Source organism: Clarias gariepinus, chromosome 24 (assembly GCF_024256425.1).
Source record: "Clarias gariepinus isolate MV-2021 ecotype Netherlands chromosome 24, CGAR_prim_01v2, whole genome shotgun sequence".
Taxonomy (NCBI): domain Eukaryota; kingdom Metazoa; phylum Chordata; class Actinopteri; order Siluriformes; family Clariidae; genus Clarias; species Clarias gariepinus.
In genome coordinates this window covers 24,236,952-24,309,040 of record NC_071123.1, presented here as the reverse complement: position 1 = coordinate 24,309,040, position 72,089 = coordinate 24,236,952, and the positions used below count along the sequence as shown (strand labels likewise).

At 39.2% G+C, this 72,089-nt stretch overlaps 3 protein-coding genes and 1 pseudogene across 3 annotated transcripts; 3 read left to right on the top strand and 1 right to left on the bottom strand.

Annotated features, from left to right (window-relative positions):
* The window catches only part of LOC128511949 (histo-blood group ABO system transferase-like), a 12,310-nt pseudogene extending 2,227 nt beyond the window's left edge, over positions 1-10,083 (top strand).
* An 11,233-nt stretch (positions 10,084-21,316) lies between these two features.
* Positions 21,317-25,324, bottom strand: LOC128512272 (uncharacterized). Its single transcript, XM_053485471.1, has 6 exons — positions 23,243-25,324; positions 23,091-23,165; positions 22,913-22,978; positions 22,769-22,825; positions 21,803-21,865; positions 21,317-21,475 (listed from the first exon to the last, which is right to left on the bottom strand). The coding sequence occupies exons 1-6, from the start codon at positions 23,418-23,420 to the stop codon at positions 21,405-21,407; spliced, it is 510 nt and encodes a 169-aa protein (XP_053341446.1). The 5' UTR covers positions 23,421-25,324; the 3' UTR covers positions 21,317-21,404.
* A 14,343-nt stretch (positions 25,325-39,667) lies between these two features.
* LOC128512273 (globoside alpha-1,3-N-acetylgalactosaminyltransferase 1-like) lies at positions 39,668-49,133 on the top strand. Its single transcript, XM_053485472.1, has 8 exons — positions 39,668-39,759; positions 42,992-43,027; positions 43,199-43,225; positions 44,428-44,472; positions 45,289-45,333; positions 46,336-46,368; positions 46,521-46,655; positions 46,900-49,133. The coding sequence occupies exons 1-8, from the start codon at positions 39,701-39,703 to the stop codon at positions 47,558-47,560; spliced, it is 1,041 nt and encodes a 346-aa protein (XP_053341447.1). The 5' UTR covers positions 39,668-39,700; the 3' UTR covers positions 47,561-49,133.
* A 10,891-nt stretch (positions 49,134-60,024) lies between these two features.
* LOC128512274 (globoside alpha-1,3-N-acetylgalactosaminyltransferase 1-like) lies at positions 60,025-66,302 on the top strand. Its single transcript, XM_053485473.1, has 4 exons — positions 60,025-60,115; positions 61,782-61,817; positions 65,060-65,194; positions 65,469-66,302. The coding sequence occupies exons 1-4, from the start codon at positions 60,057-60,059 to the stop codon at positions 66,157-66,159; spliced, it is 921 nt and encodes a 306-aa protein (XP_053341448.1). The 5' UTR covers positions 60,025-60,056; the 3' UTR covers positions 66,160-66,302.
* Positions 66,303-72,089: the final 5,787 nt, after the last annotated feature.

Here is a 72,089-nt window from a genome sequence, read left to right as displayed (position 1 = left end):
TTAATATGTGCTAAACATAAGGATTAAAGCTAGGAAAAATGCAAATAGGCCTACAGAAAATTTCTTGAAATACAAAAAAATGTTTAATATAAAAAAATAATACTGTACTGTAGCAAACATTGACATTATTTATATGTTATAATACATACCATACACATGCATATTAGAAAGGAGAGTTAGGGCAAAAACGTCCGTCACATAAAACAGACTTAGGATTTATTGCAACAGCTTTGGAAAAGCAAATAAAAAATGTCGATTCATCGTTATCCTTCAGTGTAGATAGATAGATAGATAGATAGATAGTAATAAAAAATTACCTGTGACTTTGCGCGTGGCTCCGCTTTCGAAAATGCATGCAACTTTGACGGAACCCAAAGAAGAAAGAATATATATATATATATATATTGTAGCGTTTTTACGCCCGAAAGGATGGTGGAGAGACGAGTTAGTTCACTTGCTGCCCAATGCAAATGGCTGGGAGTATTTTATTAGACTCACACAGGTGAACCAGCAGCATAACAACACACACACATCACACATATCCTGGCTGAAGCCACTAAACCAAATACCTTCTCCCAACAGGGTGAACACATAACAGCCCCTCCCGCAAAGCATGATGGTTCCCAAGCGAAACCCCGCCCCCGTCACACTGCCCCCACCCGAGCTGTGTCCAACAGCCCAACAGACGTGACGGTGGTCGGCGCCGGCGTTGGGAACGCCGGAGTCTGGTTGCGGAGGAAGGGGGCCCGTCGCCCTCCTCCTGAGGCGGACTGGCCTCCACAGAATCCGACGATGCCCTGGCGTGGGGCTGATAAGGAGCCAGACGATCCCGGTGGAGCACGACCAGTCGCGACCGCCCCGCCAACCGCACCCGATAGACCACATCAGAGAGCTGTGCGACGACCGTGCAGGGGCCCACCCAGTGCGACATAAGCTTAGGTGAGAGCCCCCTTTTCCTTCCGGGGGAATATACCCAAACCTGCTCCCCAGCAGCAAAGTCTCGCCCCCGGCTGTGCGTATCGTACACACGGCGCTGCTTAACCCCGGCGTCTGCCAAGTGTCTACGCGGCATTTCGGGGACACGGAACAGTTTGTCTTTTAATGAACAAAAATACTCCACACCTGGTTTCGTGGGTAAATCCACTTGTGGAGGGGACCCGAACACTAGATCCACAGGCGTGCGCAACTCACGACCGAACATCAACGCAGCTGGCGTCAGTTGCGAGGACTCCTGCACCGCTGTACGATACGCCCAAAGCACGAGAGGCGAATGCTCGTCCCAATCTTTTTGCCGGTCGCTGGTAAGCACGGCGAGTTGGGTGGTGAGTGTTCGGTTGAACCGTTCCACAAGGCCGTCACTTTGTGGATGCAGGGGCGTGGTGCGGGTCTTTTTCACCCCGAGGCGCTCGCACACCGCCGCAAACACCTCCGCCTCGAAGTTACGCCCCTGATCGCTGTGCAACTGCCCCGGGGCGCCGAATCGACTGAACACCTCATCCACCAGCACTCGAGCCGTGGTGGAAGCGCTCTGATCCGGAACAGCGAACGCCTCCGGCCACTTCGTGAAATAATCCATGGCCACCAGCACATAACGATTCCCGCGATCCGAGATGGGAAACGGCCCCAGAATGTCCACGCCCATACGTTCCATGGGCGCCCCCACCCGAAAGTCTTGCAAGGGTGCTCGTGAGCGCTGGGTAGGGCCCTTCTTTGCCGTGCAGACATCGCATCTGTGAACAAAAAGTTTGCTATCAGTATGACAACCCGGCCAGTAGAACCGAGCACGCAACCGCCGCAGTGTCTTAGTTACCCCAAAGTGTCCCGAACCTGCGTGCCCATGAACCATCCCCAGCACACATGCCCACAAAGTCCGCGGCACCAGCAGCTGAAAAGATTCGCCAGCGCCACACGGCCGTTCCCACTGGCGGTAGAGTAAACCCCCCCGCAACGCTAGTCGGTGAAACTGCGAGTGAAACACAGGCGAAACGACCACCGGCGATGGTTTAGGTGCCGCAGTGACTCGGCTGCACGCCGGCTCGGACAGCCGATTACCGACGGGGGCTTCGGAAGACTGCGCAGGGAGAATGTTCTGGTTCCCGGGGGTCGGGGTGTGTTCGATGTCGTGACCACCCACACGCTCTTCAACCCGCTCGCAGTGTCGACAACGCTCTTTGCTGCACGGCCGGCGGGATAGCGCATCGGCGTTAGCATGCAATTTTCCCGCTCGGTGCTAACCGGTAAAATGATAGCCCTGCAACCGCTCGAGCCAACGTGCTAACTGCCCCTCGGGCTCTTTAAAACTAAGCAGCCACACTAGCGAAGCGTGATCGGTCCGCAGCAAGAAGGATTGCCCGTATAAATACGGCCTAAAATGCTTAAGGGCCGCGACGGCCGCTAGCAGCTCGCGCCGCGTGACGCAGTAATTGTTCTCCGGCCCAGACAACGCGCGGCTGAAATAAGCGACAACACGCTCTTTGCCCCCGGCAACCTGAGACAGGACGGCCCCCAGCCCTACATCGCTCGCGTCCGTGTCGAGAATAAACGTACGAGCTATATCAGGATATTCGAGAACGGGCGACGTAACCAGAGCTTCCCGTAACCGAGTAAACGCACGCGCGTGCTCCCTGTCCCAGCGTGCAGCGGGCTGGCGATCGTAGCAAAATCCCTCACGAACCGGCGATAGTACGACGCTAACCCGAGAAAAGTGCGTAGCTGCGACACATTTGACGGCTCAGGCCAATTCTGTACCGCGGCAATTTTGGCTGGATCGGTGGCAATCCCTCGAGCGCTAATGACGTGTCCCAGAAAGACGGTTTCTTGCCGCAACAACTGGCACTTTTTGGGATTGAGCCGCAAATTCGCCCGCCGGATAGCTAGAAACACCTCCCGTAGGTTAGCTAGCGCGACCGCAAAATCCTTGCCGTGCACCAATAAATCGTCTAAGTAGACGACACAACGGTTGCGAGGGATCTCTGCCAATACTCTCTCCATCAACCGTTCGAACGTAGCGGGAGCGTTGCAGAGGCCGAACGGCATGCGCCGAAATTGCCATAGCCCTTGTCCGATCGAAAACGCGGTTTTGGGTCGTGCTTCCGGGGCGAGCTCTACTTGCCAGTACCCGCTACGCAGATCCAACGAGCTAAACCACGCCGAGCCCGCAACGTGTTCCAGCGCATCATCTATTCGCGGCAACGGATAAGAATCTTTACGCGTCACCTCGTTTAACCGCCGGTAGTCCACACAAAACCGCCACGATTCGTCCTTTTTACGCACAAGTACAACGGGTAAAGACCACGGTCCGGATGCTGGCTCTATGACGCCCGAGTCGGCCATCTCACGCAGCTGCTGCTCGGCTATAGCTCGTTTAGCTAACGGGAGGCATCTCGGATGTAACCGAACAGGAGCGGCGTTACCTGTATCGATATTGTACTGCACCAAATCGGTATGCGTGCACTCGCGCTCATCTACTGCGAAAATATCTGCGAACTCGTGCAAAAGGGACTTCACGGCGTCGGTCTGCGTCTGATTTAGCCCCACACTGCTACGCTGCATCAGCTCGGCCATTATTCTTGCTCGGACAGCTACCGGATGTTTACATGGCGCGTCCACCGGAAGTTCCGCCCCCCTGGTGCGTGCTACTAACCCGTCCGGCTGCGCTTTGGGCACTAGCAACCTAGCTAAACCGAAACTACCACGCAGAGTCCCGTCCGCGAGATTCAGTACCGCACCCCACCTTTCCAAAATGTCTAATCCCAAGATACAATCATCCTCTATATCCGCCACAAAGAATGGGTGAAAAAGAATGATTGCACCTACTTGTATTCGCACTGTGCGACAGGCCCGTATCCTCAGTAAACTCCCTGACACGGTGCGAATGTTCACGGCCGGGTCCGGCAGCACACGACCGCGCTCTCCACGCTCCAACAATCCCCCGCGCAGCAGCGGAACTGTAGAGCCGGTGTCCACGAGCGCCCGCAGCGAAACGTTGTCCAGGCCGCAGTCCACATAGACCCCCAAGCGATTTCCGACACGTCCCGACCGGAAGTTAAATCCGGCAGTTGGGGAAACAAAGATGGCGGTGGGAGGCGGTTTCCCCTCGGCGCCCCCCGAAGCTAGTTTAACGGCTGCTGGGGTACGCTGTCCTCCGGCCGGAGAACGTTGCAGCGGTGGTCTGGCGGTCCCTGGCCTCGGCGGCGTCGCGGAAACTCGGAGGCTGGGTCGAGGCCTAGCCGTGACGGGTAGCCCTGTCCCCGGCTAGGTTCACCTACCCAGCGGCCGCGAGCCACCGAAGATCGCTCGGCTCTCTCGCCGCGGTGTTCACCCAAGATGGGCTCGGCGCGCTCGGCCTCGCGCAGCGCCTCGGACAGGGACGCCGGTGCCGCTAACCGGAGGTGCTCGCGAAGCCGGTACGGCCGGACTCCCCGAAGGAACGCGCGACGAGCTAGCTCTTCCTGCTGGCCGTGTCCGAAATCCGGGTAGCCCTGGCGCGCGAGAGATCGCAGGTCCATGGCGAACGCCCCTAGTGGCTCAGAGGCGCTCCGCACGCGGGTTGCCAACTCCTCGCCCGCGGCCTCGTTACGGTCCCCTGCGCCGAAGCGGAAACAGAGCGACTGCTGCAGCTTCACCCAATCCTCCCGCTCATCAGCCCGGAGATCTTGCAACGCCCGCAGCGCGTCACCCTCCAACGAGAGGGCCACCCGGACGGCTGTTTCCGCCGGGGACCAGCCCGCGAATTTGGCGGCTAGCTCTACCTGGGCGATGAACGCGTGGGGATCGCCGGCGCCGTTGTAGGCCGGCAGGCGCAGCTGTAGGTCGCTTCGCTGGCGGACAAGGCACGGAGCTGTAGCTTGCTCCGGCGTCGGCGCCGTGTCACTGGAGGAATCCTCTCCGAGGTCCAATGCCGGAACCTGGAACGCGCCGCTCCGCTCCGGTCGCCGCTCTTTGCCCGCGCTGGCCCCGTCAGGGAGGGTCTTCTTCCTCCGCAGCTGCTCTGCCACTCGGCGGCCTATTTGGATCCTCCGGATTTCCTCCGGGGTGCGCTCTAACTCGTGACTCTCCATCCCACTTCTGACACCAATTGTAGCGTTTTTACGCCCGAAAGGATGGTGGAGAGACGAGTTAGTTCACTTGCTGCCCAATGCAAATGGCTGGGAGTATTTTATTAGACTCACACAGGTGAACCAGCAGCATAACAACACACACACATCACACATATCCTGGCTGAAGCCACTAAACCAAATACCTTCTCCCAACAGGGTGAACACATAACAGCCCCTCCCGCAAAGCATGATGGTTCCCAAGCGAAACCCCGCCCCCGTCACAATATATAAGAAACTGTCTATTTGTTCAAAATTTATTGTGGCTGTTTTCACACAATCACTAAGTTACATGTGCATATAGACTATACTATACATTGCAGACTTTGAATGAGTTCTTCCATGTGCCACCTGGTGGAAATTCTGTGAAGTACAACACTTGGATGTAAATTGCAAGGCGCGGACTCCCAGAATAGCGCGGCAGTTAGTGGGAAGAATTTCGTCATGCCGCAGAAAAAAAACGCTCATTTTTAAATGCCCCATCTGTAATAAATAAAATAAAATAAATAAAAAATAATTTACCTGGGCATTGATTCAATAACTCTTTTCAACAACATATTAAACTTAATATATACATAATATAAATCAAATCAGAAAACAAGGACTTGGATTCATTTCAAAAAATTAAATTTTTCTGGGTGTAAGGGCCATATTTCATTCTTGTGATTTGTTGTTGTGTTTATTTCATTTCAATTTATTAAGCATTAAAAATTAAGTCTTTTAGTTAAGCATTAAGCATGAAGTCCATTAAGTTTATTAGTTTAAGCATTTAGCATTATACCCGTAAGTTGTATTGTGACATCATTTCATAAGTTGTTCTGTGACATCATCCCACAGTTGTGTAGCTGCATGTCTATCACGCACGTTAGTTGTTCAGTTGTTGTTAAGACACGGAAGGATACAGAAAGGTGTGGAGAACACAAGCTTTTGACCGTGATTATGTAAGCTAAAAGATACAGTAAAATAAGTTGTTGTAACTGTAATCTACTGAAGCTACAGAACACAGCAAACGACTTGTCGTGACTACAGTGGATTTATGCAAGAAACTGTAACAACCGTTGTACTTTGATGTTGAAAATAAAACAAGAGACAAAGAAATCAACGGACGCCTGGAGTCGCGAGTGACACTGTGTAACAAGAAAAACACGCGTCAGAACTTTTGAATGACATGCACGTACATTGGGTGTTTTTCCACAATGATAAATTATTATTATGCTTTAAAGAGGCCACATTTGTCATTAATGATGGAGGTATTGAGCTATGTATTATATTAAAATAAATGTCATAGTACAGGCACAGGTTTGGCAAGCAACAATCAACATGAGCCAGTGTAGACAATAGCAAGATGGCAACATGGTGAACAGAATCAAGATTGACAATAGAAGGATTGTTAATAATTAGAGGTAATCATCCAGAGTGTAAACATTGTAAAGAACAAGAGAACACAGTAATTTAAATACATAGACATACCAGCAGGTGTGGAAGCTAATTGAATTTCTTTGTTACTGTACTTAAGTATGTCTGTAAAGTTTCTCAGTCATCCAGGTGAGGTTATGTGGAAGTTGAGTCATGTCAATTGTACTTCTATCTTGTTCAGTAAATATGTTTCACTATTCATCCAAGTAGCTCATTCAGTCTAAGGTAAGTTGAAAATTATCCACCACTGTTGAGATAAGGATTTTCCACCTTCTTCACTCCTCACTCTGACCATTTATCCTCTCTGTCCAAAATTCATACATTTTGTTACAAGTATGTGTGTATTTTTTTCTTCAGGAGAAGGTGTACTGCAGAATCCGGCCCGAGGGTGTTGCTGCTTCTGTTGATACATTCTATTATGAAGATGACGCTTTGTCTCACCAGTATAGAGCTCTGAACAATATTCACTGCACTGAACCACATATATTGTATTGTGGCAATAGAAGGCAGGGTGACCTACCACTGCCTGTATCCTGGAGAAGCCACTCCAAGCTTTTATAAATTGCCCAATAGTCAGCAACATTAAATCCATAACATACAACATTAATAAATACTTGGCAAAAAACGAAAATAAACATGAACTTGAGTCCTGTTGATGTCAATGAGCAAGGAAAAGCCACAAGAATGTTGGAAAATGCAGGAAAATAATTTTTTTTTTAAATAAACTTCAAGCACTGGTTATTCTGTTCTGTAAACTATGTAGCTAACATTATCTACTTAGGTTGTATGACTCACAATTTCATTAAAGCCAGACTATATAAAAACGTAGAATAATTATCGCAAATGCTAATCAGCAAATTGCAAGGCTGCATTTTAAATAAAACATCAGAAGGGAAAAAGTATAATCTCAGTGCCTTGGGCATGGCCTGGTTGTTTGTATCAAAGAGTGGGTTGAGTCTTTAGAATGTCCACAGAATATATATAAAAAAAACGTGATCATAAGTTATGTAGGTGGAATTGGAACCATAACCATTGTCCACCATAAAAATAAAATTACTGGCCTCTCTTATCTTTCACAATTGGTGGCTGACTTAATACTTTTTTTTGCCCCACTGTATATATACTAGGTTTTTCTTTTATTAGATGACTGAATAAGAAAACTTTCAATCCTGCTTAGACAACAGCATATGACATGTCATAGAACTAGGGCTATTCAATTATGGCAAAAAATCAGCCTTAATTTGGTTAATATTGAGATCACAGTTCTTAAGCCTGATTATTCATTGGCTTTGGTAACATCATACATTTATTGAATGAAATACCTCTTGTAAACATTGAATTTTAAATATGGCGCTTAAATATAAAACGTAAATGTAGAGAGATAAAAGGATAAATAGAAAGTGAGAAAAAGAATGCAACAGCTTGGCTGAGTGAGCCTGGCCTTTTAGTAGGACTGCCATGGATTAAAAAACTCATCAATCTTCACATCGCACGCACATACTTTGTATTTACCAGATAATGCTGAAACCCCACCCAGTCAGCTAATAAAGAAATGTCCAAATAATATCAGTTCAGATTTAATGTATGGTGAACCTATATAGTATTTTTTTTTTTTTTTTTACTAAATACAAGGAAGCCTAGGAAGGAACCATATAAATTGTCAAAACCTGTTTTGAATAAACATTGTTTTAAACTAAAATAACATTTAAGGTGTTCAATAACAGCAATAAAACAGAATGAGATTTAGTACTGATATTATTAGGACATATCTTTATTAGCTGACTGGGTGGGGTTTCAGCATTATCTGGCAGCATATGCACAATTCAATGTTATTGTGTAACCTACAATGCAATGACAAGAGAGAATGCAGTTCATTGAGTGTAAATACAAAGTGTGTGCGTGCAAGAAGCAGTGAGGAAATATACTCTTTTAAAAGTGAGAACTCAGACATTTGTGACAATCATAATATTGTTGCTATAATATTTACTTCCTAATAGTAATGAACATGTTATGTTATCATATTTGCTCAAACGTATGACAAATTTCTCGTAAAAAAAACTTGCCCAGACACATTTTGTGGTTATTCCTGCCAATTAACATCTGCTAATGTTGAGCCCTAGCTAGGGGCTCATTTTATTTTAGGGGGGCCTTACTGTAAGTAAGCAACGCGCGTAGTGCGTGTATACAGTAGGAAGATCTGTCTATGACAGGAAGAACATTTATTTTTGGCATTTTCTTTTAAAAGTTTTTTTTTTTTCTTAAAATGTCTTAGAGTGATATTCTTTACCACTCTCTTGCTAATCAGAGAATCTATGTACATCTACATTCAAATTTCTTTAAAGTTGCTTTCAGTGTTTATTGCTAAATGTGCTATAAAAGTTTATTTGTTAAATTTAAATAATTGTGAACAGTGAATTTATTTGATTAAGTTTAGTAAGTAAAAAACACTACTTCTACTACTAATAATAATAATATTTGTCTTAGTATTAGAATTGCTTGCCCACAGCCTAGTGTGAGTAGTAGGTAAGTGAAAATAAGCAATTAATAACTGCACAAAGACATAATTATTCTTAAATTTGCCACCTGTCTATACCTACCAATAAACTAAGTGACTAAGACAGCAAAAGTAAGTTTGTGTGTGTGTGTTATCAGTTGGCCAGACATTGCGACAACAACCCAGTGGTTAGCACCAATCTGGTGGGAGGATAGGTTTGATTTGACAGTGATTCAGGTTAGACTGTATCTGTACTCTAAATTTTTAATTAAAACAGCAGCATTTACACACACTGTATATAATACTGAATTAGCCTAGCAACACCATTAAATACCTCGGTAATGTTTATGATTAAGAATATTTATGATTAAGAAGCAAAATATTTTTCTGCAGGTATGTACATTTCCTGAAGGACCTGCTGGAGTCAGCGGAGCCGCACTTTTTTGTGGGCTACCGAGTGCATTATTACCTGTTTACAGATCTTCCAGATGTTCCCGGGGTTAACCTTGGGAAAAGGGTTTCAGTTGATTGTCATAAAAACAGCAGGCTCGAACCGCTGTCAGAAAATCTCACTCGGTAGAATGGAGATGAATGAAAAACTAATTGAAGAAGAACTCACTGGCAAGACAGACTACACATTCAGCCTCGAGTGACTCCAAATTCTATGTTCACTGGTGGCGGAGTCTCTGTGGGACCTTGTTGACATGCTGTAGGCCTGCCTTTTTGTTTTTTCTTGGGAAAAGTTCACATACGAGTGGCGCTGTAAATCTTAAGCTTACATACCTTTAGATGCAGAAGACTACTACTATGGTGGTACTGTCATCAGAGGACGCCTCGAGAACATGCACAAGCTAGTGAAGACATGTCGCATGAAGATGACCGAGCCAATCAGATCGAAGCAGTCTCACTTGGCGGGAAGAGTCTCACTTCAACAGGTACTTCCTGTACAACAAGCCCACCAAGTTACTTTCTCCTGAATACCTGTGGGATGACAGAAAAGGAAAACTCTACTTCATTAATGTGGTTCGTTTCTTACAGGTGGTTAAGAACTATGCAGGGGTCCAACCCAACCCTTAATGCCCAATTTGTTTCTGAAAAAATGTGTTTTTAAAAAACTTCCAACAAGCTCAACATAAACAGGCTATTTAGAGCTCCCATCATTCCTATATTAATGAAACACAACAAAAACACATAAATGGTCTTTGGGCACAAGGCGCCCTCTAGGGGTTAACCCTGACAGTTACACTATGTGTGTGTGTGTGTGTGTGTGTGTGCGTATATATATATATATATATATATATATATATATATATATATATATATATATATATATATACAGTGGAACCTCGGATTACGAGTAATGCGGTTTACGAGTGTTTCGCAAGACGAGCAACAATTTTTTAATAATTTCTGACTTGAAAAACGAGCATTGTCTTAGTTTACGAGCACCGAGTATCATGTTTCACGGATGCGCTTCTTGTTTTAACACCGAGCATTACATCAGCCTTAAGCCAACGGTTTTTCTCTCTTGCAGCAGCAGAATGTAGGTAATCGCCTCTCCTGCTGGGTGAATACACACACACACACACACACACACGCTGTGTTTATTAGTGTTATTTGCTTAGTGTTTATTTGGCAACCTGAGAGAAGGCGAGCAGTAAAGCCGAGACCTATCGTCTACCCTGCTGGGTCTTAGTGCCTGCAGTGTTTTTGAGTGTGTGTGTTTGTGTCTGTGTAAGGCAGAGAGAGTTTGTGTATTTGTTTGGCAACCTGAGAGAAGGGGGGCCGTAAACGCAAGCGAGCCCCCCTTCAGCCCCCCTCCTCTCAGGTTGCCAAATAAACACACAAACTTCTCTCTGTCGCGATTGTTTTCAAAGGTGAGGAGCTGTTTAATTTGTTTTTTTTTGTTGTTGTTGTTGTTTTACTTACAGCAGTGATCCTGTTAGTATGCGCTCACGTGAGTGTGACTAGGAATGTTCCTTGCTAATTTTTAAACGGTTTTAAAAACGGTCTATCCGTTAATGTGTGTGTGTGTGTGTGTGTGTGTGCACATTTTACACACATACACCCTGCGTGCACAAACGAAAACCCTTATCTGTCGGGATTTATTTTTTATTTTTTTTAGGTAAAGTACAGGTTAATTTGTTTTATTTTTACTTTATATTTTGTATTAATTATATTTATGTATTTATTTTTTGGGCTGTAGAACAAATAAGTTAAGTTTCCATTATTTCCTATGGGTAAATTAAATTTGGTTTACGAGTGTTTTGGAATGCGAATACATATATATATATATATATACTGTAAAAATTGCTGTTAACAAAAAACCCACAATCTGACAGCAATGTACTGTTTTTCATTAAAGCAGTAATGTGCTACAGAAAACAATGTATTTCAGTAAATATTTTGCACTGTTCAACAGTAGTATTCTCACTTATCTTCTTTACTGCTTTATCCTGTATTATCCTGGGATAGGTTTCAGGTCGCGGGGACCAGGGGCCTCGTGTATCAACGCTGCGTACGCACAAAAACTTTGCTTACGCCAATTTTTACGCTCACGGTCGGATTAACTAACAGTGAAATTAACGCGAGAATGTGCGTTCCTTCACGCCAACTTCATGTCTGGCGTACATGTATTTCTTGTGTGTGTTTGTTTTATTTCCGTTGGCGACTTCCTAGAGGCAATTATGTTAAATTGCACACTACAAAGTATCGCACCAACACATGTAAAAAAACATTGCTATTAATTTATAATTGATAAAATGGGTTAAGTGACACAATATTTTTCTACCAATTATGTGATTTAGAACATATAAAAGCATTTGCAAATGTATACAACCCTGTTGGCCTTATTAGAGGACATTGTTAATGGCCAAATCCGAAGGGAATGTGTTTTTAGGGATCACAGTGATTTTCTGGCCCACAATGATGACTGGCTTATTATCCGTTTCAGATTTTCAAGAGCTATCCTCTTGGAGCTCTGTGCTGAGTTGGGTCCAAATTTGGAAAGAGAGACAGCGAGGAGCCACGCATTACCCGTTCCCTTGCAGGTGCTGACAACGCCTGGTTTCCTGGCAACTGGTTCTTTCCAAAGGGAACTGGCAGACCGCTCGGGGTTAAGCCAGTCGTGAGCCATGCAATGCCAGCTGCATGGGACGGGATCATCCGCATGTCTAGCAGGTAGTCCATATAAGGTTTCCATACCATGCAGTTGACCAGCCAAACATTAAAGCACAATTTGCAGCAAACGCCGGTTTTCCTAATGTAATCAGAGCGATCGACTGCACGCACAATGCTATAAAGGCGCCATCTGAAGACGAATTTGCATACGTAAATCGGAAACATTTCCGATTAATAAATGTGTAAATAATATGTGATGCTCAAATGTGCCTAACAAATATTGTGGCAACGTGGCCTGGGACAACCCATGATTCTTTCATCCTCACAAACAGCATGGTTGGGATGAGGCTCCAGGGTGGCAGGGTGCGCGATGGGTGGCTTCTTGGTAAGTGATGTATTTAAAGATATTATTCCAGCTAAGTTTTTTATTTTATTTTGTTATTAATTCCGGAGGACAAACTTTCAAATAACACAGTTTTTCTCCTGTCTACCTCCGATAGGAGCACCTCCAATTCACATTCTGTGAAGTTTCTCTTCTTGCTTGTTTTTGCCATTGCTTTAACATATTTATACAGAGGAGTGCGCTCAATTTCACGTTAATTCGGATGTACAAAGAGAATATGCGTGGGATTCCGCGTACGCAGTGTTTCATACATCAGATTTCTTTACTGCATACGCACATTTACAGCTTTGTCTGTACGCAATGTTTTAGTATGAATTCAACGCAAGTCTTTGTACATAAGGCCCCAGGAAGCTTAGGGCACGAGGCAGGGCAAACATACATACAGTAGTTAATCAATTGGAATGGTTATTACCGTCGCGCTCACCGCCGTGTAAAAACGTCAGCGGCCAAAATAAATCAGTTGCATTTCAAAATCATTCGTAAAATGGCCGCCAGGTGGCGCAAAGTGACATTTTCGCTCGTTGCAGTAAATACAGTAGTGGCTGTTATATAACGTATCTCTGTATCGGTTTATTGTTATTTAAGTTCTGGATTATTTTAGGTACTTTAAACACATTGTTGAGTTGCTCATGTTGGCTCATATGAGATGTAGGGATATTTTGACCTAACAACTGGTTTATTCATTATTCTTTCCTTTCTCCAAATATCAGCCTGCAGAATGTTTGAAATATTACTGTTTATTGCGTTACAGGTGTAGTTTTAAGAGTTGTATAGGCAGGAATGCGTGTGTATACAGCTCAAAACCTCCATCAGTTATTAAAGATAGTGTCTATTTAGAAAACATGCCCAGCGATTTCGGAGCTTCAGGAAATCTCCTGGCGCTCTGCGCATAACACCGGGCCAACTCATGTCGGAAAGAATTTATAAACGGTTTCTAAACGTGGGCTATTGTTTTTTACTTATAATATTTGTTGATTTAATTTAAATGAGGTTTGGGCTCAGGACTTCGATTCGGCATCGTGATTCGCCTCTTTAATTTACTCCATAGTTTTAATCAGCGCTCAGCCGCATGCATGGAGTTTTCCAGAGCGCACCGGCAGAAGTAGACTAATGATTATGAAAGCGTCGGAAAAACAGCAAGCAGACTGACTCTGACCATTTAAAAAAACTTTGTGTTCATTTTCTGACGCGCTCAAGTTCACCAAAAACAATACAGAACAGCGCAGCTTACAACATTTACAAAATCACAACACTTACAAAATCACAACGTTTTTTCGTTATTGTGAGTGCGCTTAAATAAAAGTTAAGTCTTATAAAGGCATGTAGTCTTATATAGTTTTATTATATAGTTTTTGCACATTAATCTGACAACAGTTTTTTCAGCCTGTCACGGCGTGCGCCCAAATCAATATCGCTCCTCGCTCACTAGTTAGGCGGCCTCCCTTTTAGACATGCGAAGCAGCGGGACCGCAGAATTACACATGACTGGTGAGCTATCGTTGCTATCGTTGCCTGGGCTTGCGCTATAAAATACTAGGGGTTTGTTGGGCTACAGTGGATTTTACTATGCGCTGTGTATGCAACGCGCGTGCAACAATGCAGAAGCGCCCCAGGGACTTCAAAGGAGCGAGAGGTGGGAGGGGCCGGTCCGGCCATCCGCGGAGAGCAGAGTCAGCGCGAGCGGACGGATGGCCATTGCACTCACACCGCGTAGTAAAATCCACTGTAACCCAACAAACCCCAATCATCACCAGCCGTGCCTTATTCCGTCATGTCATGTGGGCATTATAAGATTTGTATTGAAAACTTCTAACTAAAAAGTGGCAGCTGGCACGCCTAAAAATAGACGCAGGTTAATTTTTTTATAGTCTAAATAAAAACCCTCCGCTTTAATTTCCTATAGTCTAATCAGCGCTCAACCGCACGCATAGTTTTCCCGAGCGCGAGGAATTTTTTTGTGCTAAATAATGTTTATGCAGTATAAGAATTCCTATTAATCCTGGGTTGTTCTTTTAGTGTCACTATAGTGCTTTACAATGCCAGACAACATTCAAATACAAATTATTTACCCTCCCCAGGTGTGAATCGGCTGTTCTCACCTATACATTCAGAGGAACTGAAATGCACTTCTCCCCACTTTAAAAACCTCTTGAATCTGAGGCTGACTTTCAGTGATTTCAATTTGTGTAATTTTAATCTCCTGGATTCTAGATTCTAAAGTTGACATTGTTACCTTTTTTAATCCTTGAAATGGAAGAACTTGAGATTTTCCTTATGATAGCGTAAATTGCATTGTTTTTAATCAGTCTATACACCAGTGGCGGCTGGTGAAAATACTGATTAAGTATCAGCACCACAAAACTTAATACAGTCAATGAGTTTAGATAAAATATGACGATTCTTATCAACCTCTTCATTGTGCCTTCTTACCGCGACGCGGTGTCCTTCATCCAGCTGCGCTGCTATGCTAATTTTTCCTAGCACAGCTAACTTGATGCAATTTTCCATATGGACTTTTTCACCACACCTCTCTCTGATTGACGGCGCCTCAAAAGAAAAAAAAACTCAAATCTCGCGGTATTTTCTGCTGCTTGGGGCAGAATTTTCAGCGCCCCAAGACCATAAATTTCCAAGAAACTGATTGTCCGCATATTTATTAATTTACCCTAGCAACAGTCAATGATGGGCTATTTGGCTGCACTCAGGGGCGCTTTTTCTCAGAGCCCCATGACAGAAACGATACAAGTCTGTCTGTGGAAATTCACTGGTGAATGAATGTCACTAGGTGGGAAATGTTGTATATGTTATTTATATCGCATGTAGGCACATACTGGTGGATAAACCGAATTTAAAAACTTAATTTGTAAAAATATATTTTAGATTTATAGCCCCTCTTATCAGGGAGGGCGGTGCCCCAGCGCCCCCTATGGGCCGGCCGCCACTGCTATACACAATAATATTCTTTGGTATTTTTATATATTTTTTTTAAACGGGTATGGGGGCTATCTTGGTTCATTAATCTCCGTGCCTGGTTTAGGTTTAGTATTCAGTGCGCATCTGTTATATTACAACTATCATAACACTCAAATACCTTTTATTGGGGGTTAAGTGACTGATGTGCCTAACATTTTTCAGCTGAGCCTTTGTTTCACTGAAAACGACCGCGACCCCCCCCTCTCTCTCACACACACACACACACAGAGCCGACCAAATCATTAGCACGGCCCTCCCCCAAACAGCACAGACATTTACTTTCTATCTATTTACTTACTCCTGAACTGAGTTGTTTGAGTAACATGGGTCGAACCCGTTACAAATCATAACAGTCTACTGCATTTCATTCTTATAATAACGCAAAAACTCAAGCGGGGCTGAAAGACCGACATCTGCTGACGCAGTAGAACGTCCTTACACTGTTTTAATTTTATGATCATTTATTTCAATTAATAAATCTAAATTTAATTTTTTAAATCTAAATTTAAAATTTAAATATAAATTTAAAGAACTCAAGAAATAAGATGACACAAATCCCTACACGCTTCTTTTCTAATTACAAGTGATAAAATCAAAAGGCTCACTGTGTTAACATTTATTGTGCTTAAATTTGATCCTAATAAGATTTGATTTAATTTGAATTTTAGAACAGTGGCAGCTGGAACACCTAAAACAGATGCAGGATTATTTTTTTATAATCTAAATAAAAATGCTTTTTTAAACGTGGGCTATTGTTATTTACATGCAATATTTGTTAATTTAATTTAAATGGGGTTTGGTCTCCGGAATGTTGAGCATCAGGATCCTCTTCTTTACTTTCCTATGTAGAATCAGTGCTTAATCGCACGCATAAAGTTTTGTAAATTCGTTTAATGTTTAATAGAAAATAATGACCCCTGTTGCGCTGTACCTCTGCTGGGAAAACCTTATGAAATGCAAGTTTAGGACAATTATGATGATCTGCCACGGTGTGCGCATGTGATGGGTGTACGCCCAAATCTACTATAACTACTCCCTCACTCTACTCTAGGACACTAGAATTCCGCCCTTTGAGCTGCGCGAGCTCCCGCGGCATCTTCACTCCCGCACCGTGCCCACCTTCACAGCCCCGCTGCCGAAGAGGAAAAGGTTTTTGCGTCAGCGGGAACTCGCGCCAGCCATCGACAGCGGGAGAAGCGCCGTCACGAGGGAGCGTGCAGGAGCGCTGCCTCCGCGTGCTCAGTTCTGCCACTCGCACCAACACTTATCGTCAGCTGTGTGCCCGCATGCCAGTGTGGCACAGCCCCCGGAACTGCACATGCACAACCTTTATCCCTTTCTTTCCATTCTCCCTCCTTCAACACTTTCCTTCCCCATTTTACCTAAGTAAATTAGCCTTTTCCCCGTAAGACCTCGCCTCGTGTCCGTGCTTTATGGTGCCGCCCGTGCAACATGGGTCGAACCCGTTTACAGGTCATAACAGTCTACTGCATTTCATTCTTATAATAACGCACAAACACAAGCGGGACTAAATGACCAACATCAGCTGACGCAGTAGAACGTCCTGACAATGTTATAATTTTATGGTCATTTATTTTAGTTAATAAATCTACTATAAATTTAAAGAACACAAGATATAAGACGACACAAAACCCTACACGGTCTTTTCTAATTACACGTGATAAAATCTAAAGGCTCACTGTGTTAACATTTATTTTGTTTAAATTTGATCCTAATAAGATTTCATTTAATTTGAATTCTACATTTGTATCGTCATTTTAGCTCTGTGATTATAAATTTGTTTAACTACAATGTTTTACTTGATTTTATCCGCTACTACGTGCAGTTCTAACTAAGAACTAAGGCATGAGGCGTCAGTCTGTAGTTATATAGCGCCACTCAGCGGTAAAAAACGCTAATAAATAAATTTATTGAATACGGTTATCTTCTGTATTTTGCAATGCATTTTGGTTTAGTCTTATTTGCTAATGTTTTAAATAACAGTACAATTCAGTATTTTTTGTAAACTGATTGGAGTGTATAAGTGCAAAGCTGATCAAATCTCATTACTGTTCTATCAAAGTATTTTTTCTTCTATTTTTTTAAACATAACTTTTAGAAGCAGCAATTCAAAGTCAAGTTTAAAGTTCATTTTCAGTCAAGTATACGTGAACTTGTCACAAACATTATTACAGTGGAACCTCGGATTACGAGCATAATTCGTTCCGGAAGCGGGCTCGTATTACAAAATACTCGTAAACGAAATATAATTTTCCCATAAAAAAAATTGGAAACTCAAATTATTAGTTCTACAGCCCAAAAAAATTAATACATAAACATAATTAATACAAAATATAAAGTAAAAATAAAACAAATTAACCTGCACTTTACCTTTAAAAAAAAAGTAAAGGTCTTTCTATTTGTGCACGCAGGCACTGTTTGTGTGTGTGTGTGCGCACGCACATTACACACACACACACACACACACACAGTGCCAGACACACACTCTCTGCCTTACACAGAAACTCTGCTCTGTCGCGATTCTTTTCAAAGGTTTTTTTTTTTTTACTTTACAGCAGTGATTCCGTTAAGCGCTCACGTGTGTGACTAGCGATGTTCCTTGCTAATTTTTCCAAAAAAACAGTCTCTCCGTTAATGTGTGTGTGTGTGCATGCACATTACACACACACACACACACACACACACATTAACGGAGCGGTAGTCACACTCGCATAAGCGCATTCTAATGGAATCACTGCTGTAAAGTAACAAAAAAAATGAACCGGCACATTACTTTTGAAAAGAATCGCGACAGAGCAGAGTTTCTGTGTAAGGCAGAGAGTATGTGTCTGGCACTGTGTGTGGGAAGCCAAGTGTGTGGTCTAGAGACATGATTTTAACTGCTAAATTCTTTATAAATCTCTGTGAACATGAAAATCACTTGAAACATTAAAAAATTCATTATAAATGTAAAACCTGACTTTTACCCCCCCCATGGGGACCGGTCATGTTATGCATATTAGTATATTGTATAAGACACCACTGCTATGATTGCAGCATTCATAAGTATTTAATTTAGATAAATGTTATATTTGAACACTATTAGATTGCACAAACCCTTATAATATATATGATAATATAAACCCCCAGGTGTTCTTGTTCAGCCAAAGATGCATTTAAATAGTGAGTAACGATAAGGGATAATTTCCCTGCGCTTTAAGAAATTAGACTTTCTGCTGCACCTGAACAGTCACACAGGTTCAACATATATTATCCTCAAATTAGCACCCCAGGTTTACCCTGGCCTTCTTGTTATCCTGGCCTACTGCCATAAAGTCCATCTACACAACACTACTCTCTACACTGACACTCAGGTTTCCACCCGGATCTCAGCATGTCTGGCAGACATCTCTTTTTGGATGGCTGCTCATCAGCTGAAGCTTAATCTCAGTAAAACCGAACTGTTGTTTATCCCTTGTGACTCATCTCCAGGTCAAGACCTTGTGATATCCATGGACAACAACCAAATCACTCCCTCAACCACTGCCCGCAATCTTGGGGTAACCGTGGACAATCATCTGTCATTTTCCCCACACATCGCTAACCTTACTCGCTCTTGTCGATTTCTTCTTTACAATATCAGAAGAATTCGCCCATTTCTTTCTTCACAGGCTACTCAGGTGCTTGTTCAGTCCCTCGTTATTTCAAGACTGGACTACTGCAACTCGCTCCTGGCAGGCCTGCCTTTGTCCACGATTCGTCCTCTGCAACTGATCCAGAATGCAGCAGCACGACTCGTTTTTAACCTTCCCAAGTTTTCCCACACCACCCCACTCCTCCGCTCCCTGCACTGGCTTCCTGTAGCTGCCCGCATCAAATTCAAAACACTGATGCTTGCCTACAAAGCTAAAAATGGCCCAGCACCCACTTACCTCTCTGCGCTAATTACACCACGAACTGCACCACGTTCCCTCCGATCCTCCAGCACTGCTCGCCTCATCCCACCATCTCTCAGGGATCGAGGGCGGCATTCATCCAGGCTCTTTTCTGTTCTGGCACCTAGGTGGTGGAATGAACTTCCTCTAGATGTCCGTACATCAGAGACTTTGACTATCTTTAAACGACGACTCAAGACGCATCTGTTTCTCCAGTATTTGGACTAACCCCCCCCCAAAAAAAAAAAAAAAAAAACTCAGATGTGTTGGACTAACGGTACTTAGTTATTAACCTAGTTAACCCAGTGTAAGTATGTATCCAATGTTGTAAACATTAAAGCACTTTTTGTAAGTCGCTCTGGATAAGAGCGTCTGCCAAATGCCTAAATGTATGTAAATGTACACTGTTATTTTTGTGGTCAATAGCTGAGCATCAATAATGTTTGTTATGGAAAAAAAAAATATGGAATGGTTTACCGTTTAATATTAGAGCAGCACCTACATTAAAAACTTTAAAATCCAGACTCAAAACTCACTTCTTTTCAATGGCTTTTACATCCGGTTGGGACATTTGATCCCTTTTATTCTTTTTAATTATTTATTTTACTTTATTTAAGTTTAATTGATTATTGAAATTACATTATGCATGATTTCATTTGATTAGTGTTTAACTGTCACTAACTGGCTTTTATTTACTTTTACATAGTCGTTCTGGTCGTTTTATTCCAATCATTGTACAGCACTTTGGTCAACTTCAGTTGTTTTTAAATGTGCTATAAATAAATTTGACTTGACTTTACCTACTACAGACAAGTGACACAGGCCCATTAGTCCAAATGAGATTTCCTTTTTTAGTCATTGTCGCAAAGCAGCTTTACACAATCAAAAGAATTAAGTTTGAAAAAATAAATAAAAGAACTATAGGCAATGCACAAAATGAAATAAATATTTCAATCCTTTATTTTTTTTGTATTATTCAATACTCTGACGTATAAAACAAAAGCAGCAGATAAGCTCCATTTATATAAAAATAAATAATAAAACCATCACTGATGCAACTCGCAAGAACACGCGTTAGTGAATGGTTCTCTTTTGGTGATGCGTGTATGGTCCAGTACACTCAGAGGTAGAACAGAAACAAAGCACCATGTGCATCAACACATTTTAAGAACAAGTGCATTTCAATAAGTTCTTTTTGAACTTTCACGCTGAATGGCAGCAATACGATTTTTAATATAAAACTTGACTGCCTTCCAATTTCGTGTTTTAAGTGCCTCAGGTGAAGCCTCAATACAGGCAACACACTCCGATTTTCCCGGTACTTTACCAGACTTGATAAAAAATTTGAGAGTCTTTTCCACAGCACGGACCTCTCCTAACGTCCAGTCCCTCCTCTTTGACAATTCTAAAAGTAAAAAAAAAAATAATAATAAGATCAGGGGTTTTAGATTAACATAAAAGATTATACAGCAACAACTCAGCTTTATTAAAGGAGAAGAGCTTTTCAACAAGACAGACCTTACATGGTTCATAATGGGGGGAAAAAATCACCCAGTGCAATGGTGGGGCTCACTGAGGAGAGCAACAGTCATGAACAGGGGTCCAGGTGAACGCTAAACCATGTCCCCATTCTGTATAGATTACGGTCAACTGTACACTAATGGAATGCATTTTTAAAAACTGCTTAGTAATACACACCCTGACAAAAGTCAGGTCACCTATCCAAGTTGTAGAAACAACAAATAACTTGACTTCTAGTTGATCATTTGGAATCAGAAACGGCTTATGTGAAAGGCAAATGCCTCTAGATTATGCATATTTAACCAAAATATTAATTATTTAATTAGGACAGAAAGATCAGACTTTGCTTAGACAAAAGTCTTGTCACATCTTTAAAGGATTCAACCAATCACAGATTAGAGCACCATCTTTGACAAATACTGAAAATAATGCATCAGAACATTGTGTCAAATACCTTTTTTAGAGACATCAGGGTCAGGTTCCTCAGTTCTCTGTCTTTTCTTGGCTCTTGAAAATTCTATTAAAGGAATAGATGAGCATAAGAGTACAAGAAATCAAAACACCCCACTGGCAAAACCCCTTCAGTGTCTCAATGCAAGCCATCAACAGTAAGGTAGGTGAAAGTTGACAGTAAAAATAGATAAACTACAGCATGCTAGTCCAAATTTAAGAGCACCACTTACATGGGCATATAAAAACACACCAAGCACTGTTCTCTCAGGTGTGTTTATAAACTGAAGTAAACTAATATTTTCCATGTGTGGAAAATATGAAGTTATGTTTACAGCATCAAAAATGTCAATATAAAGTGTACTTATTCCACAGTATATTTAAAATGTGTTACCTGTTTTAGGGTCATCACTGTCCGACTCAACAGGTCTCTTTCGTCTCTTAAAGCTTGAAGGTCCTGGTAAAATAACAGAGGTAAAAATTTATACCAGAATTTGATGGCTAGCAGGCATCTACAGTTGAAACGAGATATCTACATATACTTCAAAAATAAAAAAAACAAGGGAAAAAAAATTTCCCTTACTGTCAAACAGTAAATCAGAGTAAACTTTGTTTTAGATTAATAAATATTCAGCTAAGAGGTTGCTGGGAGGCAGGGGTAGCTCAGTGGTTAAGGCACAGGACTAATTTTTCGGAAGATCCCTGGTTCAAACCCCCTTGAGCAAGGCCCTTAACCCTCAATTGCTCAGATGTATAATGAGATAAAAAATGTAAGTCGCTCTGGATAAGAGCATCTGCCAAATGCTTAGATGTAGATTACTCTGGGAGGAGAATCTCAATCCCTGATCTCAATCCCATAGAAAATTTGTGAAAAGGCAAGTGCGAGCAAAAAGCCCTACAAACCAGACCCAGTTACGTCAAGAGGAGTGGGCCAAAATTATTGTAAACTATTGTAGAAAGCTTGTGGAAGGATACCCGAAACGTTTGGCCCAAGTGTAACTGTTTCGGGGCAATTCTACCAAATACTGAGGAAGTGTATGTAACTTTTGACATTGATGAAAGTAATTAAAAAATAAATAAAAAAAAAAAAAAAACAATTCTCCCTTGCTCGATTGACATTTAACAAATGGGGGGAAAAATTATATTTATTGATCTAAAACAAAGTTTACTCTGATTTAATGTTTGACAGTAAAAAAGTTTGTGTTTTTTCCTGAAGTACATGTAAATATCTGGTTTCAACTGTACCTTTAGTGTTTGAAGGTTTAGTATAGTGACTTAAAAATTAAATTTTCGCAGAAAAGTGCATTATATTTTTAATTGTACAACATCTAATCCTCATTTCATTTAATGCATAAAATACCTGTTAACGGGGCATCGCTGTCAGACTGATCTGTTTGCCATCTCTTAGCTGTTGATCCTGTTTGAATAACATCACTGTTTAATTTCCTGATGTTTGTAAAAGTAAGGAAAGAATAGAAAGGTTGTTTCTAGGTGTGCAAGATACCTGCGGTTGTACTTTCGTCACCAGACACCTCTGTGGTTGCCTGACGTCTTATGGATAGTGAACATTCTTTAACCAAAAATAAAAATATGTTTGTTTTAGTAACACTCACTCACTCAACTACACACTAAGCAATGCCTAATGGTGCGCTGGAAAGTAAAAACAGTAACATGTAACCCACCTGAAGAGCACAAAGACGAGTTCCTCTCAGTCTCTGCTTCTGGGTCATCACTGTCCACAGCTTCGGGTAATTCCTCTTAAAAAGATGGATAATGCTAAATGACATGGAAAGAGACATTTGCTAAAACTAAATGTGTTGTGCATTTTATTTACCATTTGGATCAATCTGGATTTGGTCCAAGCTCATTCCCTGAAAGTCTGATAGCCGGCCTTGCTCTAGGGCAAGCAGCACTTTGCTGACTTTAGCCAATTGTAGCGTTCCTTCAGGCAGTCTGTAATATTGTCTGTGGACCCGGATGTCGTGGCCAAGAAAATTTGCCAGTATGTCCATCTCATTATCTTTTAGGTTAAGAACTGTAGATAATGTGGATACCTGCTTTCTTAATTTTGTTGAGGACAAAGTTTCAGGATGTTTGGCTCCACACTCTCCTGCAATTCGTCTGATGGCATCCGATCCTCTTAGGTGAGTCTCTGCTTCAGGTCTGGCGAAGAAATAAGGATTTTCGTCAGGCACGCCACAGGCTCGTCAATGACTAACCAGGACTTCCATGGACGAAAGCATATCCGTGGTTAAAAGAATGGGAACTTTTCGGTCTCTCTTGCCTCTAATTTCAATTCGCTGAAAACGCTGGCAAAGTTTTTGTTCAAACTCCGTGAGTCCGACAGCCAAATCTGAGTGGATACCCAAAGAGTTTCTGAGGGTGTATGCACTAAGTGGCATTTTTGACACCTCGCCCTCTCTTCTACGATTAAACAGAATCACCTCACAAAGTGTCACATTAGCCAGGTTGGACCAGTACTTCTTATTTGGAATATTTTTAAGGTTGTTTTGGTATTCTTCTCTGCACTTATCAAGGTAGATGTGCATGCTTTTAACATCCTCCGTGAACGGAAGGAGCTGAGGCGTATTCCATTTCGCTTCTTTTAGAGTTTGTAGGGCACGGGATGATACACACACATCCCACTTTTTCTCAAAAAGACCCCGGGTTCTACTCAGATTCTTGAGAAATTCCTCATTGTCCGACTCTTCCATCTGTGCGTCACATTCAAGAATATCTGCAATCTTCTTTAATGTATGACCGAGCTTCAGAGCCAAGGATGGGGTTTTGTAGATGTTCTCTTCTTCATTAAAACCAGCAACAGCCTTAACTGCATCAATCACAAAATTAAAGTTTGAAGGTAGAAAGAAGTCCTTAATTGTTTTCAGTCTGCCAGCTTTTTGCGACTGCTGAATTAGTCTTCCGATTTCACGAAGTTTTTGTCTGATGTACTCGTGTTTTGTCTTGTCATGTCCGTGTTTTAAATACAAATGTTCTCCAAGTCTTAAAATTGTTTTTTCTTTTTTGATAATATTTGTTATTTCATCCTGGTGCATAGCATTTACTAGCTGCCAAATGTTCTTGCTAACACCATCCGGGACTGGCTGTGCATATGCACAGAGAGCCTGAACGCGACTTTTACCTGACTTTTGAGATTTGCATTTTTGTGCAAGTTTGCACCTCGACATGTGCCTCCATAACGTCTTCCTTTTAAGTAATGCTTGACAATTTATGCAGTGCATGTAGTCACTTGCCTTGACTGGTTTTGTAGCTTGCTGACTTGGGATTAGTGTTCCCGTACCCGTTTTTATAACCTCGTTATTGTGAGCGCGATTTCCTTGGTTCCTTACAAGGTCAAAATGTAATTTTCTTTCTTTTGATTTTAAAGGAAAGCTCATTGCTTTGGCTACAGCGGGTTCATTGCTGTGTTTGCAGATTAAGTGCCTTGCCATTTTATGGCAGTGCAAGGGACAGTAGAGGCAGTAATGAGTTTTACTATAGACTCTAGCCCCACTTCTCTTTATTGTGTTCATTACGGACACGTTACTTAGGTTTGTGTTACAGTCTTCACTTTCTGCATTCGTATTGATTTTATCCGAAGTGCTGGGACACGTCTTCTTTCTGCAAGTCCTCTGTGACTTATTCTGTTTGTTTCTCACCAATGGAACTTTTCTTGCTTGACCACAGGATTCCTCTGAGCTGCTTTCGGTTACCGATTCTCTTGATGGAGTATACTCATCATCATCGTTTTCGATACTGCTCATAGAAACTTCTGATCCTTTAGTCACTTTGCAGAATTGTTCAAGATATTCTTTGGTAAGCTGGAAATTAAACAGACAAAACAAAAGCTTATAGCTAAATTATCTGAAATAAACATGTGAAACCTGCCAGATGTGAAAATGTTTAAGAAACACCATAAAAACGAACCAAAAAGTGTTTGCAGAGTTAGAATTAGGGTAGGCTATGTCAACACTGCCCAAGCTGCATCATCACTACAAGACCAACACACACAGGGCAACAGAGACTTATTTCAGTCTTTATTTTTACCCCATCTTTTCGGAATCCTCACTCGTGCACCGTTGGGAGCGGGATGACACACTGGGAGGACAGCGCTAAATGCTCCCTCCGCCTGTGTGAGCTCAGAGACACCCATGATTGGCTGTAGAGCTAGAGGTGTATCAGCCACAGTTCTCTCTAGGCTCTCGGCTGTGGGTGGCTACAGCATCACCCGGGAATCGAATTAGCGATCTCCAGATGAAAGTGGTAAAGGGCTCACCCCATCATCTAGAGAATATTTGAGTGTTTTTGAGCTGGGCACCCCCTCGCAAGATTGGGGTGCGTCACGCAATCTGCCTCAAAAGAGGTCAGACTGGCATATTGTCTTCACAAAGAAGCCCTGAGGTTCATGTGCCCAGGACCGTAGGGGGGGGGCCCCAATGGGGAGAGGCACGCAGAATTCCTTTCAAGGAATGAAGTGTTCTCCCTGGCACCCCTAGGAGATTGGTCTTCTTGCTCCGCCACCACTGGTGTTTCGGGCAACTCCAGTCTTCAATAAAATGTTAGTTCTTCGTTTTTTTTTTCCCTGCCATGTTTCAGGATGCCGAACATCTAACATCCCCCCTGTTTAACCAAGCCGACGAGACTTTGCCCCTTTCTGAGAAACTGGCAGCGTGGAAGCTACTGCCAAGTATATCTCCTTGGGTACTAAGCACTGTACAGAGAAACTACAGGATTCAGTTCTCACATCACCCTCCGCGTTTCAATCGCGTGGTCCCCACTTCCATGAAACCGGAAAGTGCGCATCTGCTGACAGAAGTTGCTGGATGCCATGTAACATGTTCCCCTACAAGACAGAGAGTCAGGCTACTACATTCGGTATTTTTTGGTTTCCAAGAGGAACGGGGGGCTGCGTCCAATTTTTTAGATTTTGCGGGCTTTGCCGCTATCTAAAAATAAATCAATAGAAATATTGCCACAACACAGGAGGTTCCTGAGGTTCGCTTTCGGGGGCGAAGCTTACCAGTATCGGGTCCTTGCATTTGGTCTAGCTCTCTCACCCGCACATACACAAAATACATGGATGTAAGTTCTGGCTCTTACGACTCCAGAACATCCGTATTTGAATTACATGACTGGCTGGCCCAGTCTCAGTAGCTAGCGCTTCGACATCAGCATGTCGTCCTAGCTAAAACAACATTTTTGGGTGTCACATGGAATTTGAGCGTAAGCAGGCACAGCTGTTTTCCGCTCATGTCGAATCCATTCTCAACACCGTCAAGGAAATCAAGCTAGACCAGAAAGTGACCATCACTTTCAGAGATCTTAGCTCTCATGGCAGCCAGAAGATTTCACTCTAGGGCCAATCCCCAATAAAAGTTACACGCCAGGTGCTTCGTACCCTTCCTATGTGGTTCAGACCCCGGTTTCTGGGTCCCACCCTAAGTTCGTCTTGTCGTCGCAGATGCTAACGACAGACACTTCCCTCATGGGCTGGGGTGCGGTCTTAGATGACCGTCCAGCCCAAGGGAGCTGGAGAGGCCATCCTTTTGCACGGCACATCAATTGCCTCAAAATGATGGCTTTATTTCCGGTCCTAAAGCACTTTCTCCAGCAGTTGAGACTACAATGTCCTAGTGCGGGTGGACAACACTATGGCAGTCTCATATATTAATAGTCTTAATTACGCCAGGGTGGACTGTGCTCGCACCGCTAAATAGCTAGCGCACCAGGTTCCTGTCCCTCAGGGCAATTTACATTCTGGGAAAATTTCATGTAGCGGAGGTGGACTTCTTTGCCTCGCAAGATCAGCAAATGTCCCCTTTACTACTCTCTGACTTCCAGCCCCTGCGTCTGGATGCCTTGGCGGTCCCTGAACAGGACCAACTACTGTAAGTCAAGCTGGTCTTCCAGCCAGCGTAATTAAGACTATTCTAAGTGCTAGGGCTGCCTCCCCTAGAAGAGCTTATGCCCTCAAATGGAATGTATTTGAAAGTTGGTGCATGACGAAGCAGGTAGACCCAGTCCACTGCCGAATTGTTTTAGTGCTGGAGTTTCTGCAGGAAAAATTTGTCCTCGGGCTTGTGGCTCCTTGTTGAACCACTAGAGTCAGCGCCTCAGGTTTCTGACCCTCAAGATGTTTTTTCTAAATGGTGTTACCTCTCTAAGAGGATCGGAGATCTGTCAGTCTTCCCATCCTGCCTAGACTTTTCCCCTGGGCTAGTCAGGGCCATTTTGCATCCTCACTAACTATCTTCCAAAAGTTCCATTCCCAACATGCACCCTACTGTTTTTGAAGCCTTCTATCCTCCGCCTTTACAGCTTCGGAGCAGGAGAGACTTCACTCACTGTGTCCAGTACGTGCTCTTCAGATTTACGTCCACTGCATTAGCCAGTGGCGTAAGTCAGAGCAGCTTTTACATGTTTTGAAGCTGCAAGCTGCGTGAGAGATGCTATTTCCCTCTTCTATGAGGCGCGTGGGCTTACTTCGCCTCTAGGAATCAGGGCTCATTCAACCAGGAGGATTGCCTCATCTATTGCACTAGCAAGGTATTCCCCTGCAGCAAGTGTGTGACACGGAGGGTTTTACTCTCCACACAGATTTATTACATTTATAGTCTGGATGTTCATGCTTCTCCGGGCTCACAGGTCCTCGAGTCAGCTACCCAGACATAGTTCTGAGACCTTCTCGGCCTTGTGCGCACACGCTACACAACCTTGGAGTCCAGACACTTGCAGTAAGGCGGCGTTGGCACTCTCATTCCTATAGCGTTTTCACGCAGCATCAAGTGTAGCCTTTGACAGGGAACGTCTCAGGTTACTTTGCTGTAACCCTGTTCCCTGAAAAGGCGGGAACGAGATGCTGCGTCCCAATGCCGCACTGCCTACGTGACCGGACGTCCGTTCAGACAAATCAATCTGAGGAATGTTTCCGGTTCACTTCTATTTATAACCTGCAGGTGCGTCTTATCAGATGACGTCACCCCCCGAGGTTATAAAAGCCAAAAATTTGGCGTGTTTGATACACACATGCTTCACAACCAGCAACATGACAAGATGTTTCCCATAGCGTTTTCACGCAGCATCTCGTTCCCGCCTTTTCAGGGAACAGGGTTACAGCAAAGTAACCCGAGACATTCTGTCTAATTAGTCTGGCTATATATAGTGCATGCATCTGTTCTGTTTGAATCTGTTTGAATCCTTGATAAATACAGTGGGTTGGAAAAGTATTCTTACCCCTTGAACTTTTCCACAGTTTCTCAACCACACATGTAAATGTATTTTATTGGGATGTTATGTGATAAACCAACGCAAAGTGGTACATAATTGTGAAGTGGAAAGAAAAATAATGAATGGCTTTCTTTCAACGTTGGCCTTCTTCTTGCCAGATTTGTGAAGTGCACGACTAATAGTTGAATTGTGGACAGATTCTCCCACCTGAGCTGAGGATCTCTGCGGCTCCTCTAAAGTTACCATTGACCTTTTGGCTTCTTCTCTGATTAATGCTCTACTTTTCCGGACTGTAAGTTTAGGTAGACGAATATGTCGTGGTTCATTGCCATTGTGCCATACTCTTTCAATTTCCGGATTGAACTGTGCTCTGTGAGATGTTCAAAGCTGGGATATTTTTTATAACCTAACTCTGCTTTAACCCTCTCCTAAACCTTATCCCAGACCTATCTGATGTGTTGCTTGAGTATGTTCATGATGCTTTTTGTTCACTAATTTTCTCTAACACACCTTTGAGGGCTCCACAGAACAGCTGTATTTATACTAAGTGGCTACCTGTTACATTCATTAAAGTGTAACATCTATTTTGTGCTCAATAATATTTTCCATGTTGCCAAGATGAATATGGTTAAATCATTTTAAGATAAACCAAGCGGATCTTGTCCTTAGGTGAAACTGGACATAGCAATCATTGCAAGAAAACATCGCAAAAACAGGACAGTTTGTTGAGAAGACAAGAGTAATATATGTAGCAAATATATATTTAAATATATATAGCACTTGATTAAGCAGGAATTCATTATCATCCTTTTAAATACAAATAAAATACTGAGCATAAATGTCACCTGCATTTAGTCCATTGTGTTTAGTGATGCTTAGATTTAGTTTAGGATATTTTGTGTATTTTTAATCACACTTATAACGTAGACAGTCAGCGGTTCGGTTTTCATGACTTTCAAAGTGATATCGACAAATTATAATTAAACAATCTTAATATTCTAGTGGATTAAACCATTTATTTATACTACTGCCACAGTAAAATCAGTTTCTTCTAATCAATAAGGTAAATTTTATACTTTTGTCATACATTTGCTAGAATTTTCTGTCAGCTTCGGAGGCACAGGCGTGGTTTATCCTTATATGTAACCCTAGGACAAAAAAAAAATAAAAATAATTTAAAATAAATTTTTAATGCATGTTTTGCAAGTATTATTTTCTGCAGCCATGATTCATTATCAGGTTAGTAATTTTAGCTCAGGTTCATGATTTTAGTTTTTTATTTTTTTTTTTACCTCATATTCTGAAAGACCTGAAGCTGGTCAGCTTAGAACTGTAAATATCTCTTACTATCCAAAGGACCATCAAAAAAGATTTTTTGGGACATTTCACTCTTACAAGAACAGGAAACAAAACCCACTTACTTTAAAAGATTTTAAACCAGTGGTAGTTACAACCATTAATGTTACCTAAAAATCCTCTCATAAACCTAATAAAGATGTATATTCTCAAGATTACTCTGCACTTGAAGCAGACAGTGCATGGTCAAGTAGTGATTTGGATATAACCAATACCTGTTTGAAATAATAAAGCAAACTTTTGCTGCAGCTTGGCTCAAGTTAGACCAAAATCTGATGTGTTCTCTCACAAATCTTTTTAGAATCATTTACACTTCCAGGAAAACAGTTTTGTTTCAGGGCATAAGTTAAGAATTTAGTAAAGTTTACAAGAATGATTTTGAGATCTGAAATCCTTTGGTTAATTCCCACAGGAAACATACGCTTTGTGGAATCTATTGGAATAAGTATTGCTTTAGATTCACATTCAAATTGTTCTCAACTTACTTGGCAGTCTTGTGTAAAACTGTTGATGTAAGTGAGTATGGTTATGACTTTATCCTGCATTCTCTTTTTTTAATATGTGTATTAACCACCAGGTGGCGCAAAATAATTTTTTTTAGTTGTCACAGGTTTTAAATATAGTTAACGCTTAAGTCATAAAAAAGTCACAACAATATGTTGCATCGAAGAAATACTACAGTGATGGTTATTTCCACATGTGAGTACTTTATACAATAAACATGAAAAATCTGAAGTAGAGCTTTTTTTTAATTTATTGTACAATAATGTACAAAAAAACATTGGTTAAATGTTGTTTAGACAGATGGTCTAAGGTTAAGTTCACTAGCTGACAATTTTATTCATACAAAGAATAAACTGTTAAACAGCCCATCTCTGTTTGTATCTGTTTATTGTTAATATAAAAATAAAATTTACATTTAAAGACATTAAACTTTAAATATAGAAATAACTGGAAAAATAGACTTTTAAAATAGAACATTAGATTAACTAAAATACACTCTTAAAACTGCTGTGTTGTTTCCGTAAACACATTGTTGAGTTGTTCATGCTGGGTCAAATGAGATGTAGTAAGTAATTTACAAATGATTTACAAATCAAGAGAGCGAGTAATGATGGGTCCAAAACAAAGTATTAAGCTTCTGTGTCTGTGATGACAGAAAATAGATAGCGTCGATTTAAAGAAATTGCCCCAACGTTTTCTGAGATTTCCAGCAGTTCAATCATTAATTGTTCGAGGTTTAGTTTTATGAAATCACATTCCAAGATTTTAAAAATCTAAAAAAAAAAAAAAAGGAATGACAGACAGACTGCAAATCCATATCAGACTCAAACCAACTTTTTAAAATAGTCTGTAAACCAAAAGTGATGTTACAGTCATCTTCTAGCAAATAGAAACCTGGGCATAAAGGAATATCAAGCTTAGAAAGTTTGGAAAGAAAATTTACCACATGGTACAAAAACTTAAGATGAATAGGCATTCCCAAAAAACATGTGTAAGTAATTCCCTATATACCTTGCATTGGATTTTTAAATAATATTGTAATATAATATTATAGTATATTATCTTATAATATAAAAATTTTTATATATACTGTCCAATGCTTTATTATTGGACAATTTCAGCAAATAAGCCCTGCATTGCCTTGCATATACTCTATGAATGAACCTAAAGTGTATCAAATTATGGACCAGACTTTTAGATAAAGTAGAAATATTATTCCAAATAGTCTCCAAATCAACACCAAAACTTTAAACTCTCTGGACCAGACTATGACATGATCTTTATGAGTACTTATACAGATAGGAGACCAACCCTAAGATGATAGAGATTTCTAAGATGATAGAGATTATGTTTAAGAAGGGGAGAGTTTTCTATTTGAGCATCCCAGGGAACACCATATGCAGAATGCAGCCTAAGGTATAAGAAACAGGAATTTCCCGGAAGTAAAAAAAAAAAATGTGACAAAGATTCTAAAAGGAACGTAACCCTTCAGATTAAAAAATGTTATTTAAAATGTGGACATTTATACCTGACCAAGTGGAGAAAGCAAATGGTTCAGAGTCTGGCTAGAGGTAATTATTTTGCCATATGGGAGAGGATCTATGAAATTTACAATCATAACCAAGCAGTTAACATGACTGTTTCCAGACTTCAAGAGGGCGAGTAATGATGGGTCCAAAACAAAGTATTGAGCTTCTGTGTCTGTTATGACAGAAAATAGTGGGTCTTGTAATCTATAAGGATAAACCAATTAATAGACCACCAAGATGCTTAAACCATGTCTTCAAAGATCCTAATTGAAAAGACCAAAAGTACAACTTAAAATTAGGAACTGCTAGACTGCCAGAAGGTTTGGGATATTGTAATGTTAACAGGTAAACTTTTAACACACATATAAAGTTTGGGCATAACCTATAAATATCTTTTTTTTTTTTTAACTGTGGTAAAGGAGATATTGGTATGGCAGAGGACAAAAAAATTACTCAGGGAAAAATATTCATTATTAATATTGATATCCTACTACAGAGAAAGATCTGTAAAGAAGACCATCTCCAAGTCCTTTTAAATTTTTTGGAACATTTCAAGTTATGTTGACAAATTTGACAAAGAGAAGAAAGGATATTTACACCCAAAAAAGCAAAGTTAGAAGACCGAATTTGAATTAGAAAACTGACAGATGACATCATATATAGTAAATATACAGTAGAATCAAGAGGCATTAAGATGGTTTTGTTCCAATTTGTTGTTTACCCTAAAAAAAAATCTCTCAAATAAGGCTAGGGCTTGAGAAAAATAAATTCTTGATGTATGAAAGAAAAAGAATGATATAATCAGCATAAAGTGAGAGGTGGTGCATGGAACTCCTAATTTGTATTGGGGAAATGAGAGAACTCTATGGCTGCTTGAGCTAAGGCTCCAGTGATATAGCAAATAAAATTGACAACTTTGTCTGGTGTCCCTCTGGAAATAAAACTGTGAAGACACTTTAGAGAGTAGAAACACATGACATGTGGTATCTTGGTACCTGGCTGCCTGTATGTCTTAATAGTGGCCTGGCAATTATTGTACTTGTGTTGAAGTTTAAAGGTAAGGATCCTGGGCTCTGTTTAAGAAGTTCATTTGAATGCTGAAAACATGATAAGCCTTTTTCTATCAGTAATTCTTCCTTTAGCCAGAGATCCTCATTCGGCCAGCTAGATGCTTACTCTGAAAACCTAAAAACCTAACAACCTAAAAAAAAGTTTTGTAAAAAGTTGCACAACTTTTTAAAATTTCTAACGTGTAGAGTATTTTGCATTGCAAGTATTTGCATTGCATCTCAGGGGAAGTAAATTGCTGGCTCATCTAGTTTTCAAGTTTTACACAATGTTACCTGTTGTCCCAACAAATACAACTGTAAGAGTAAAATGCTAATTTATTCAACGTTTGGCTAGTTACAGTTTTTTACAGTGTGGAGGTGTTTGGTGTTTTTGAGACAAGAGTAATACTTAAATCAATATCACAATTAAATGTTTGACTTTGATTGTTAAATTTTATATTGTTTTATTTCTTTAATAATATTATATCACTGACAACTTTTGTACTTTAAATATGATATACTATTAAAGCTAGGATTTTTTAATGAAAGAGTCCTCCATGTTGCTTCCAGAAAAGAAAAGAAAAAGAAAAATACAATGCCTGAGTATGCAGTATTTGAATAAAGTTCTAAATAGGCTAATTCCTTTTATGATGTTTCATTATCCTTTAGGACTCTTCAACCCTGTCTTAAACCTAGCTGTACCAAAGCTGTACTAAATTTGTAAATCCAAAACTGCTAGACTAAAAAGTATAAAGAAAGCACAAATAAATATTATTTCATGTTGTTTTATAAATTATTTTCATTCTATATGATATGTAAACAGTGTCTGTAAAAACCCTTGTCCGGAAGCAGGTGTCATTACATTACAATAGCTTAAAAACAATTAAAAGTCATTTTAAATTAAATGTTATATTTACTATGTGTAAGTATTTTCATAATTAATTTAATGAGCATCAAAAGTTAAAGCTGAAAAACTGATTTAATGTAGTTTTAAGGCGATTTAACTTGTGTCCTGGGGTTTGTCATGAGTCTGGGACTATGGGCTAATGGTATAGCTGTGGGCTTAAAGAGGCGGGCATAAACGCAGAGGTCCTTTTCAAAAGGAAGAGTCTTTTATTAACAAAACATAACTAAACACAGTGAAACTAAACAAACAAAATACTGGCTCAATAAGCATAACACACAAGGGTTCAGGAAACAAAACACACACACGGGAATACAGGGAATAGACATACTGGGGTTCTGGGAACCCGTCACGGTTAACTGGCGCTGGGTGATGGAACCTCAGCTTTCTAACACAGGCAGACATTTAGGCTCTAATACCTGATACAAATACATAGGCTCTAATACCTAGGACAAATACATAGGCTCTAACACCTGAGACAAACGACAAGCATGCTCTGTGTTAGACGCACGGCAGTGGCTAGGTGCCGTGACCAGGGCCCCAAGGCCCCTCTTAAACAAATCACATGAACTGAAACTCGGACAAACTCCACAATACTCACACATAAGACCAAAGCTCCTTGACTGAAACTTACCCCTGGTATGCACCTACGAGCGACTCACACACACCCACACTCCTATGAGCTACTTACACATACACCCTGCGCTCCTACAAGCGACTTTCACACACACGCTCCTATGAGCGACTTTCACACACACGCTCCTATAAGCGACTTTCACACACACGCTCCTATGAGCGGACCTCACACACACCTGCTCCTATGAGCGGACCTCACACACACCTGCAAAGTTATTGTGTAATTTTTATGCTTCTAAGTATCACTGTTCATTATGGAAATTAAATGATAAATTGATTAGTCCATACAACCTAAACCGCAATCATTAAACATTGATTAATCTAACCTTTAAAAGGTGATATGATTCATTTAAAAACATTTTTATGTTATTAAGATAATAAAAAAATGCTAAGAGTCTAAATATCTGTGATAACTTAATTAAAAATAATTTTATAGACATTTCTATGTGTCTGATGTTGTTGACAAAAATCCAGGGCTGATCTCGCTAACCTCTAATTTATATAAAAAAAAAATTAAACTGGGAGATTGTTCCAAAACATGGTTACATAGCCAAACCCTTATTTGACATATATGTGTACACTGGTTTTTAAAATAATAAAGGTTTTTTTTTTTTAGAAAATCAAAACCTGTTTCGTCCCTGATCTCAAGAATCACTGTAATGTGTCTTTACCTTTTCTAAAAGAACAATTAAAAATCTGATTTCCTAATACAGTATTCCTAATATTCCTAGTATTTCTTACATTCTAGTAAGTTTGGACACCTTCAATTTTGTGCATTTTTCTGTGTGGTAAATGTATATTTAAATTATTTTTCCTCAACTCAAATTTATTTAACAAGAGTTTTAGAAATAAATCAATAATGGAATTAATGTTGCTTTATATTCCTGGCTCAGATCCTATCTGACCCATCGTTATCAGTATGTAGACTTAAATGGTGATTATTCTGCATGTTCTCTAGTGGAGTTTGGCGTTCCGCAGGGTTCAGTTTTAGGTCCACTGCTTTTTTCCCTTTACATGCTTCCTCTGGGCAACATAATCCGTAGGCATGGTATTAGCTTTCATTGTTATGCTGACGATACACAGTTAGATCTCTCAGCAAAACCTGATGAGAAAAAACAGCTTACCAAAATTAAACAATGTGTGCAGGACATAAGAAATTGGATGCTAATTAACTTTCTTTTGCTTAATCCGGATAAGACAGAAGTTCTAGTCATAGGACCGAATACAACTAGGAGTAACTTTACACCGTAACTTTAGATGGCCTTTCTGTTCCATCAAGTGCAACAGTGAAAGACCTTGGTGTGATTATTGATTCCAGCCTTTCATTTGAAGCACATGTAGATAATATTACCAGGATAGCATTCTTTCACCTCAGAAATATTGCCAGGATAAGAAATGTATTGTCGCTAAACGATGCAGAAAAACTAGTTCATGCTTTTATCATCTCTAGGTTGGACTATTGTAATGCCTAACTGTCTGGTTGTTCAGCTAGATGCAAAATAAGGTTCAGCTAGTCCAGAATGCAGCAGCGAGAGTCCTCACTAGAACCAGAAGATATGAGCACATAACCCCTATCTTAAAGTGGCTCCCTGTGAAATTTCGCATTGATTTTAAAATACTACTCTTGACATATAAAACATTAAATGGTCTCGCCGCCGCAGTACCTGAGTGAACTGCTAGTGTCTTACGAACCGCCACGCCATCAAAGGAAGCAGGCTGCTTGTCAGTACCGCGTATTATAAAAAAATACAGCTAGGGGCAGAGCTTTTTCTTACAAAGCCCCAAAATTATGGAATAGCCTTCCAAATAGTGTTCAGGACTCAGACACAGTCTCAGTGTTTAAGTCCAGGCTAAAAACCTATTTATTTAGCCAAGCATTTTTATAAATAGATTTGCCATAGGTAAAGGAGCAGATCTGGGGGACTCATGGACGTAGAGTATTATGGTGAACTGGTATGTTTGGATGCTGTCTTCCTCACTCTCATTGATCACTCAGGTTTGTTGACGGTAAAGTGATTGGTCGCTTTACATGTCAGGAAGCCCTCATGTTTGTGTTTCCTTCTGGCTCTCCCTTTTAGTTATGCTGTCATTGTTAGTCCTGTCGGAGTCTCTGCTTGCACTCTACAGTTAATATACATTCACATTATACATTGTGTGATTTTGACCATACCTAACTGCCATCTCTCCTCTTCTTCTCTTTCTCCCCCTCTTTCTTTTTCCTCTCTCCTCCTGTCTCCCCCTTTTACTCTTTCTCTCTCTCTGTCGAGCTACACATGTCGTTTCCGAGCTGCCAGTGATCCAGACTCCCTCTGCCCTCCGGACCTGTCTGACTCATCCTGATGCCCCGCTTCTGGCTAAAGATCTCGTCACATGGATGCTCCGTGTGTCTCTCTGAGTTGCGCCTGGTGTCTGGGGATGATTCTCTCTACCTAGAAGATGGTTCTGGCCTTGACTGGTGTTGGCAACTGTTTCTCTGGGGACTTCACAGTTCGATAGTTCAAGACTGGAACTTCCTACAAGTCTACCTGGGTCTTCAATAACTACCTGGACTCCATATTAACATCAATTAACATCAGCTATTATAGCTGAACCTGCCACCTAACACACAGTATAAATGCAGATTATTTACTGCTTTCTGTTTCACCCAGATGAGGATGGGTTCCCTGTTGAGTCTGGTTCCTCTCAAGGTTTCTTCCTATTACCATCTCAGGGAGTTTTTCCTTGCCACTGTCGCCCTCGGCTTGCTCACCAGGGACAAACTGACCATTTTGATTCATACAAATTCACATTTCATACAAACTTAAATAATTCTTTTGATTGTGTAAAGCTGCTTTGCGGCAATAAAAATTGCTAAAAGCGCTATACAAATAAAATTGAATTGAATATATTCTCATACTTTGTATACTTAACTTTATTGACTAGCAAGCTGCAACAGCATAGTTTAACCAAATCACTTGTATAGACTATGTGGCAAATGAAGTGTGATGAAAAATAATTATTTACAACAACTTACTATTACAGACTGATTGTCATGGAAAATATTTGTGATTATGTGATTTAAGTTAGTGATCAGTGAAAAATGATTGCCTGATCCTAACCTGTTGCTAACTGTTCCTAAAAGTTTTCCTGTAAAAACTCAGATGTGTAATGGGATAAAAATGTAAGTCGCTTTGGATAAGGGTGTCTGCCAAATGCTATGAATGTAAATGTCAAAGAGTGATAATGAAAGCTGAGGCATAGTAATTGCAAAGACGGTCTTAGGCAACTTTGTCATTTGATACAAAAGTGCAGAGCACAGTGATGGCCCAGAAAACATTGGGATCATTCTGGAGGGGTGAAAGACTTGAAAAATTTATTTTTTTGGGAGATTTTTCATCTCCCATACGGAAGCCAGGGTTAATTTTCCAGCCAATGCCTACACACCAGCCACTGGATGCAGTGCTGGTCCCAAGACCAGATAAAACTAAAGGGTTGCATCAAGAAGGGCATCTGACATAAAGCCTGTGCCAAGTTGTTGGTGGCCCGCTGTGGCAACCTCTGGCCGACCAACAGCAACTTACATGAGCAAAAAAAAACAGCTTTAAAGCTCTGCAGAAGATTATTATGGAGCTAGATGAAAACAAATTACGTGCAAGACTACAATCTTAAAAACACTGCTTTTTCATTAGTGACTTCATTAAAAAATCATTACTGAAAAAAAAATCTCCTCAATTTGATGACAAGCATTTCTTTTTGTTAAAAACTAAACTACATGTAAAAAATGTAAAGAGGAATATAAGTAATAAAATAGGGTTCTGTTTCCCAACAGCATCTTAGATCATTTTACAGCTTTCCATTTAAAAAGTGGCATAAGCTGTTTATTGTTTTTGTGTTTTTTCAAGTTGGCAGTGTTAAATATTGTTAAACTATCATTGCCCATTTAAAGAAACTATTTTATGGCAACATGTGTTCCATTGTCTTGCAATGATTCTAAGCAGATTGTAGTCTTTGTTAAAATGTTACTGTTTATTGTACATATTTATTTACATCACATACAGTCATGGCTGGCCAGTGTCCAGCACAGTTCACCAATTCACCTACGCCGAAACACACCCACTGTAGCTGGTAATTAGCTGAATCAGCTTGTCTGTCTGGATTTTGAAGATCCCTGCTGCAGATAATTACACTTAAATATATTTATATTATTTTTACATTTTAGTTTAATTAAGTTAAATAGTGGAAAGACTTTTTATGTGATGTGATTTTTTTTCAGCATTAGAAGAATTTCTGTTGTGGCAACCTAATTTACTTTGGTTGGATCAACTTTGTTTATAACTATATAAAAGTTGTTGTAACCCAATAAATCAAGGTTGGATTAACCTAACATATGTCGCTCCAAAACGTTTAAATTATGTTGGGCCCAACTCTAGGAAATAAGTTAAATAAAAGCTAATAAACTACATGGACTGAACCTAGGAGCATGCAGTTGGCACTTCAGCTGTACGTTAAATGATCACATTGTATGTATTATATTGTATATATATTATATTTGTCTAATTACTAAAAGCAAAGGGAAAAAGAAATGTGAACATGTATCATATTATCCACATAAAATACGACAGACTAAAAAACACCCAAAAAAAATTTGGACAAGCCCTTTTGTATTCGGTTGCAAAGATATTCTATTTCCTTACTGTTTGTGTACCATACATTTGGACCGGCACTGAGCCTCCATGATAAGCTCTAGAATTAACCTTCAACTATTGCTAACAACTAGTAACACCTGTTAAAAACTACTGCAACTACAGCTGCTGTTATAGATGAACGACCAACACCTTCTGACCAATCAGAATCTAGAATTTTAAAAAGTACTGTGGTAGTGAAATGTAAAAAGATAGTCATTAAGTGTGTTAGTGCATTAGGACCATAGCTTTAACCCATCCAAGTTCTTCTTTAAAGGTAAATCCTGTCAACCTGTATTATTCAGTTGGCTACACCCTGTTGCTCTTTCTTTGTTTCTTTCTTTCTTACACACACACACACACACACACACATGCAACACAAGTTTATACCTGTCTTAGTAAGTGGCTGAAAGGAGAAACCTCACAATGCGGTTTGGACAGAATTTGTTTTTGTTTTTACTTATTATATTTGTTTCACTCCTTGGGTATGTAGTTATTGCTATTTTTGTTTATTATGATGATATTTTTTTACACTGATTGCTTGAATTTTAACATATTAAATTAAATGTAATACTTAATAATATTCTGCATTGGCTTAAAGAGTGTGCCTTGTAAAAGAAAATGTAATGAAGTGTTTTTGTCAGAGTTTTTGTGTTTGTTTGTTTGTTTTGTGAAATGTGATTTTTGTTTGAAGTTTTTTTATTTTGAAGCCGCTGATTTTTGCAACAAAAAAACTTAATAAAAAAAATAAATAAAACAGATAATAAGATAGTTGTTATAGCCCATCATCTGATACAATAAATAGTTATAAAAAAAAAGTTATATTTTGAGAGCTGGTGTTGTGCTCCTGCTTCCCTTTTGGCTGCAAAAGGTCTGAGGTTAGGCGAGAGGATTTTACTGTTTTTTTTTTTTTTTTTTATCTTTAAAAATGAACCTCAATCAATCATTTTTCGAGGTTCGTTATTAAAGACACACTCATTGAAGTCAGTTAAGTCTACATAAACTGGAAAAGATGAGGTATGTGAGGAATGTTGCTGCTTTGTTCATGAGATACTTGAACATGTGTGAAGTCAGGCTGCACATAGGAGAAACAAATCTCACAAAAATCTCTGTATATCATTTAAATTTGTCCTAGTGATCTATGGAAAACAAAAAACAAACAAAGACAAAAAAGTCAGCAGTTATTTACTGTTCTCAGGTCTGTATAGATTACACCTCATTTAAGTTCTTTCAAATATACGACCAGGTTCATTTTCTAGTGTAAGTGTATGTGTATGTGGAAGTGTGAACAATAGGAAGTAGAAAAATGACATTTGCACATTATCTACCTGGACATTGATTTACAAAATGTCATTTTTTCATTGTACCTCACTTACCCTTTTGAAACGTTTGGTGATGATAAATAACTATATAAAACAAGGTAACAAAGACAATGCTTTCATTTAAGGAATGATCTTTTATTCTGGTTGTTTTATCCACAGTGTTCTTTTGTTTGAATAAGACTAGTCTCCTGCTTTAAAGAGGCCACATTTTGTTCTTAATGACTTAAGTTTTGTAGGTGTGTAATGGTGGATGCTATAAATGTGCAGATTAACAGAGCTATATTAAACTTGGCCAACTAAACAAAGATATAGAACAAGATACTGTACGTTCACCGGGAAGGCTAGGGTTTGGCAAACAACAATCAATATAAGCCAGAGTAGACAAAGAGCAGGAAGAGGATTTAAACTAGATAAAAAATAGAAAATAGAAGATTTGTTGATGCCTGGGAGTAATCACACAAGTATGTGGTTGGAAATAAGTGTGGTAGACCTGCAAGCATGCTAAAAGCTAAGAGCGAAGGAGAATGATGTGACAGGCTGTAAAACTGGTTTTCAGAAAATTTGATTTATCCCCTGACCAATCAGGTTGCAAATTGTTAGAAAAAACAAGCGAGAAAAACAGGCATGAAAATTTATTGTTTGAGTTGGAATCAAGAGAAAAAAAATATGATTTCATATTTCATCATATGATTATATTTAACTTCCATACATTTGTAAAAAAAAAAAGTCTCTTGTTTAAATGTACATAAAATTTTTAAAGTAAGATTTCCTTGATAAATGTAACAATTTGCATGAGTAGTTTTTAAGTAAATGTTATGCTCCATTATTAAATACAGCTCACCTGTCATTATCAGGTAAAATCTACATACCAGTTGAATTAACACTCATAAAGTTATCAAGTAAAAGTTACAGTACATAATTATATTTAATGCAAAAGTTAGATTTATTTGAAATAATCAAGTAATCAATTTAAAAATAAAAAAAAATTAAAAAAATTAAAAAAAAAAATTTTTTAAATGTATTGTTGTATCAGCAGGAATATTAAGTAAATATTACTATCTTTTTGTTTTGTAAGATTTTCCCTTACTTGGTTTTATCATTTTATATATAGGCTATATATATATATTATCATTTTATATCCAGCTCTCTGGACTATTGCACTGCCCCTTCAACAGCACGAACAACGAGGATTTTAAAAATGTGCAAACTGGCATCACTCTGTCTGTCCTCCTGCATTATTTTGAGAAACAAAAAATGTACAATTGCTTTAATCACCTGTGCTGACTTCATTATCACAGAGAAAAGAACACATACTGTACTTGATTTAAAAAAAATATCATTAATTCATATACTTCAATTTGTTAAGCTTAGGTTAAATTACTCAAGAAATAATCTTGCATCGGTGAAACATTTGTAGAACATGGCATGAGATGGCTACAGTACACTCCATAGACTGATTACTGCAAATAAATGCCGCTTTAATGTCAAAGCCATAATATTGCCTCTGCACCTTTACATTTATTAACCACCTTCGATTCATAGCCACTTCTCACTTTACTTTACTTAATTTTGCCGTAAATGCATACTCTTCTTTAGAAAAAAATTTAGCATTCTGATAAATTCGTTCATGGCAACAGATACATTGTTACATACAGTGTTAGCTTAGCATAGTATCAGAACAACTATTTAGATTTATAATTTCACTCCATACTGCCGAAATATTGCCCACTCTAAATGTATGTCAAATGTAAGAACTTTTATAACCCGCGTCTGCGTCTGCATCGTGGTTTATCATAGGACGATGCAGAACAAATATTTAACAGAATCTTAAACGTCTTATGTCTATTAATCCTGCATTACAAACACAAAGAATTAAAATAGAAATATCCAAAATGGCATTGAAAATCTAGATTTATATTTATAGAATCTAATAATTCTATAATTCGAACACAACAAACTCCAGCCTCGGCCACGTCAAGCAGTTCTTCCGTGATGATCCCCAACAGCGTGGGAACAGCGTCTCCAAACATGCATGCGCGGTTTCAAATAGACTTCAACATTTAAACTAAACATTTAAACTTTAGTTGAATGTACTAAATATTACTAGGTTTACAGTATGTGCGGTGACTATAAAACATTTAAATATGACAAGTAAATACATAATAATATTTAACTCTTTCCACTCAGTTCATTTGTTACATGAATTAAATGTGTATTTATTTTAACTTTTACTTAGGAAATTCCAGTTCTGCCTGAAATTTACTTTTACAATGTTAAAATTATTATGGTTAATTTAATATATTTTAACACACCGAAAATTTTTTTTTTTTTCAGTGTATAAATGTATTAAAACCTGCATTTTGATATTTGATATTTGATTTGTTTTCTTTATCAGGATATTTCACTTCAGCCTCAAATCTACCTGGTTGAGGTATGCAATTTCACACTTCCCACCTGTGTGTGTGTGTGTGTGTGTGTGTACTTTATCGGTACCATTAACACATTTTATTTCTTTCACTCTGGAAACATGGCAGCAAAAATGAAAAGGATTATCTTTTCTACTTTATCCACTAACCGAAGTCTGATGGTTTTGTGCTTTCAGGGGTGCGTCGGTGTGCAAAAAAACTGTGTGAGTACACAAGGACATAAACATGTTCATACCTTTATAGTTATAAGACACTCTATTGTATTTTCATTCCTGTTGTGTTTGAGGTGGGTGGATGTTGGAGTTGTATTTTGTGACATTTAACCAGATTGGCCAGTAACAAAACTCACTAATTAGTCACATGAAAAATATTTAGAATATTTTGTCCTTAGACAACATTGCCTCAAGGTGTTGGCTAAGGTATTTTAAACTACATCATTTGTTTAAAAGCACTCTTAGTCCCCAGTCGCTAATGGATTAAATAAACTTGGAATGCCTTCCATCAGTCAGAAACTTTTTTTAGTATTACTTTTTCATAAGTATTGTGCTTTATCTAGGACATAAAGGAAATAAAATATGTAACAGGCAATTTGTTCTCGATGAAGGATGAACAACGGAATAAAGGCCTGAATATAATAAAATCTTTATGAGGGGTTATATAAGTGGAGCGAATGATTGGCTTCGCTAAAAAAAAAAAAAAAAATCAGTACGTTTCTTACCCTTCTGTTATCTGGTGCACAAGGACGGATAACTCTTGATCATGTCATGAGTTGTGCTGAGCCTTGGCATCTGGGTGATGAGAGCAGGTGGGGATAGAGAGCAAATAAAAAAAAAAAAGTTTTGTGCTTGATGGGTCTTGGATGTTAACTTGACAACAGCCAATAATTCAGTCATGGAACGTTTAGTTCAGTATAGAGCAAAGTGTTGATTTGATTCCAGGTTTGCGAGGGACCTGGAGCCTATCCCAGGCAGGGTACTCCCTGGACAGGGTCCCAATCCATTACACACTATGGTCAATTTGGGAATAGCAATTAGCCTAATCTGCAAGTCTTTGGATTGTGGGAGGAAACTGGAGTACCCAGAGAGAACCTACCAAGCACAGGGAGAACATGTAAACTCCCGCACCCTGGAGGTGCAAGGCGACACTGCTAACCACTACACCATTAACTGATTAAAATAACAATAAATTATATAAAAGCACCGGAAAATTGGCCACATCTTTTGCACGATATGCAATAATATTATTCTAAATTAAAGTCAGGTGTATAAATCAATTACCATAAATTGCATTTTTTTGTGGGTTTAACAATGATTGTTGGAGTTAACACAATGTGATAATCTAGATAATATTGAAAAAAAAAAAAAATATATATGCAGTAAGTCTGAGTCTGTTGATTATCTTTTAGGGGCGACAAAAAGCATGTTAATATGGACCTAATCTTCCCTCCTGGGTAAGAACATGTGTGATTTTATAGGTGATAATGTTTGCTTTCCCTGGAATAACTTGACGCTTGACGCCTAACTAACTATGTACAGTGTGTATGTGTGTATACATATATATATATATATATATATATATACACACACACTATTTTGCCAAAAGTATTTGCTCGCCTGCCTGCACATCTGTATAAACTTATCTATAGGATTTATTATGATGTTGGCCCCGCCCCTTTTGCAGCTATAACAGTATCAACTTTTCTGGGAAGGCTTTCCACAAGGTTTAGAAGTGTGTTTATTGGAATTCTACTCAAAGTGCATTTGTGAGGTCAGACACTGATGTAGGACCTAAGAAGGCCTGGATCGCAGTTTCTGCTCTAATTCATTCCAAAGGTTTTTTTATTGGCTTGAGGTCAGAGCAGGCGCACCAGTGCTTGTGTGGACTTGACTGGCCATGACGGGCGGACAAGCAAATACTTCTGGCATTATAGTAAAGATACAGTATATAGAGATTATTATATATATATATATATATATATATATATATATATATATATATATAATATTGCAATATCACGTTTAAAGTGCTGTAGACATTAAATTTTATTGATTGAGAAGAGTAAATTAATTTAATTAAATTCAGTATAGAATACACTACTACTACTTCTAGTACTATTACAGTATATGATGTTGTTATAATAGTCTTTTATGGGTTTAACAAAGATTGTTGGAGTTTACAGTAAATGATAATCTAGATGACAATGAAAATATTTAAATATACATACAATGTACATGGAGTAAGTCTGTGTCTGTTGATCATCTTTTAGAGACGATAAAAAGGATGTTGTTATGGACTTGATCTTTCCACCTGGGTGAGAACACATGCATACACACATGATGTTATAGAGGATAATGTCTCTGGAATAACCTGACTAACCTGACTGATCTCTCTCTTCCTCTGATGTAACTTCTCGTTTGACTCGGGACTATGAGCTAAATGCTGACGATAATATCATTTAAACACAATAAAGATGCACTTTCTAAGAGCTGTCATATGGTTAATTTTTATTAAATTTTATTTTGTATCCTTTTAATACCTCTTTAACCTTTAGTCCTGTTCAGTTCACTTTGCTCTTACATAAAGACTTACTGTCTTACATTCTATAGCTATGAATAAGGGAGCACTACAATTTACTCCAGAAAACCTAGTGGAGAGAATGCCGAAATGCACGAAAGCTGTAACAGCAAATCGGTGTTATTCCACCAAATACTGATTTCTGAATGTTTTTTAATCAAAACATTAGATGTAAAATTTTTTTCCCCATTTTGTTTCATTTGAGTTATGAAAGCTCTGCAAATACTGCATGATTTAGGGTTATTTTCATGTGTTGTGATGTCATTTCCTTTAAAAATACACTCTAAATGAAAATAATTATATTTTGAATTTAGGAAGAAAAAAAAAAAAATATATATATATATATATATATATATATATATATATATATATATATATATATGATAATAATATATGACAATATTTCTTCTAAATTCAAAATATAATTATTTTCATTTAGAGTGTATTTTTAATACACTCTAAATAAAAAGTTTTTTTTCTTAAATACTTTTCAGTATTTATTTGCTAAAAGTTAAAATTAATTGATTGCGAATTAAACTAATTAATTGAATTAATAACATGAAATGAGTAGTTATTTAATTTAATATAAGTTTAGTAAGAAATAAACTCCTACTAGTACTATTATGTATAATAATAATTATAATAATAATAATAATAATAATGATAATAATATTAAAAATAATATTAATAACAATGATAATAATATTAATAATAATTATTATTATTACCTTATTACCAGGATTGACAGCTCTCAGCCCAGTGTAAATAGCAGGTGAGTGAAAGTAAACAAATAAGAACAAAACAGATAGACCATAGTTTTCCTAAAATTTGTCACCTGACTGTATCTACCAATTCTCTAAACTAAGTGAAAGCCAACTATGTCTTTGTATGTATGTTTGCGTGTATGTGTGTGTCTGTTGTCAGACGGCCAGATGTTGCCATGACAACCCAATGGTTGGCACCCATCGTGTGGGAGGATACATTTGATTTGACGGTGTTTGACAACATCTACAAACCAAAGAACATCACCGTAGCCACCACTTTCTTCGCTCTGGGACAGTAGGTTTTGTTCTAAATTGGATTGTATTCTGATGAACTGTAATAAAACTTTTGTCCCATTTTTTATTAATATGCAGTAGCATTTACACATGATGAAGAAACAAAGTTCATTATGTTTTTATACATGAATGTTGTTTTAGTGTGTAGAATTCTAAACATACATACTGACTCAGCCTAGCAGCACTATTAAATACCACGGTAATGAACCTGTTTTATGATTAAGAAGCTGAATATTTTCCTGCAGGTATGTGCGGTTTCTGAAGGACCTGCTGGAGTCAGCGGAGCAGCACTTCTTTGTGGGCTACCGAGTTCATTATTATGTGTTTACAGATCTTCCAAATGAAGTTCCAATGGTAACCCTTGGGGAGGAGCATCAGTTGACTGTGATAAAAACAGCAATCTCAAATCAGTGGCAGAAACTCTCACTCCACAGAATGGAGATGATTGAAAAGCTAATTGAAGAGGAACTCATTAACAAGGCTGACTACATATTTAGCCTCTCAGTTGACACCAAATTCTATGGTCACTGGGGGGCGGAGTCTGTGGGGGACCTCGTTGGTGTGATGCATGCCTGGTTTCTCGGAAAACCTCGGGAACAGTTTACATATGAACGGCATCCTGAATCTAAGGGCTACATACCTTTAGAAGAAGGAGACTACTACTATGGAGCGGACGCATTTGGAGGGCGCCCCAAGAACGTGCTCAAGCTGGTGAGGACGTGTCGCATAAAGATGGAAGAGGACTACACCAATCAGATTGAAGCGGTATGGCAGGAAGAGTCTCACCTTAACAAATACTTCCTGTTCAACAAGCCCACCAAGGTGCTCTCACCTGAATACCATTGGGATGACAAAAAAGAGAAACCAAGCTACATCAAAGTGGTGCGTTTTTCACGCATTGGCTAGGACTATGTGAAGATCTGACTGAACCCTTTATGCACATTGTACCCAAGCTTGTTTTTGAGGTGTTTCATACACATCTTCACACATTTTTACTGTAGTGTCTTTATCAAAACGATAAAATAACTAAGGTCACCAAATGTATTATAAACATCTTATGGGTTTTTAGACCCATATTTAAATGTTCATATGGATATACATGGAAGTTTCAAAATCAGATTTACTAATAATATAATATTTTTAAATTAAGCTTTTTTTGGTTTAAACTAATTTAATTGAGTGATTTCATTCTAATAGTAATGTTCAGTATAATGTGAAATATTGTAGGATAAAGGTAGGTTGTACAGTGTTTGTAGTACAAAAATGTGTGTGTGCATAAAGGTTCCATGTTCTCCCCGTGCTTGGTGGGTTTCCTCTGGGTACTCCGGTTTCCTCCCACGGTCCAAAAACATGCAGATTAGGCTAATCAGCATTCCTCAATTGCCTGTAGTTTTAAATGTGTGTGTGTGTGTGTGTGTGTGTGTGTGTGTTTGTGGCTGCATACATGAAAAAGACAATATAAACAGTGAGAGTAAGTGTTTAGTTGACATAACATGTACCCAGTTCAAAAAGTTGACTCAATTTGTAATACAAATATTTAAGTCGGCTTAAGTAGTCTTGTTTGTGGGCCCAATAAATTACATTTCTCTAGGGTTCACTTAGCTCAACTTTTCACCTATTCAAAAAAGAAAATTGTCTCTTATTGTGGTCCATTGATGTAGTTGGTTCAAGTGATGGTTTTTCTATAAAGTTGGACAAACAATAAAACAAATATTATTAAAAAGCCTTTATCCTTTTAACACAAGTCAAAATTAGAACAGTGATTTGTACAAAACAAGAGAATATAGGTTCTATTTTTTTTAAGGTCAATAAAATGTTTGTTTTTTTTCCCAATGTTTCGTAACTTGAATCTGAAGGAAAGCGTGTCTCTCCAATGCCAATAGAAATTATTTGGATGGCTTCAAAAGTGTCCATCCAGTCCTTTAGGAATTCAATGTACAGCGCACAGGCCTAAACAAACAACACTCCTAAAATTGCTGCATAGTCGGTCACACAGGCTCTCAAGGACTAAAGTCCCCTTTAACACCACAGCAACTTCAACAGCTTGTTCATGCTCCTTCAGTAGCTCTAAAAGGACAACCATCACCACTCTGACCCAATATACCACAGCAAAGCTCTTGTTAAAGAAAACAAGAAAAGTTTTCTAAAGACAAAGATAACTAGATCTTCTATAAAATTCATTTATGATAAAAATTTAAGATATTAAAAAGTCTATATATCATTAGTGTGTAAAAGACTGTAGAAGTTTTTGAGATTCTAATGATGGGGTAAAGCTAAGTATTGTTTCATTTATATAGGTTTGATATACTTTTATTAGTTTGAAGTCCCACTACTCCTTCACTGTTAAATTTTTCTGCACAGTGCGGAAATTGAAGCCTAACATTTGCTAAGCCCCCTTCAGTGACATCAGGGTGCTTTGATATAACAAGTATAACAATAAACGGAAACACACAAGCCTCAAGTATGTAATGTGCCTTTGTCTTTCTCTCTGTGCCTCTACTTTACTTAAAACTATTGCACTACACTGAAAGTATGCTGAGGCTTTCAAATCAAGTTTGGGGTATTAGGATATATACAGTAACTATGCGTATTTGGTCACATATATGTATATACATGTGAGCATGAATATGCACAAATTCATGCACGTGCATAATATTACAAAAAAATATCATTAATATCTATTTCTGCATGCGCTATAAGTTCCCTAATATATTACTTGTGGTTTCTGGCTTTTCATTTTATTATGTATTTATTATTGAATTATATTATATTGCATACTTTTGAATCTTGTATCATGCATACATATGATACAAGACTTATAGGGCTTATTAGCCCTACTGATTTAATATTCCCCATATTTATACATTCAGCTCTTGGGAAAAAGTGGAACTTTGTCTATTGTCTGTATTTAAATTCCTCTTTTTGCTTTCGATCTTCCATGCCTATAAAGTTTGGGATTAGAAATATATAAAAATTATTAATTATAATTGAAAACCATAAAAATTTTATGTCTTCAAAATTTTACAAAGTTTTTAAGTGGTCAATGTTCTCAACAAATACCACTGTAAGATAATTCATTGGTCATTTATCTAGTTGGAGTTTTCCAGTGAGTAGTAAATCTTACCAATTAGTCCTAAAACGTTTCTGCGGTTCAACATATTAGAAAGCTTTTAAAAAATATATGCAATACGAGATAACATACATGCAAAATAAAATAAAAAGTCAAGGTACTTGAAGTTCGCTATGAACTTTCCACAGTTGTTGATGATTTGGCCATCTGCTGGTGTTGGCCTATGAGTATTGTGAACCGGCAACAAGGTCATGGGCAGCCAAAACTGATTGATGCACTTTTGAAACATAGCCTAGCCCGTGTAGTCTGACCAATATAAGAACTAACTGCAGTAACTTAACTAAAAAGGTTATTGCTGGTTCCGATCAATTAATTCTTTATAGGACAAAACATGACCAGCATATAATATTGTGTATTGTTTTGCTTGTTCACCTAAAGCATTCATATTTTGATTCTGATCAATTTTAAAAGCTGAATCAACTCAGTAAAACAAAATATTTTTTCCAGGTCTACGTAATTATTTATTTATTTTTTCCCCACTAGATCTGAAAAAGTCCTTGTCCAGAAAGTATTCACATTTTCGAATTGCTAAACAACTGATTAAAATATATGAAAAATATCTTTATTGGGTGCTAAGTAAAATAAGTACATATTAATGAATTACTGGCTATTAAAATTTTATTTGTGTCCTGAGTTTCTGTCAAAACCATCAGACATTTAAAAAAAATAATAATAATAATAATAATAAATAAAGTCAGAAAATCTTGTACTCAACCAAAACTCCAAGGACCCCTTCATGCCTTATATATTGTGGCGTGGGCGGGGCGGCGGCTGACGACCAGCATGCCTTGCGGGGATGTCGGTGTGTTCACCATGATGGGGAAAGGTGTTTGGGTTAACTGACACCAATACATTGGTGTCAGAAGTGGGATGGAGAATAACAGGTTCGAGCGCACAACGGAGGACCTTCTGAAAATTCAAGCGGGCCGCCGAGTAGCGGAGAGACTACTCGCGCAGAAGAAGCGCTTTCCTGACGGAGCTAGCGCGAGCACACCACGTCAGCCAACGCGGAGCGGGAAGAAGAAAATCCTGGCGCTGGATCTCGGGGCGGAGGCTGGCGCTGCGCAAGCGCCGGAGCAAGCTACAGCTCCGTGCGCCGTTAGCCGGCAAAGCGACCTGCCGCTGCGCGGTGAGGCCGAGCGCGCTGAGCCCATATTGGCGGTACATCGCGGCGGAAGAGCCGAGCGACCGCCCGCAGCTCAGTGGCGCTCCGTTCGTGAACCTAGCCGGGGACAGGGCTACCCGTCGCGGCTAGGCAACGAGCAACTTTCCGACGTTTCGCGGCGAGGCCGAGGCACGGGACAGCGTACACGTGGGAAGCCGCGCTGGGCTTTACATTGACTGTGTGCTGGATGGCGTCTTACTGCGGGCGCTCGTGGACACCGGCTCCACTGTTTCGCTGCTGCGCTCTGGAGTACTGGGGCAAAGAACTGGGGCAAAGCAAGCGTGTTCGCCGACGGCCTGATCCTGCCTTCAGCATCCGCACCGTTGCTGGGGGCTGCGTCAAGGTACGGGCGTGTCGCACAGCGCGAGTCCAGGTGGGTGGCCGAACTTATTCCCACGGTTTCGTTGTGGGGAATGTCGAGGAGGACTGCATTTTGGGGTTGGACATTCTGGAGAGATGGGGTGCGGTGCTGAATTTGGCTAGCAGAACTCTGCGTGGTAACTTCGGGGTAGCCAGGTTGCTCGGACCCAAACCACAGCCGGGCAGGTTAGCAGCACACACCCGGGGGGCGGAACTTCCGGTAGCAGACCGAGCGGGAAATCTGCGCGCTAACACCGGCGAGGTAAACACAGGATGCAGGACGTTCCCCCCGTGCAGTCCTCCAGGTCCTCCGGTGGTGATCAGCCGTCCGAGCCAGCGTGCAGCCGTCTTTCTGCGTCACCCAGAGCGTCACCCGCAGTCGCTCCGCCGGTCTCGCCGGTCTCACAGCTGAACTGTGAACCGCTCATCGCCAGGCAGAAGGGCCCCACCCAGCGCTCGCGGGCACCGCTGCGAGACTTTCGGGTGGGGGCACCTATGGGGCGAATGGGCGTAGACACTCACAGCCAGGGGCGAGATTTTGCTGCTGGCGAGCAGGTGTGGGTGTGTTCTTCCTGGAGGAGGGGGCTCTCGGCCGGGCGTGTGTCTCACTGGGTGGGCCCCTGTACGGTAATAGCTCGGCTCTCCGATGTCATCTACCGGGTGCGGTTGGCGGGTCGTGTACGAGTTTTGCTCCACCGGGACCGTCTTGCGTCTTACCAGCTGCACGCCGATGAAACATCGAACTTTGTGGAGGCCGGACCGCCTCAGGACTATGTTCGCGTTTATCCCTCACCTGCCAAAGGACGCGGCGTTCCCACCGCCAGCGCCGACCGCCTCCACGCCTCCGAAACAAAGTTCGTCGTGGTGACCGTGGACAGTCACAGCTCGGGTGGGGGCAGTGTGGCGTGGGTGGGGCGGCGGCTGACGACCAGCATGCCTTGCGGGGATGTCGGTGTGTTCACCATGGTGGGGAAAGGTGTTTGGGTTAGTGACTTCGGCCCTGTTGTGTGTGTGTTGAGGGTGTGACGTGTGAAATGTGCTCTGGTTCAGGCTGAAGCTGAATTGGATGTAGGTTCCTGAGTGAATGTGCTGCTCATGCCACACATGCTGTGTGCTAAATAAAGTACTCCCAGCCATTGCATTGGGCAGCAAATAAGCTCACTTGTCTCTCCACCATCCTTTCCGGCGTAAAAACGCTACAATATTTTTCTTAATTTCTTCTTTTACATGTGTCTTAAATTATATTAAGTTTAGTAAAATTAATTGATTTCAGGCACATTAAATATGCATCTAGCAAATAATGGAAAAACAAACTGGCTCCCACATACTGTACATTTCAGAAGTTAGCTAGCATAACATGGAATTTCGTCAACACTGTCAGGAAATTTATCTGATTATGGTGACATATTGGGTGACAGTGTTGATAAATACACCCAAAATGTGTTTTATTACATTTTTTTAAATATGTTTTACATTGTTCAATAACACATTAGTTTTATTAATTCCCTGTTTATATTGATTTATTGTTTTGGTTTAAAGCATGATTTAATATATTTTTTTCCCAATCTGCTAATGTTTACTACTGATGTTTATGGGAAATCATGAAAACAATTACAGTAAAGTATAATGTTTGATGAATAGGTACTGTAATAAAGGACATTTGAGGCAAAATATATAACAAGGAATAATCCAATTTATTTCAGGTGAGTATTGCAAGAGAGCAGTTGATAGTGAAAAAAATGAAAGAAAAGGGAAGAGAGAAGATTTATAGAGAACCTGAACAGAGAGATTTATTCTTGAGAAAAGAGAGGGAAAGATGGAATAACAGGGTAAAAGAAGGCAAATGTATTAAATGTATTGAACCGCTATAAGATTTTTATTTTCATTCCTGTTTAATTTACCATTCATAGGTGTAGACTGCGTTATAATGTTGAAGCAATCATTTACGTGGTGGTTTTCAATAAGTATGTATGAATTCAGTGGTCTTATTTTGATTGTGCAGAAAACTCTTAAATCACAACACACTCATCACAATTGTCTATTACACTTTATTCTGTGTATAGGGTAATGATTGATGGAGATGAATTTAAAAATAGTTTGATACTAAAACATGTTTACATTTTAAAAAGTTTTTAAGATGTTAAAGTTGATTCCAAAGTGGTAAATGCTGCATAAATGTATGCAATAAAATTGAATTGAATTTTTAGAACCTTTGATATCTTTTAAAGATCTCTTCTTTTACTAGAGGTTGCAATTGGCTCCACCCGTATACATGAGGTTTACCCATGGCTCCGCCCATATACAGATGGTACTTAATTTGAATAATGGTTTTACCGCTGAGTCTCCTGGCGACAGCATTTGGGTTTCTGCGTCTGCTGGCGTTTACCGCTGAGTGGCGCTATATAACTATAGACTTACGCCTTAGACGGCCTTGGTTCATTTTCTCAAGGATTAATGAGCTGCAGCTCCTTTAGAGCTGCACGTCGTAGTGGATAAAATCGAGTGAAACATTGTAATTAATGCAATGTTTGTAATTTTTAATTAAATTATTTATTAATTAAATTTGATTAAATCTTAATTGAATTTAAGCAAAGTAAACATTAACACAGTGAGCGTGTAGGGTTATGTGTCAAATTATACTTTGTGTTTTTTATTTTTTGTATTAATACAAATTAATTTATTTATTGATTAAGCAGATTTATTACCCTTAACAGGCTGGGTCTTCTGCTTCCTACTCTCTTCCTACAATTAACACTAGTAGTCACAGAAATACCAGTGTGTTAAACTGTTCTGTAAATAAACCTGCACCCGTTTCACTAATAAAAACATTTTAACAAATTACAATTTTACATCCCAGTAGCACCCCTGTTGCACTGTACCACTGCCAACAAAACCTTATGAAATACAAGAGAAACATTAAACAAATTTACAATCACAGTACTAAAATTTAAGTACAAATTAAGAATTTAAATTAAATATAGGCGTTTATTATTTGCATTAAATTTAAACAAAGTAAATGTTAAAACAGTAAGCCTTTAGATTTTATCATGTGTATCACTAACGATACACATGTGACTCACTTGTCAGATGTGCAAAAACTATATAATTAAACTATGTAAGCTACATAGCCTTTATAAGACTTTACTTTTATTGAAGTGCACTTAAAATGATGACAAAACATTATGATTTTGTAAAATAATGAAAGCAAACTATGGAAGTATAATAGTGCCAAAATTCCTCAAAGCAAAATAGCAGTTTAAATTACATAAACTGAAAAAAAAAAAACGTGTTGCAATAAAAATGTTTGAATTTTTCTGCATTGCAATTTAATCTGAATTGAAAAAAATTATAATGTTTGAAATTTTTGCCACTGCAATTTATTGTGGTTGTATAGTTCAAGTGAAAATGTAATTCAAGCATTTAAAATTCAATGCAAAAATATTCAAGTTACTAAATTGCAGTTCAAAAATATTTTCAAGTGTTAAAAATACAATCTTCATTATTTTTCAATTTTACAAATTCAGGTCGACAAAATTCAGGTCTTCACATCCGGGATATCACAGAAAGAGCAGTGGAGAGCCGATTGCTGCTGTCCGTGCCGCAGTGTACTTTAAAGTGTACTTTAAAGTGTGCTTTCTGCTCCCTGTGCAGTCTACTTCTCAGAAACTACATACCGATCTGAACGCAGCCATCTTAACTAACAGGCCGGGTTGCCAGTTGCACAATAAAGGGTTTAATGTGTTAAAATGATCCCCCTTCCGTAAACGCTATATTCAAAGCACAGCCAGCGCTCTTTCATTCACACGCGCGCGAGCGATGGGTTTCCCACACCTGCGCTTGGTAATGTACAGTCACATTTAGTAACCAGAGGGGATTCATTTCCTCAGCAGCAGCAACAACATACAGTGTATATATATATATATATATATATATATATATATATATATATATATATATATATATATATATATATATATATATATATAGTTTATTCACATATATTTATATTTGTATGTATGCACTGTACATATTTGTACTGTACACTGGCAATGACAATAAAGTTAATCTAATCTAACTTAATATTTTTAACATGACAATTGAAATGTAATTGAAACACTGAGCACTCCTTATGCAATGAAATGTATTCATATTTATTTGCTTCAACACTGATTATTGAACACTGAAATCTCAAAATAAATGTTGCATATTTAGTGGGTACATGCTGTTTACACTTTGTTACATTTATATAGCTTATAAATGAAGGTAAACATAAAAACTTTGTAATTAAGAAAAACGTAAAGTGTGGATAGTACGGTATAATGTCAGTCTGATTAAAATATATTATAAATAAGTTATATAAATTATTGGTTGCAACGCAATTACAACATTTCAGTTTCAGTTTAATATTTAGTATGAAGTCATAAGTCTTCATGTAGTTGTTTGAACAGTTAGTAGTATATATGTATGTGTGACTGTTTCATATATTTCAGTGACTGTCATGGTCCTGTCACATCAACACCGTGGTGAAAAAGGCCCGGCAGCGTCTCTACCACCTCAGATGCCTGAGAGACTTCCGACTGCCCTCCAAGGTGCTCAGGAACTTTTACTCCTGCACCATAGAGAGCATCCTGACTGAAAACATCTCAACCTGGTTTGGGAACAGCACCATGCAGGACAGACGAGCTCTACAGAGGGTGGTGCGATCAGCTGAGCGCATCATCCACACCGAGCTCCCTGACCTGCACTCAATCTACAGCAGGCCGTGCTGGACCAAGGCCAGGAAGATTGTGAAGGACCTCAGCCATCCCAACAATGGACTGTTCTCTCTGTTGAGGTCAGGAAAGCGATTCCGCTCCCTGAAGGCCAACACAGAGAGACTGAGGAGGAGCTTCTTTTTGCCATTTGTGGATAATGGCTCACTGTGGTTCGCTGGAGTCCCAAAGCTTTAGAAATGGCTTTATAACCTTTACCAGACTGATAGATCTCAATTACTTTTGTTCTCATTTGTTCCTGAATTTCTTTGGATCTTGGCGTGATGTCTAGCTTTTAAGGTCCTTTTGGTCTACTTCTCTGTCTCAGGTAGCTCCTATTATGTGATTTCTTGATTGAAACAGGTGTGGCAGTGATCAGGCCTGGGGGTGACTACAGAAATTGAACTCAGGTGTGATAAACCACAGTTAAGTTATTTTTTAACAAGGGGGGCAATCACTTTTTCAAACAGGGCCATGTAGGTTTGGATTTTTTTTTTCTCCCTAAATAATAAAAACCATCTTTTAAAAACTGCATTTTGCGTTTAATTATGTTATCTTTGACTAATAGTTAAATGTGTTTGATGATCAGAAACATTTTGTGTGACAAACATGCAAAAGAATAAGAAATCAGGAAGGGGCAAATAGTTTTTCACACCACTGTATCTATCTGTCTCTGTCTCTCTTTTCAATTTTTGTCTTGAATTGTCCCTATCAGTTTATTTGCACAGATTTCAGTCAGACTTCTGCAGTTACTCTGGTGTCACGCGCTGAACCCATGCTGTTTGACTGCTTCCTGAATTTGTTTCTGCTGCTATACTGAATTTTCCCACAGACTGTACATTACCGAGCTCAGGGGCGGGAAACCCATCGCTCTCGCGTGTGAATGAAGGAGCGTTTTTTTCAGTTTATATAATTATGTAATTGAACCTGCTATTTTGCTTTAAGGAATTTTGGCACTATTATACTTCCATAGCAAACAGGGTGCGCTTTTCTTTATTGGTTTCTGTAAACTTGAGCGCATCAGAAAATGAACCGAAACTCCGTGAATACTCGCCTCACAGAAGTAAAAAAAAACTATACTTATAAAAAACGAAATGTCTGCTTTTATATCAACTATCGGAAAACAAATGTCAAATTATGTAATTTGGATGAAACGTGAATTATTGGCGCATCCACTGCTGCGGAGTTGACAAGCTGACACGATCACATTCATCACTACAGCCGAAACCAAAAAAGAAAATGATTAAAATGGCCAGAGTCAGTTTCCTTGTTGTTTTTCTCCAAAGCATTTATAATCAGTAGTCTACTTCCGCCGCTGCGCTCTGGGAAACTTTATGCCTGCGGTTGAGCACTGATTAGACTACGTAGGAAATTAAAGAGGAGGATCACGGCTCAACATCCCGAGCCCAAACCTCATTTAAATTATCTTAACAGATAGTTTAAGAAAACAACAATAGCCAACATTTCGGAAGCCATTTTTATTTAGACTATAAATATTAATCCTGCATTTTTTTTTTTTTAGGTGTACTAACTGCCACTGATCTTATATGGCTATATGGGTTAATAGGTGAAACTGTCACTTTACCACAAATAAATGGTCTTTTTGTGTGTTATAATATAGATGTAATATAACAGATATCCAAACCAAACAAACAATGCACACTGAACTAAACTGAACCAGCAGATTAATAAACCGCGACGCATGTTTCTTAGCCCCACCCCCATGAAAACAGAGTATTCAGAGAAAGGTGGCCCGTGAGAGATTGTGCACAGGCCACTGAGCTTCTGCAGATTGCAAAACGAAGCTGGTGCGTTCCCTATCCGATAATTTTTTTTCGTAAACACTGCGTCGTCTCAAGAAATATCTGCGTACACACGAAACCACTGAAAACGGTGTAGTATATATGCCAGACCAGTATGGGGCGCTGTAATTCTGCCATAGAGATACACTATACACGGAGAAGAAGACTTTGAGCATGCGCATAACCTTGCGCGCTGTATATGAACCAAGATGGTGTTGTCCATTATCGCTTGTTGCTCATAACAGTTGCATAGAAGCAATAGATTTTGCTGTAATAAAGCTAGCAGGCTTTGTAGCAACACGAACACAATCACGTAGTCCGCCATTATTGTTGTTGCTGTTACGTGTGACGCAGCCGACACGTGATGTGATGACATCATCGTTTCACAAAATATATGCATTGGCCGTACACACGAAACCGCAAGGGTGGCGTTTTCAGATTTATCCACTTTGGGACCTGGTTTAAAAAAATAGCGGTTTCAGTCTCCTAAAACGCCGGATCCGTGTAGACAAAACGCCAATACGATAAAAAATGTATACGTATATAGCGAAACGCGTCTCCGTGTGGACAGGCCCGAAGAGATGGAAAGTTTCCTCATTATAACATGCATTGTATTGTTTTTAATAACTCTATATACAACCCATAATTTTTCATAAAACATAAAATTTAAATATTTGATGAACTTATACCACAGAAAATGATTGTGTATAAAGTGACTTTAAAAAAAAAATGCATGTTATGATAAGGAAAATCTCAATTTCATCCGTTTCAGGAATGAAAAGTCGTAACACTGTCATTTTGGAATCTAGAATCCAGAAGATAAAATTTACACAAATTTAAAAAGAGGCCTGAAGCACTGTAGGTATCCAAAAGGTTTCAGATCCAAGAGGGTCTTAAAGTGAGGAGGGGTGCATTTTAGTTTCTCTGAATGCACAGTATAGGTGAGAAGAACTGATTCACATCTGGGGAGGCACACACAGTAACACTAAAACAACAGCAAACTAGAATGAATAAGAATAAGAAACCCTGATTATTCTGCATAAATATTATTTAGTACAACAAAATCCCTGAACAAAACTCATAGGAAACATTTGTAAGACAACTTATTTTTTTAATTATTTTAATGTTCTATTCTGAAAGTCTATTTTCCAGTTATTTCTATATTTAGCATCTGATGTCTTTAATGTAACTTTTTTAAAATAATAACAATAAACAGAGATTGGCTAAATACTGTGACAGTTCATTCTTTGTACAAATAACCAATGTTTTTTTCTTACAGTAAATGTCAATAGCTCTGGTTTAGATTTTCATGTTTGTTGTATAAAGTACTTGGTTGTGGAAATTATCATCACTGTAGTCTTTCTTCTATACAACATACTGTTATTACTTTTTTATGACTTAAGCTCTAATCACATTTCAAAACTGCAGTAACTGAAAATGTCACTTTGTGCCACCTACTGTAGGTTTATTTTGGCCACGGTGGTAGTAAGCATTCTAATTGACTCCCTACTGTACACACTCATTCTTACATTACAGAAAACTTGGAAATGCCAAGTAGCCTAAGCAGGTCTTTGGACTGTAGGAGGAAACCGGAGTACCCAGAGGAAACCCACCAAGCATGGAGAGAACAGGCAAACTCCATGCACTCAGAGACGGGCATCGAACCCAGACCCTGGAGGTGCAAGGTGACAGTGACCACTACACCAACATGCCGACTAGGTTTATATGTTTATATTAATATAATGTTCACTGTCGTGTTTACACAGAACAAAAACCGAACGTCCCAAAGTGTTTCCGCTTATTTCTTGCCCTCACCAAGTTACACCTGTGGCACAGTTCCTCACTTACACACATACTGTAAACTAATAATTACTTGAGATTACAAAATATATTTACCATATATTAATTTAAATAATAGGAATTAAAATCCTTAAATAAAATGCTCTATAAAATAAATGTCTACATAAAAGACATCTGTTCTTACAATATGTAAAAGATAGGAGTCATTAAGTGTGTTAGTGCATTAGAACCACAGTTTTACCCTAACAGAGATGTGATTTCCATCAAGTTTTTCTTTAAGGGGAAAATCTACTAGGCCACACCCCCCTCTCATGCTCTCTCTCTCTCTTTCTCTCTCTCTCTCTCTCACACACACACACGCACCAAGTTTGTGGATGAAAGAAGAAACATCAAAATGCGATTTGGACAGAATTTCTTTTTGTTTTTCCTAATTCTTTTTGTTTCACTCCTTGGGTATGTCATTATTGCTATTTATGTTTTGATTTTTAAAACAGTTAGAAAATTAGACAACTGTATTAGCACATATGGCTGGTACAATAAATTGTTATAGTGTTTTATATTTAGAGAGCAGAGGTCATCTTTCTTTTTTAGGTTCATTAATAATGACACATACTGTACAGTTAGAAGTGACTGGAATGTGAGTGCTTTAGACAACCAGAGTGAATACAAAATATTGTTTTAAAATTAAGGGGGAAAAATCTGTCCAAACCTGCCTGGTCCTACAGGAAAAATTAGTGCCTTTAAAATCTAATAACTGGTGCCATCCTTGGTGGCAAAAACTGCAATCAAACTTTTGCGATGCCGGGCAACAAGTCTTTCATGTTAGCATTTTTGTCCACAGTCTTTGCCATTCTTGTCCCAGTCAAGTAAAACCCGCAGTTGTTATTCTGTGTACTTTTATATACTCCTGGACGAGTCATCGTTGTGTTCTTGGAGTTATCTTGGTAGGTCGGCCAAACATGGGAAAGTTCACCACTGTTCCAAGTTTTCTCCATTTGTGAATAATGGCACTTACTGTGGTTCGCTGGAGCCCAAAAACCTTAGAAATGGCTTTGCAACCCTTTCCTAATTGATAAATGTCATTACTTATTTATTTTTTTTTTAATTATGTTGGATGTTGAGATATTCTAGCATGCTTCACGTTGTCAGACAGATTATATTTAAGTAATTTCTTGATTCAGTAGGCCTGGCAGTAATCAGGCCTGGGTGTGGCAAGTAAAATTTAACTTCTATTTCTAAAAATCACAGTTCTTTCATGATTTTTCCACAGATCCACAGATAGACCAGATAGGTTTGGACAGCTTTTTACCCTTAATAAATAAAACAAATCATATAAAACTGAATTTTGTATTTGTTCAGGTTACCTTTGTTTATTGTAAAATTTGTCTGATGATCCCAATCATTTATGTGTGACAAATTAGCAAAAAAATAAAATAAAATCCAAAGGGGGGCAAATACTTTTTCATAGCACAAAATAATACCAGTCAAGCTTGTTCTAGATAGTAATGAGATCCAAAGAGAACAAAAATGCAATGTCCCAGTTTGTTTTGAAGAGACACAAAAGCATCCGCGTAATCTCAGAAGATACTTGGCATCAGTAGAAACCTTAACAAAGGTGTCTCAGACTCAGTATAGTCTTATTCAAATACATTTAAATATAAGACCAAGTTCACTAATAGTGTACTAGTGTGGGACTGTGAACAACAGAAAGTCAGAGAATGATGTTTGCGCATCAGCTACTCGGACATTGATTAAAACAAAGAAAACAAAAAAATCTTTTTAAACACGGTATTCTACCTAAATGTGCTACCTACTGTGAGTAGGCTTTAACTCCGAGACATATATTTTCACATACATTATATGTTTTGCCCTAAAACTTGTATCCTACTTAAGAGTCCAAATTTTGTATTAATATTGTCAGTTCTGTAACGGTGTCATGAAGTGCAGATTACCAGGACGTTATTAAACTATGCAAACAACACAAATGAATACAGTATATCAAGATCATCATTAGGCCAGGAGTCCCTGCTCATATTGATTTGACATATTAAAAAAAAAAAGAAATTATTGGATACCCATATTTTGATGTGTTATGACTAACAGATGGTTTCTTTATCAGGTTAATTTATATCAGCTATATATCGACCTGGTTCAGGTAAGAAATGAACACGCACACCCACCTACTCATCTGGGTGTAAGTGTGTTTGTGTGTACTTCAATGTTTTTGCATTAAGACCTTGAAAGAATTGTCCAAGCCAATTGCTGAAAGTGTATGGATAAAGTTTCTATTCACTGTGTGATAAATCGAGATCATCATTAGTTTGTGATATTTTGTGTTTTCAGTGGTGCGTTGGTGTGTAGAGCGACTGTGTGAGTACACAAAGACCTTTTATTTTCATCTCTGTTTTGTTTGAGGTCTGGATGGTGGTGCTGTTGTTGTTGTTGTTGTCTGTTGTTTTGTGACCATTTAACCAGGTTGTGGAAAACAAAACTCAGTAACAAGTCGCATCAACAAGTTGTAGTGATTTAAACTACAACATTTGTCTCTGGTCATTAATACAGTTAATAAAGTAACTTGGGATGCCACCAGTCTCAGAGATATTTCTTTTTTATATCCCATATACTGTACCTGAAAGTTTAAAAATACATGGAAGACACTGATTTGTAAAAATTAAAAATAAAAAAAAATCTGTTTATATCCACCCTGTCTGGCTGCTCCCTGTTTTTCATTTCACGCACAAAATAGAATTGGCTCTACTAATTTGCAAAATGTTTGCATGGTAGGTTTTACATAAAAAGATGGGCTACTGAACTTTTATCTCCTTCGTCTTAGTGAACACAAGCTATGGTTAAAGAATCCCATTCCATACCAAGTCTTTATAGTGTCATGTGAGAGTGAGGATCTGCGCAATGCGAGCATTTAGAAGGAGATTAAAACAACAGCAACAAAAAGAAAAGAGTAAATGGCATATTTTTTGTCTTTAGTGCTTGATGGGTCTGCGTTTATGCATGCCTTATTAATAAACATATGCATTAACTGACTGAAAGAATAACAAACAATACATAATTAAATGGCACAATATAAAGTAATAGAATGCAAAATTGTAGTCCGTGCTGAACCAGGTGTGTATAAATTCCAATTATATATACACATGTGCATCTAAATAAATAATATTAAAAAGTTGATTTATTTCAGTGATTCAACTAAAAAAGTGACACCAAGATTTTACAAATTCATTACATACAGACTGACATATTGCAATTGTTTATTTATTTTAATTTAGATGGTTATGGCTGAAGGCTAAAATGTGTATCTTAGAAAATTAGGATATTACTTAAAACCAGTTACAAAATAGAATTTGTAGTATCACTGGAGCACCACCCCATGGTGCACAACCCCATTTTGCTCTTTCTGTCCATGTGTGATTAGACCAGCATTTTCCTGGACTTTGGCTTATGAACATCCTCCAAAAAGTCCAGATCACACTACATTGGTGCCAACATTGAAATTGAACACGTACATGAACAATTTGTTCCAATACATTAGTATTAAAAAATATGGACTTTATTAGCAATTTTAAATGCCCAATAACTTTTCACCCACTCTGTGTATATATAACTTAGTTTGCAACTTGGTTAGCAAGTGAGCAAAATTTAAAAATAAATCTCTCTCTCTCTCTCTCTCTCTCTCTCTCTCTCTCTCGCAGGGATTGTGGGAAATTATAAATTGCAAATCAATTATGTTTAAAGGTAAAGTGGCATCCGGGATTTAAAAGCATAGATACAACATTGTAAAATGTCTCAGTGTGTGAGATTCATTTCATTAGGCACAGTTAGGGTTTTTGGCCACATGATGAGGGGAAAGGGGATAGAGAACTAGTCAAGTGGATTAGCTTTAGATTTACTTTGTCAGACTTTGTTTGTAAATAGGAGACAGTTTGTGTATATATATATATATATATATATATATATATATATATATATATATATATATATATATATATATATACTCACCTAAAGGATTATTAGGAACACCTGTTCAATTTCTCATTAATGCAATTTTCTAATCAACCAATCACATGGCAGTGGCTTTAATGCATTTAGGGGTGTGGTCCTGGTCAAGACAATCTCCTGAACTCCAAACTGAATGTCAGAATGGGAAAAAAAGGTGATTTAAGCACTTTTGATCGTGGCATGGTTGGTGGTGCCAGACGGCCGATCTGAGTATTTCACAATCTGTCCTTTACACGGTCAGTCGTCCTGGTCCCTTTGCAGAAAAACAGCTCCAAAGCATGATGTTTTCACTCCCATGCTTTACAGTAGGTATGGTGTTTTTTGGATGCAAAAGGGCACAAGGCACGGTACACCATGGATGGGGTGCCAATCCATCACAGGGCATACACACACATACACATTTTTACATGCTCATTACACACTACAGGCAGTTGGGAAATACCAATTAGCCTAACCTGCATGTCTTTGGACTGTGGGAGGAAACAGAGGAAACCAAACACCCCGAGGCCTAAATCAAATCCAGCCCCTTAAGATGCAATGTGACAGTGTTAACCATTAAGCCACCGTGTGTGTCTATGTACAGTATGTGTGTATTTGCATGCAGTAAATCTTTGCCATATAATCATCTTCCAGGGCAGAAACACAGTATGATATTGAGGACCTAATCTTCCCTGCTGGGTAAGAACACACACACCGTGGCTTTTCTGGAATAATCTGACTGATCTCTTTCCTCCTCTGCTCTAACTCCTCCTTTGACAAAGATGAGCCCATATGATTGAGCTTAATGCTGTAGATTAAGCTTGTATACAATAAAGATGTACTTGATCTTTCTATGATTAATCTTGGGTTCTTTCTGTATCTTTGTAAAAGGTTTAATCTCTTTCAGTTTTCACTCTTTTATACCTGTACACTGTAATGACTGGAAGAAGAGATTATTATATTTATAATAATAATAATAATAATAATAATAATAACAATAATAATAATAATTATTATTATTATTATTTTGGAGACAATTTCCTGTCTTTGCCATTGTCTTCATAGGCTTGCTAATTAGGAAATCTAAATTCATATTCCAATTTTTGTAAATTTGCCTACAGTATCTATTGCTATAAAAAAAAAATTATTAATTTTATTGACTGGAAACATGGCATCGATTATTAACTGAAAGGCATAAAATACTACTACTCCTACTAAATAGTAATAATAATAATAATAATAATAATAATAATAATATTTACTTTAATTTTAGGATTGCATACACCCAGCCCAATGTAAATAACAGGTGAGTAAAAGTAAACAAAACACGAATCTACTGTCTACCTACCAGCGTTTTGTAAGCCAAGTAACAGCTAAAGTAAGTTTCTGTGTTCATGTCATCAGTCGGCCAGACGTTGCCACAGCAACCCAGTGGTTAGCACCAATCGTATGGGAGGATACATTTGATTTGACGGTGACTGACAACATCTACAAATCAAAGAACATCACCATAGCAACCACTGTCTTTGCTCTGGGGAAGTATGTTTTGCATGATGAAACATTCTGGGTTAGACTGTATGCTGAAAAAAATTTAACCAAATTTTTCTCCTATTTTAATACACAGTCAGATGAATAGTAGCATTTACACATCATAGGGCAAAATAGGCCAAGAAACAAATTCATAGTTTTTTTAATCATCAATGTACTTTTGGTGTTTTAAATTCTAAATACAAATATTTAAAATAATCCGGATTATTAAATACCTTCACTAATGAACCTGTTCCTGATTAAGAAGCTGAAATTTTTCTTGCAGGTATGTATGTTTCCTAAAGGACCTGCTGAAGTCAGCGGAGCAGCACTACTTTGTGGGCTACAGAGTCCATTATTACCTGTTTACGGATCTTCCAGATGAGGTTCCCGTGGTAACCCTGGGGGAGGGGCGTCAGTTGAGTGTGATAAAAACAGCAAGCTCGAACCGCTGGCAGGAAATCTCACTCGGTAGAATGGAGATTATTGAGAAGCTAATTGAGGAGAAACTCACAGACAAAGCAGACTACATTTTTTGCCTTGATGTTGACTCCAAATTCTATGCTCACTGGGGGGCGGAGACACTGGGCGACCTTGTAGGTGTGCTGCATGCCTGGTTTTTCGGAAAATCTCGGGAAGAGTTCACGTACGAGAGGCGCCCTGAATCTCAGGCCTACATACCTTTAGAAGAAGGAGACTACTACTATGGTGGGGCTGTGATCGGAGGGCGCCTCAAAAATGTGCACAAGCTGGTAAAGACGTGTCGCATGAAGTTGGATGAGGATCGAGCCAATCAGATCGAAGCAGTATGGCAGGAAGAGTCTCACCTGAACAAGTACTTTCTGTACAACAAGCCCACCAAATTGCTCTCACCTGAATACCTGTGGGATGACAAAAAAGAGAAACTCAGCTACATAAAAGTGGTGCGTTTTTCACAAGTGGTCAAGGACTATGTAGCGATCCGACCCAACCCTTAATCCACATTGTGGCTCAGCTTATTTGCCCCCTTTTGAACTGTAATTGGTTTCTATGAAAAGATCAATGAATAAAGGTCTTTAATTTGTTTATCAATGTCCTCCAAATTTCAGCATTAGACCCCTCTACTACCTCAGGACCTTCTTCACCAAGCAGCATTTTACCTGCTGACAATGTTATAACATTTACAGTTAGATGAAGAGTAGCATTATGGAAATGTAATCATCCCTACAGGAGAACATACTGTAGTATGTATGTAGCAGTATGTAGCAAAGTTCTTAAAACAGTAAAAGGAAATGTTTGCTTCCAAAAAACCTTAGTCATTATTTTGACGAGATATAAATAGTGTTTCTCAGGTTCAGGGTCATGGTTTTATGTTTGGAAGTGGAATTTCCTTATATCAAAACAATAAAGAAAATTATGAAAGGAACTCTAACACTGTGTATTCAAACATTAGTGCAAGAACCATGGTGGAGTAGCTGCTTTTCTCTTATATCCACCTCGTTTGAACATGATTTAGGTCACATCAACAATGTACATTACTGTTTACAGGCCTGAAATAGTCAGCAAAACTTGTTGACATCCACTGACAAACTTTCTAGTTCATTGCTATATGTTAATGTTGCAGCATACAACCTGCGGGTACAGGGGGTTTTAGGAAAGGAAATAAAGCATGGAGGTGGTGGACACTCTTGTAAATCTTGTAAGTTTCTATTTATGTCTCCACTTTTTCCACTTTACTACAGCCTCAATGACTAAACCCAAAATAGTGTTAAATTAAAAGCTAGTGCACTGTCTAAGGTGTAGAATCCCTTGTTCCACACACCAAGTAGTAGATTAAGGGTTAGAGAGGGATTTGGGACAAAGTGATTGGGACTGAGTGAGACGGAAGTTGGCTTTGCAGCTCACATTAGCCATGAACAAAAGTAAGGTGAGTCATGAACCTGTCAGCATGGTGGCAAAATGAACTATCAGCAATGAAGGATTGAAACACAACCAAGGCAACTGTGAATGACTTACAAATAATTACTAAAGAGACCGTTGAATGTTGTTTAAAATAACAATGTGATCATTGCTGAAAGTGCTTCGATAACAGGTTCTGGATGTGGTTTTCGGCAAGCAACTGCTGTTCCCTCCTTCCAGTGTACAGGTGAAACTTCAAAAAGTTTAAATATCGTGCAAAAGTTCATTTATTTCAGTAATGCAACTTAAAAGGTAAAACTAATATATGAGATAGACTCATTAGATGCTAAGCAAGATAGTTCAAGCCGTGATGTCACCTTCTTCTTCTTTGTCTTTCAGCTGTTCCCTTTCAGGGGTCGCCACAGTGAATCATCTGCTTCTATCTAACCCTATCCTCTGCATCCTCTTCTCTCACACCAACTAACTTCATGTCCTCTCTTACTGCATCCATAAATCTCCTCTTTGGTCTTCCTCTAGACCTCCTGCCTGGCAGTTCCAACCTCAGCATCCTTCTACCGATATATTCATCATCTCTCCTCTGAACATGTCCAAACCACCTCAATCTGGCCTCTCTGACTTTATCTCCCCCAAACATGTAACATGGGTTGTCCCTCTGATGAACTCATTCTTGATTCTATCCATCTTTGTCACTCCCAAGGAGAACCTCAACATCTTCAGCTCTGCTACCTCCAACTCTGCCTCCTGTCTTTTCTTCAGTGCCACTGTCTTCAGTGCCACTGTCTTTAAGCCGTAGAGCATCGCTGGTCTCACCACTGTCCTGTACACCTTTCATTTTTGCTGATACTCTTTTATCGCACAACACACCTGACACTTTTCTCCACCCATTCCAACCTGCCTGTACCCGCCTCTTCACCTCCTTTCCACACTCTCCATTGCTCTGGACTGTTGACCCTAAGTACTTAAAGTCCTGCACCTTCTCTACCTCTGCTCCCTGAAGCCTCACCGTTCCTCTTGTGTTCCTCTCATTCACACACATGTATTCCGTCTTGCTGCGGCTAACCTTCATTCCTCTGCTTTCCAGAGCGTACCTCCACCTCTCCAAATTTTCCTCGACCTGTTCCCTGCTCTCGCTACAAATGCACAATGTCATCTGCAAACATCATAGTCCATGAAGACTCCTGTCTAACCTTATCTGTCAACCAGTCCATCACCAGAGCAAACAAAAAGGGGCTCAGAGCTGATCCTTGATGAAGACCTACCTCCACCTTAAACTCTTCTGTCACACCTACAGCACATCTCACCACGGTCTTACAGCTCTTATACATGTCCTGCACCACTCTAACATACTTCTCTGACACTCCAGACTTCCTCATACAACACCACAGCTCCTCTCTCAGCACCCTGTCATACACTTTCTCTAAATCTACGATGCAATGCAACTCTTTATTACCTTCTCTGTACTTCTCCATCAGCATCCTCAAAGCAAATACTGCATCTGATGTACTCTTTCTAGGCATGAAACCATATTGCTGCTCACAAATGCTCACCTCTGCCCTTAACCTAGCTTCCACTACTCTTTCCCACAGCTTCATTGTCTGGCTCATTAGCTTTATACCTCTATAATTGCCACAGCTCTGCACATCTCCCTTGTTCTTAAAAATCGGCACCAATACACTTCTCATCCATTCCTCTGGAATCCTCTTACTCTCCAAGATCTTGTTAAACAAACTAGTCAGAAACTCTACTGCCACCTCTCCTAAGCACTTCCATACCTCCACAGGTAGGTCATCAGGACCAACAGCCTTTCCACTCTTCATCCTCTTCAACGCCCTTCTCACCTCACTTTTACTAATATTTGCTACTTCCTGCTCCACAACAGTCACCTCTTCTACTCTTTGTTCTTTTTTATTTTCCTCATTCATCAACTTTTCAAAGTACTTCTTCCATCTTCCCACTACCCTCCTGGCATCTGTCATTACACTCTAACTCTAACCTGCTGCACATCCTTCCCATCTCTATCTCTCTGCCTTGCCAACCTGTACAAATCAAGGGGGCAGGGCATTTTCATATTTGGCTCCAAAGCTTTGGAATAGCCTTCCAGACACTGTTCGGGGAGCAGACACGGTTTCCCAATTCAAAAGTGCCTCCACTCTTATATGTCACCCTATGTTCCTGCCCCTCCTGGAAGAAAGTATTTACTACTGCCATTTCCATCCTCTTTGCAAAGTCCACCACCATCTGTCCTTCTACATTCCTGTCCTGAAGACCAAACCTGCCCATCACATTTTCATCACCTCTGTTCCCTTCCATGTCCATTGAAGTCTGCACCAATCACCACTCTCTCACCTCTCAAGCTGTGATGTCATAATTGAGATAATAATGGCTTACAGCTTGTGAAAACCTCAAATCCACAATCTCAGAAAATTTGAATGTTGTGAAAAGCTTCAATATTCTAGGCTCAAAGTGTCTCACTCTAATCAGCTGATTAAGTTATAACACATGCAAAGTGTTCCTGAGCCTTTAAATTGTCTCTCAGTCTGGTTCAGTAGGAAGCACAATCATGGGAAATACTGCTGACCTGACAGTTGTGCAGAAAACCATCAGTGACATCCTCTATAAGGAGGGAAAGCCTCAAAAGGTGATTGCAAAAGAAGTTGGATGTTCCAAAGTGCTGTATCAAACCACCAGAGGTGAAAAGAGTAATAAAATTTGGACTCAAGTAAAAGTACTGTTACTTTAGCGCGTTTGTTCTCCACACCCATCAATCAATCAGTGCAGTGGTTTCCAGGGTGCAATTTTGTTCCTTCCTGGTTGTATTTCATTGTGGTTTCATTCTTTTTTTTTTTACCCAGTAGTAAATATGATTTAAAATGTAGTGAATCACAATACTTTAAACAAAACATACTTAAGTAAAAGTAAAATTACAGATTTTTAAAACTATTTTAAAAAGTAGAAGTACACCAAAAAAAAAAAAAAATACTCAATCACAGTAATGCGAGTAAATGTAATTTATTACTTTTCACCCCTGCAAAGCACATTAATAGAAAGTTATGTGGAAGGGAAAAGTGTGGAAGAAAAAGGTGCACAAGCAGCAGGGATGACCGCAGCCTGGAGAGGATTGTCAGGAAAAGGCCATTTAAAAGTGTTGGGGACTTTCACAAGGAGTGGACATGGGCTTCAAATGATGTATTCCTCTTGTCAAGCCGCTCCTGAACAACAAATAACATCAGAAGCATCTTACCTGGGCATCTCATTTGGAAACAAAGGACCCAGAGTCTGGAGGAAGAATAGAGTGAAGTCTGAAGTGTCCACAGTCTGTGGTGATTTGGGGAGCCATGTCATCTGCTGGGGTTGTTCCACTGTGCTTCATTCAGTCCAGGGTCAATGCAGTCATCTACCAGGGGATTTTAGATCACTTCATGCTTTCTTCCACAGATGAGATTTATGGGAATGCTGACTTAATTTTCCAGCAGGACTTGGCACCTACCCACACTGCCTAAAGCACCAAAACCTGGTTCAATGAGCGTGGGATTTATGTGCTTGATTGGCCAGCAAACTCGCCTGACCTGAACCCTATAAAGAACCTATGGAGTATTGCCAAGAGAAAGATGAGAGACATGAGACAAAACAATGCAGAAGAGCTGAAGGCCACTATTGAAGCATCTTTGTCTTCTATAGCACCTCAGCAGTGCCACAGGCTGCCACGCCGCATTAAGGCAGTAATTGCTGCAAAAGGGGCCCAAAACAAGTACCGAGTACATATGCATACTTACTGTATACTTTTCTAAGGTCCGATATGTTCTATGTACAATCTTTGTTTTATTGATTGCATGTAATATTCTAATTTTCTGAGATTGTGGATTTTGGGTTTTCATGAGCTGTATGCCATAAACATCTCAATTATGACAAATCATGGCTCGAACTATCTTGCTTTGCATGTGATGAGTCTCTCTCATATAGTAGTTTCACCTTTCAAGTTACATTACAGAAATAAATGAACTTTTGCACAATATTCTAATTTTTCGAGTTTCATCTGTATACATTCATTTGAAGTTTGTACTAACAAACATAGCCACAAATAATAAGTCTCTCCAATCGATTATGCCAATTATTATTTACAGATCCTCAGGTCCAAATTACATACATAATTTGTTTGTGATTTTTCAGATTTCCACTCAAACATGGTCATCACTGTAGATAAAGTAAAGCATCCTCTACAATTCATTCTAGACTTAGTAAGAGTAAATCAGTGCTTAGCAGGACCCATCCACCCATAATTCAAGTTCAAGTAGGCTTTATTGTCATTACAACCATATACAGTTAGTACACAGTGAAACGAAACAACGTTCCTCCAGGACCAAGGTGCTACATGCAACATAAATTTACAACATAAATTAACAGAGACACTAAACTAGCTAACCAAGAGGCCTAGTTAACTGGCTAGCAGAGACAGGACAGAGAGACCTAACATAAATTACAACATAAATTAACAATAACTAACTAGCTAAGTAACATTTTTATAGACAACATAAAGTGCACGTGCAAATGTGCAAACAAGAGCAACAACAAAGTGACAGTGCGCAACCACGACATAACAGAACATAAAATATGGTGTTGAGGTAGTGGGTAAACATAAACATTCCTTAAAACAGCAGCAAGATTTGAGGAATTAGTGCAAAAATGTAGTCCAGTAATGATCATTGTGCAAAAAGATTGTTAAAAACAGTGAAGCATTTACAGGTTGGTGTGTACGATAATTTGGTGGTGTAGGTCAGTGTGTCTGCACTTGTGTTGATTATTCAGTTCAGTCTCAATATTTTGAGGTAGTTGAGTTAAGCTGTGTGATAATGTTTGTGTTTGTGTGTGTGTGAGTGTGTTTGTGTTTATCAGTCCAGTCCCTTTTTGTTGAGGAGACGGATGGCTTGTGGAAAAAAGCTGTTGCACAGTCTGGATGTGTGTGCCCGAATGCTTCGGTACCTTTTTCCAGATGGCAGGAGTGTGAAGTGTA

Bases quoted from the DNA above. Each gene is read 5' to 3' on its own strand.
- LOC128512272 (XM_053485471.1), bottom strand. From the start codon at position 23,420: ATGGACATACTGGCAAATTTTCTTGGCCACGACATCCGGGTCCACAGA. The intron at 22,979-23,090 runs GTGGGTTACATG...TTTTGGTTAAAG, and splicing joins CTCGTCTTTGTGCTCTTCAG to AATGTTCACTATCCATAAGA. The intron at 22,826-22,912 runs GTATCTTGCACA...TTATTCAAACAG, and splicing joins TGACGAAAGTACAACCGCAG to GATCAACAGCTAAGAGATGG.
- LOC128512273 (XM_053485472.1), top strand. From the start codon at position 39,701: ATGCGGTTTGGACAGAATTTGTTTTTGTTTTTACTTATTATATTTGTT. The intron at 44,473-45,288 runs GTAAGAACATGT...ATCATCTTTTAG, and splicing joins GACCTAATCTTCCCTCCTGG to AGACGATAAAAAGGATGTTG. The intron at 45,334-46,335 runs GTGAGAACACAT...CCTTATTACCAG, and splicing joins GACTTGATCTTTCCACCTGG to GATTGACAGCTCTCAGCCCA.
- LOC128512274 (XM_053485473.1), top strand. From the start codon at position 60,057: ATGCGATTTGGACAGAATTTCTTTTTGTTTTTCCTAATTCTTTTTGTT. The intron at 60,116-61,781 runs GTATGTCATTAT...TTTCTTTATCAG, and splicing joins CTTTTTGTTTCACTCCTTGG to GTTAATTTATATCAGCTATA. The intron at 65,195-65,468 runs GTATGTTTTGCA...TTTTTCTTGCAG, and splicing joins ACTGTCTTTGCTCTGGGGAA to GTATGTATGTTTCCTAAAGG.